This window comes from Saccopteryx leptura, chromosome 1 (genome assembly GCF_036850995.1).
Source record: "Saccopteryx leptura isolate mSacLep1 chromosome 1, mSacLep1_pri_phased_curated, whole genome shotgun sequence".
In the NCBI taxonomy this organism is placed as follows: Eukaryota; Metazoa; Chordata; class Mammalia; order Chiroptera; family Emballonuridae; genus Saccopteryx; species Saccopteryx leptura.
This window is the reverse complement of record NC_089503.1, coordinates 17136030-17196977: the sequence shown is the minus strand read 5'-3', so window position 1 is coordinate 17196977 and position 60948 is coordinate 17136030. Positions and strand designations below refer to the sequence as shown.

Below are 60948 nucleotides of genomic sequence, written 5' to 3'. Positions count from 1 at the left end.
AACTTGTAGTTGTGGCACTTTAGTTGTTCGTTGATTGCGTCTCAGAGGTGCTCCAGCTGAGTCAGTGACCCCTTGCTCAAGCCAGCGACCTTGGGCTCAAGCCAGTGACCATGGGATCATGTCGATTTTCTCACGCTCAAGCTGGCAACCGGCAACCCTGCCTGCGCTCAAGCTGGTGAGCCCGCACTCAAACTGGCGACCTCATGATTTTGAACCTGGGACCTCAGCGTCCCAGGTCTATGCTCTATCCACTATGCCACCACCGGTCAGGCTCATGGAGACTTCTAAGAAACCTATTTATCAGGTGTTTAGGGTTTTTTAATGATTTATTCCCCTAAATACAACTGGGGACTTGTTTTTTCCACCAGCTCTAGCTCCTGACCGATTACTGTGTCATCACGGCCCCAGCATCTAAGCACTGGGTAGAGGCCTCAGTAAACGCCCAATAGACAGACACAGGGGAGAAGGAAAGGTCACACAGAGGGCCCAGACAAGGTGCACAAACAATTTTAATAACTTTAATATGTAGAAGCTAATGGATAGAGGTGTGAGAAGGGAGAGAGGCTTAAAAGGAGGGTTCAATTTACATAGATATGATGACTTCGAACTCCCCAGGAAGCACCTGACTGTATTAAGCCAAGGGTCAGACGCCCAAGTGCCTTTTGGAGCTGGAGCTGGAGCTGGAGTCCTGGTGGGAGATGAAGCAGGGATGTGGGTGGGAGCTTAGAGGAGGAGGGAGTGGGCGGTGAGGCGAGGCCCGGCCCGCCACAGTCCTGCCCTGGCCCCTGGGAGCTTTCCCTCCCTGTGTCCAGGCCGGGCGAGGGGTTAATGCTATGGCCTGCGTAGAGGCCTGGCGGGCCCAGCAGGTCGCTCACCCGGGCTCAGTGGGGCGGGTGGCGTCGATCGGCCAGGCCCCCGCGGCCCAGCACCTCCCCGCTGAACTGGTAGGTGAGCTTCTTCTTGACCTTCTTGACCTCGCCCGTCTTGCCATAGTTGCGCAGTGCGCGGGCCATCTTCTGGTAAGTCATCTTCTTCCGGTTGCCCTTCTGGATGCCCCAGCGGTGTGCCAGCGCCTCCTTGTGCTTGGACGAGAACTGGAAGGTGCCCTTGTCCTTGTCCACCCACCAGATGCTGTCCTTCATGTCACCACTGCGGAGCAGGTCGAGCAGGAACTGGTACAGGCGGATCTTCTTCTTGCTGCCTGTGGGTGGGAGGTGGTCAGCGCCCCGGCCACGCCCAGCGCCCCGCATTAAGGGCCCCTGCTGGCTGTCTTTGGGGAAGGACAGGATTGGGGGAGGTCTACAGGGAAACCAGCGCCTCCACCCTATTCCTGGCACACACACACTTAGCACAGAGGGGCGCAGATGCACACCCACCCACCCATGCTCAGTCACAGAGAGGCCTGTGTACACCCACAACTTGCATGCACATGTACTCACAGACACATCCGTAAGTATAGACGGTCATAGCTGCTCCCATAATACATACGTGAACATACACATCGGCAAATGTTCACACACTCACAAGTACACACACACACTCAGCTCTGGTGGGACCGCTGTGTCAGACGGCCTTGGCTGGGTGGGCCTAGGGCACAAATACAGCCCGAGTTGGGGCCGGGCAAGCCCCCCTACCTGTTTCCCCGTGCAGGAGGCCTGGCCCGGGCTCCAGGCCGTCAGCCTCCCCGTCAGACACCTCCAGCGGGGGACTCTGCCGCTCGCCCTCCTCCTCGTCCGTGCTGGGCTGGGCTGGGGACATGGAGGGGTACGGGAGGCACATGCGGGGCAGGTAGGGGACCTGGAGAGGTGGGGGGGAGAGAGTTGAGGTCAGGAGGGACGTTCGGAACTCAGGGCTGCCGGGCCGGGGTCACTGAATGAGGGAAGAGCGGCTGCTGAGGGTGGGGAGGTCACTAGGGGCCAGAAAGGGTTGAAAGAAGGCTGGGGACCGGGCGGTCAGCCAGGTTCCAGGCAGGCCCATCCCACACAGGGTGCAGATCATGGGGACGAGGGACTGCTGAAGTCCCGCCCGGCTGGGCCGCCTGGTTCAGGGCCTAGTGGCCCAGGGAAGGGCCCTTTTTTCTCACACGCAAAAAAGCATGGACTGGCAGTGGCCACAGGGAGAAGAGGGGCCAACGAGCGAGTGGGTGACAAGCAGGTGAAGGGGCAGTGGAGGTCAGGGCTGGTAATGGAGGCCCAAGGAGGTCACGAGCCAGGGTTAGGGTGGGTGGGGCTGAGGAGGGTCAGGAAAGGGGGTCGGTGGGGAGCAGAAGGGGCCAGTAGAGGTCAGCGCAGGTCTGTGCTCAGTGACCTAGACACCAGACCCCTGAGGGGCCAGTGAATGAGGGTTGCAGCCAGTTAGTGTCAACAACAGGCTGTTGGGGTCAGGTGGGTCAGTGGGGGGGATTATCTGGGCTCTGTCCATCATGAGGGGGAGAGGAGATAAAGGGTGCGGGGTCACGAGGTCAGTTGGAGGGTCAGGAGGAGCCGTTGGGGCACCAGCCACCGTTGGCGCTGTGGGACAGGAAGCCGGGTTGAGTAAGAGCCTTTGTCAGCTTCCTGCGAAGCCCGGGCCTCACCACAGGCCGTGCCAGGCCGCACGCACCTGGTGGCCGAGGCCGGCGTGCGTGGGCGCCATGGGGGTGTCCAGCACGTGCATCTGCTCCAGCTCCATGTGGCGGTAGAGCTGCTGCAGCTGCGGGGGCTGCACGCTCTGCAGCTCGGTGAAGTGGTTCTCCGCGAAGCTGTCGAACTCGCTGTGCACGTGGTGCGGGTGGAAGTCCCAGTAATGGTCTGCGGGCACAGCCGGGCAGTATAGGGTGAGTCCGGGGTGGGCCCAGCAGGAAAAGTTTAGAATAACTGAAAAAATAAGACTACCAGGCCGTATGGAGCAATCCCCACAGACCAGGCTGGGCTGCGTGTTGACATCCACCATCTCCCTACCCAGCTCGTTATTTGACAATCCCCATTTTATAGGTGAGGACCCTGCGGCCCGGAGAGGAGACAGACGTAACGTGCCCATGGGCGAAGGCCTGGACAGTGGCAGAGTCAGGACCCAGGGCTGAAGCAGAGCCTGCGTTCTCAATGCTTCCGTCCTGCCTCCCCAGCCGCCACAAGGACGCAGGGTTTCGAGCCAGAGTCTGAATCCTGGCTCTGACCTTTAATTTCTGTGTGACATCAGGCACACGCATGGACCTCTCTGGCCTCAGCTGACTCACCTGTAAAGTGGGGATAATCGTTATCAGGAGATTACCTATGAGTTCACATTTGCAAGCCTCCCAGCCCCAAAGTAGGCCCTCGGAGAAGGCTGGTTCCCACCCCACCACCCGTAAGATCTCCCAGTGGTTCCCGGACTGACAGGCTGCCCCCAGTCACATGCGCACACCTTGTCACATGGCCAAGGTGTGTGACTGCAAAGTCACAGGGCTGACATTCTTCCCAAACCAGAACCAGTCCAGGCTCTCGGTGCTGCCCCGTTCAAGCCGGGCCGTGGCGGCTGTGTTTGTGTCCCTGCGAGGTTGCCAGGACTCGAGGCTTTCCTGGAAACTCCCCCACGGGTGCTTTCAGTCTGTGGTGGGGTGGATTCAAGTCTGGGGAGTAGCCGCATGCCACTGGGAGCCCTGTCTTGGGACCCAGGCAGGTCCTCAGCATGGTTCCTCTGGTCCCTTTTCCAGGAACAAAAACTGCCACGTGCCTGAGGATTTCCTGGGTGCATTTTGGGTCTAGAAGATGTGGTGACAAAGTGACAAGACTTATTTTTTCATGTGACCCAAAGACAGAGTGTGCAGGATACTAGGCCGGGGCAGCGTCTCTGGGACCAGCACAGGGCTCTGCATGGGACCAGCACCAGCCCCACGTGCGCATGTGCGTGCGATGTGGACGTGTCTGTCTGTCTCCCTCTTTTTTGGTCTCTCGCACAAACCTGAGAAAAGATGTGGTTTTTTTGGCTTTGGGATGGCTTTGCTATGTGACCCAGAAAAACTCTGAAAGTTGGAGACCCAGCTGGGTAGTTACTGATGTCCCCTCCACGTATGAAATCATTTGCTCCCCCAATCCAGACTCCCACCTCTGTACAGCTTTATGACACAGAGGAGAGAAATACATGAGTTGGGAGTCAGGCAGAGCTGGGTTCAAATTCTGACTCTGCCATTTACTGCTGTGTGACATGGGTGGGTCATTGTACTTCTCTAAGCCTCAGTTACCTCACTTATAAAATGGGGCTAATGACTACACCCGTTTCCTAGGCTTATGAGGATAAAACGAGCCTGCACAGGGCTTAGACTAGAACCTGGCACCAAGTAAGACTCAATAAACATTGATTATTATTACTACTATTTCTATTTTACTCTGAAGAGCCTGAGTTAGCACTTGAGCAAAGGACAGATGCTTTAATATATAATTACTTCCTCTTCTTCCCCTGGCTCCCATCATCTTAGTGGATGGCACAGAGAAATAGTCTTAGGGGCGCTGGCACGCCCTCTCTCTCCCAAAGGCTGGAGTTGGGGCCCCAGCATTGAACCACAATGGCAGTGACGTTTTTTATTTGATTCTTTGTTCCTGGTGCCTAGACCCTGCAGGCACACAACAAACATTTCCTGACTGAATGAATGAAGGACTAAATCTTATTCTCTTAAGAACTCCCTCTGACTCTCCTCCACAAAATCTTCTGAAAACCTGAAGGGAAAACAAAACAACACTTCATTTGCACCTCTGTCTTTCTGTGAGCTGGCACGATCCCGAAACTCTCGGCTTGCTGCGGGAGAGCTGGCTCGGTCCTTCAGACAGGGCCCTTTGAGGGCCCTGGAGTTTAAATTTTTTTTTTAATTTATTCTTTTTTTTTTTTTAGAGAGGAGAGGGAGAGACAGAGAGAGAAGGGGGGAGGAGCTGGAAGCATCAACTCCCACACGTGCCTTGACCAGGCAAGCCCAGGGTCTCGAACCTGCGACCTCAGCATTTCCAGGTTGATGCCCTATCCACTGCGCCACCACAGGTCAGGCAGAGGGCCCTGGGGTTTAGTGAGCAGATCTGGGTCCCCTTCAGCTGTAAACCCACCCTCCAGCTGCACTCCCGGCCCTTCCCATCTTCCCCTTCCCCTGCCCAAGCTGAAGTGTTCAGTTGTTGGTAGAATGCCTCATCGCTACCGTCCACCAACCCCCCACTCTCACGCCCACTCCCGTTGGGGGCTGGGGGCCCTGAGTACATGCAGCTCTCCAGGTGTGGGGGGGACGGCCCTGACTGCTCTCTCCCTCCTGCTCCTCACCTGTGTTCCAGCTCCACCTGAGACCCGTGGGCTCACGCTGGTGGCCCCGGCCTGAGGCCAATACTTCCCAAAGCGAGTCACAGTAGCCCTTCATCAGCATCACATGGGGACCTGGGAAAGCCTGCAGGTTTGGGGCCCACTGGAGACCCACTTACTCAGAAGTGCTGAGAAGGAAGCTGGGAATCTGGAATTTAACAGGGTCCTAAGGAGGTTCCTTTGCTCACTGAAGTTCTGGAACCCTGCCCCGGGGTCCCCTGAAAACTGCAACGGAGACTCTTGAGCTATAATTAAGGTTTCAAAAGGCCCAATGGAAACCTCGCTTTTACCCTTGATCTGGGTGCTCAGGCAATTATGTAATAAATGCTGGCTAGTAAGCAAAGATGGTCCCGCACAGGACCCTCTGAAGGAACACATTAGGTATAAGGAGTCCTTCCTAGGCCCTGGCCAGTTGGCTCAGTGGTAGAGCATTTGCCCGGTGTGTGGAAGTCCTGGGTTCAATTCCTGGTTAGGGCACACAGGAGAAACGCCCATCTGCTTCTCCATCCCTCCCCCTTCTCTCTCTCTCTCTTACTCTCTTTCTTCCTCTCTTCAGCCATGGCTCAAATGGTTTGAGCAAGTTGGCCCAGGCACTGAGGATGGCTCCATGGCCTTACCTCAGGTGCTAAAATAGCTCAGTTGCAGAGCAACAGAGCAGTGGCCACATATGGGCAGAGCATCAGCTGGTGAGGGGCTTGCCAGGTGGATCCCTGTTGGGTACGTGACATGCAGGAGTCTATCTCTCTCTCTGCCTCCTTGCCTCTCACTTAATAAAAAAAATGTTTTAAAGAAAGAAAAGGAGTTCTTCCTACTGCAAAGGTGAGCACTCCCAGGCTCTTTGGACCTCATTTCTAAACGACTGTTCATGAGTGTATTGCTTTATCCCTTTCTGTCCCATCAGTGGGCCACCAGGCCATCCTGCAACGTACGCCTCCTTAGCACGATTCTCTGTTCCTTGAAAGAATATGTCTGTCACCTGCATATCTGAGATAGCTCTGGACCATCCTTTCCAGAGCCTGTTGGGCACCTAACACATAGTAAGCCTCAATCAATATTTAATAAAACAACCAATAAAAGCTACCTTTCGGTGTGTTTTTATGTGCCAGGCACCGTGCTAAGTACTTAATCCACATTCTCTCGTTTAACCCTCCCCTTCGCTCTGACCAGGTGTGGGGGGGACGGCCCTGACGGCTCTCTCCCTCCTGCTCCCCACCTCTGTTCCAGCTCCACAGGGACCCACGGGCTCACTGTGGTGGCCCCGGCCTGAGGCCGGCCTTTCCCGGAGAGGGTCACAGCAGCCCTGAGGCCGGCCTTTCCCCGAGAGGGTCACAGCAGCCCTGAGGCCGGCCTTTCCCCGAGAGGGTCACAGCAGCTCTTCATCAGAGTCACTGGGGAAGCTAGAAAAGCCTGCAGTCTTGGGACCCACCGGATGGCTACTATAGGATTATCTTCCTTTCGCACACGAGGAAGCTCTGATTCAAAGAAATTAAGTCCCTAGTCCACAGGCCGTCATTGCTAGAGTCAGGATCCAAACCCAGCTGTGTAGGTCCCCAGGGACTGAACTCTTACCACTCTACCGTACCACCTCCGAGGAACAAGACTGCCGATGAGCTTTAAGTCCAACCACGGTGACAGACTTTACTGACTGCTCTCATCCATCTGTCTGTCTGCCATCATCCACCCCTCATCCGCCACCCATTCTTCATCCATTCATCATCCAACCATTATCTGTCCATCATCAATCCATCCATCCATCCACCCATCCTCCAGCCGGCCAGCACGACCCATTCATCTAAATCTCTCATTTCCTTCCTCTAAACCAGCTCCTAATCCAGGACCAAAGTCCTATCCACACATCCCTATTCTTACTCGGTGTTTTGGTGTCACTGATACTTGTATGTCACCAGGACAAAAATAAAATATTTAAAACAACCCCCCACACACTCCAAAAAAAGTCAAGCCTTAAGTGTCACTCAGTTGACCTTATGTCCTCAGAGCAGAAACCCCAGCCTGAAGCCAGGTCTCCCCCAGGGGAGAAGAAGTAAGAACAAGACAGAGAAGGAAGATGAGGAATTAAGAAAGTAAGAGCTGAGAAGAAACCTTCTCAGGAAATTACAGAGCATTGGACGGGGGCTCCTGAGGGCCAGCCTCCTGCACACTGTTCAGAGATGGGAACTGAAGGCCCGGAGTAGAGAGCTCCAGGTCTCGTGGTACTCGTTACTCTCTACCTTGCATCCTCATTATTAGGGCATTGGTTATTTCCCTTGTTGCAAAAACAAATCTGGCAGGACCTGAGTTTTTTTTTGTTGGTTTTTTTTTTAATTTTTTTAAAATTTTTATTTATTCATTTTAGAGAGGAGAGAGAGAGGGAGAGAGGAGAGAGAGAGAGACACACACACACACACACACACAGGAGGGGGGGAGGAGCTGGAAGCATCAACTCCCATATGTGCCTTGACCAGGCAAGCCCAGGGTTTCGAACCGGCAACCTCAGCATTTCTAGGTCGACGCTTTATCCACTGCGCCACCACAGGTCAGGCAGGACCTGAGTTTTATTCATTGCACAGCACCTAGCAATGTGCCTGGAATATAAAAGAGGCTTATATAGGCTCTGGATGGTTGGCTCAGTGGTAGAGTATTGGCCCAGTATGTGGATGTCCTGGGTTCGATTCCTGGTCAGAGCACACAAGAAAAGTGACCATCTGCTTCTCCACCCTCCGCCTCCCTCTTCTTTTTTTCTCTCTTCTCCTCCCGCAGCCATGTCTCGATTGGTTTGAGCACATCGGCCCCAGGAGCTGAAGATGGCTCCATGGAGCCCCTACCCCAAGTGTTAAAAATATCTCAGTGGTGAGCATGGCCCCAGATGGGCAGAGCATCAGCCCCAGATGGAGGTGGCCAGGTGGATCCCTGTCAGGGCACATGTGGGAGCCTGTCTCGCTATCTCCCCTCCTCTTACTTTGAAAAGAAGAAAAAAATAAAAGAGGCTTGTATAAATTTATTAGATAAATAAGCCAGTGGGAGATGGGTGGAGGATTTGGTAGGTGGAGGGAAGGGCATTTGGAAAGTGAGTGAGTGGATGATTAGATTGATGTGTGAATAGGTTGGTCAGTGATTAGTGGTATGAAAGAATGAAAGAGTATTTTGAAAGATGGACGGATGGAGAGAAGGAATCATACTTTGGAACTTTATTTCCTTTACGAATCCCATCACAAATGGCAAATCCTATCGAACCCAGCAGAATAGCTATTATCCAAAAATAGAAAATGACAAGTGCTGGCAAGGATGTGGAGAAACTGGAACACTTGTGCACTGCTGGTGGGAATGTAAACTGGTGCCACCGCTGTGGAAAACAGTGTGGCGGTTCCTCAAAAGTTAAAAATACATTTACCATATGATCCAAAAATCCACTTCTGGGTATCTACCCAAAAGAACTGGGAGGCAGGGATTGGGAGAGATATCTGTACACCCTTGTCCATAGAAGCATTATTCACAACACCTAAAAGCAGCCCAGGTGTCCACTGACAGACAAATGGGTAAACAAAGTGTACTATATACATATGGTGGAATATTATTCCGCCCTAAAAAAAAAAAAAGAAATTCTGACGCATGCTGCAACATGGGTGAACCTTGAGGACATTAGGCTGAATGAAATAAGCCAGTCACAGAACAACAAACACTGCACGATTTCACTCAGACGTGGTACCTGAGGCAGAGAGACAGGAAATAGAACGGTGGTTCCCCGGGGCTGAGGGGAGGGGCACTGGGGAGCTGGTGCTCAATGGGGACGCAGAGTCAGTCTACAGGATGAAAGAGCTCTGGAGATGGACGATAGCAGTGGTCACACAGCAATGTGAGTGCGTGCACTGCCACTGAATGGGCGCTTAAAGAGGATGAAGACGGTAAATTTCCTACTGTGTGTATTTCACCACATTTAAATTATAATAACAAATAGCTAATTCTGTGCATCCTGCCTTCCGAATCTATCCTGAATTTAGTCACTCTTTCCTGTCTCTACTGCCAGCACCCTTATCCAAGCCACCGTCATCCGTTGCCTGAATTATTCCAACAGTTTCCTACCTGTACTTTCTCCCTGTTCCTATTCTTGCTTCCTCTGCATCTACTCTCCACAGAGCAGCCAAAGTAATCTTTTCAAAAGCTCATTCAGCCCTGGCAGTTAATTATTGTCCCCATATGCCAAGGGGCATCCCCAATCAGGGCACATACAAGAATAAGCCAATGAATGCATAAGTAAGTGGGACAACAAATCAATGTTTCTCTCTCTCCCTCTCTCTATAATCAAAAATAAAGAAAAAGCCTGGCCTGTGGTGGTGCAGTGGATAGAGTGTCAGCCTGGGACGCAGAGTCGCCAGCTTGGAACTCTGGGCTCGCCCAGTCAAGGCACACACAACAAGCAACTAGCAAGCGATGAACAACTACAGTGAAGCAACTATGAGTTGATACTTCTCGCTCCACCCATCCTTTCTCCTTTCTCATATAAAATCAATAAATAAAACCCTTAAAATAATAATAATAATAAAAAAGGAAAAAACTTATTCAGTGGAATCACTATTGGGAAAAGAGACTATAAACTTCTGGAGAGTCAAAACAAAACTAAACAAAAAAATAAACAAACAATAGGTTACCATTAAGAAAAGAGGACATGGCCCTGGCCTGTTGCTCAGTGGATAGGTGTCAGCCCAGCATATAAATGTTCTGGGTTCGATTCCCAATCAGGGCACACAGGAGAAGTGACCATCTGCTTCTGTCCCCCTTCCTCTCCCCTTTCCCTCTTCTCCTCCCACAGCCAGTGGCTCAATTGGTTCGAGCATTGGCCTGGCACTGAGGATAGTTCGCTTGATTTGAGTATTGGTCCCAGATGGGGTTGCCAGTTGGGTCCTAGTCAGGGTGCATGCAGGAGTCTGTCTCACTATCTCCCCTCCTTTCACTTTTATTTATTTATTTTTTTAAATAGGTTATCATTGGGTTATGTTTTTTTTTTTTTTAATTTATTCATTTTTAGAGAGGAGAGAGAGAGGAAGAGAGAGAAAGACAGAGAGAGAGAAGGGGGGAGGAGCTGGAAGCATCAACTCCCATATGTGCCTTGACCAGGCAAGCCCAGGTTTTCAAACCGACAACCTCAGCATTTCCAGGTCGACGCTTTATCCACTGCGCCACCACAGGTCAGGCCCTCCTTTCACTTTTTTTTAAAAAAAGAGGACATTGAAAGAAAAGGCATCTTATTGAATAAGAACATCTGGTAACCAAGAGACTGTAGAAAAATGCTTTAAAAAATTTCTAAGGGGGTCCTGGCCGGTTGGCTCAGCAGTAGAGTGTCGGCCTGGCGTGCGGGGGACCCGGGTTCGATTCCCGGCCAGGGCACATAGGAGAAGCGCCCATTTGCTTCTCCACCCCTCCCCCTCTCCTTCCTCTCTGCCTCTCTCTTCCCCTCCCACAGCCAGGGCTCCATTGGTGCAAAGTTAGCCCCAGGCACTGAGAATAGCTCCATGACCTTGGCCTCAGGCGCTAAAATGACTCTAGCTGCAACAGAGCAACGCCCCAGATGGGCAGAGCATCGCCCCCTAGTGGGCTTGCTGCGTAGATCCCAGTCGGGCGCATGCAGGAGTCTGTCTGCCTCCCCACTTCTCACTTCAGAAAAAAAAATTTTTTTTTTCTAAAGAAAAAAATTATTTTTAACCCAGATTTCTATACACACTCAAGCTAATATATATTAATCAAATGAGAGCATAGATTAGAAACACGAGGTAAAAACAAACAACTGCAAAACCTTACACCAACCCTCACCCTTTCTTAGGAAACTGTGCTGATAAGAATAACAAATCCTGCCTGACCAGGTTGAGGCACAGTGGATAGAGCATCCACCTGGGATGCTGAGGACCCAGGTTTGCAACCCCTAGGTCACTGGCTTGAGCCCAAGGTCACTGGCTTGAGCCCAAGGTCACTGACTTGAAGCCCAAGGCAACTGGCTTGAGCAAAGGCTCACTGGCTTGGCTGGAGCTTTCTGGTCAAAGAACATATGAGAAGCAATCAATGAACAACTGAAAGTGCCACAACTATGAGTTGATTCTTCTCATCTCTCTCCCTTTCTCTCTTGAAAAAAAAAAAAAAAAGAATAACAAATCCTTGTAGTGTAACGTTCATGATCTAAGCATGTGAAGTATTCAGAAAGTTGAGACACAGAGAGGTGAAGTATCCTGCCCATGGTCACCCCAGTAGTAATGGGGAGGTGGGGCGAGACCTCCCGCAGCCTGGTCCCAGGATGAGGCTCCAATCTCCTTGCTGCACTGCCCCCCCCAGAAAGGCGGGGCGAGAGTGTGCAGGTAAAGTCCACCGAGTCTTACTCACATGGTCCTAATAACGGGAAACTCAGATACTGATTTGACAAAAGTTGCTGTACAGAGAATGACAAATACTGTGTGATCTCACTTACATATGAAATCTTAAAAAAAGAAAACTCATAGAAACAAAGAGATCAGATTTGTGGTTGCCAGAGGCTGGGTGGGGGTGGGGTGTTGGCTGAAGGTGGTCAAAAGCATAAACTGTCAGTTATAAGATAAGTGAGTCCTGGGAGGTAATGCACAGCATGGTGACCACAGTTAACACCGCTGTGTGCTACTATCTTAAAAGTTGCTAAGAGAGTAAATCCTAAAAGTTCTCATCACAAAAAAATAAAAATTTTGTAACTACACGAGGTGATAGATGATAACTAAACTTGTGGTAATCATTTCACAATATATGTATGTGGGAGGTTATTATGCGGTACACCTTAAATTCATACAGTGTTATATGTCAGTTATGTAATAAAACTAGAAAAAGGAAAAAGTTACTATATAATTACCTTGATATATGTGTGAAGTATGTGAGTGAGTGTGTGTAATGTGAATGACTAGAAAGGCAATTCTTTTCTTTCATAGTACAAGTGAATACAGCCTCAAATTTAAAAATCAAGCTAGATTCATCTCCACCTAGAATATGGAAGCTAATCAATAAATGTTTGTAAATGAATAAAGAAATGCCCAACCAGGCACTGGCGCAGTGGACAGAGCGTTGGACTGGGACACAGAGGACCCAGGTTTGAAACATCCACCTGAGATGCTGAAGTCCCAGGATTGAAACCCCAAGTTTGCTGGCTTGAGCACGGGCTCACCAGCTTGAGCGCGGGGTCCTCGGCTTGAGCACGGGATCATAGACACGGCTCCATGGTTGCTGGCTTGAATCCAAAGTTCACTGGCTTAAAGCCCAAGATCACTGGCTGGAGTGAGGGGTCACTGGCCTGGCAGGAGACCCCCAGTCAAGGCACATATGAGAAAGCAATCAATGAACAACAAAAGTGCCACCACTAGGAGTTGATGCTTCTCATATCTCTCCCTTCCTGTCTCTCTGTCCCCTATTCGTGAAATAAATAAATAAATATTAAAGATTTAAAATATATTTAGCTTTTCACCAAACCGCACACACACAGAAGGTTATTCAGATCATGTTATTTTCCTGCTCAAAACCTCCAATGGCTCTTATTGTTTGTAGGATAAAATTCAAACTGGTCACGGCCTTCAGGCCCTGTGTGGTCTGCCTCCTGCAGACCCCCTGGCTTCATTTTATCTGCATGTCTTCACCCCCTGCTCACAGCCACTCTGGACCTGTGCCAAGGTCACCCTGCCCTCCAGCTGCCTTTTCTTCACTCAGATGTCCACCCAAGTGTCACCACCTCAGAGGCCCTCCCTGACCACCCACATTAAAGTAGCCCCCCACAGGTCCTGGCCGGTTGGCTCAGCGGTAGAGCGTTGGCCTGGCGTGCAGGAGTCCCGGGTTCGATTCCCGGCCAGGGCATACAGGAGAAGCACCCATCTGCTTCTCCACCTCTCCTCCTAGCCTTCCTCTCTGTCTCTCTCTTCCCCTCCCGCAGCCAAGGCTCCATTAGAGCAAAGATGGCCCGGGCACTGGGGATGGCTCTGTGGCCTCTGCCTCAGGTGCTAGAATGGCTCTGGATATAACAGAGCGATGCCCCAGAGGGGCAGAACATCGCCCCTGGTGGGCATGCCGGGTGGATCCCGGTCGGGCGCATGCGGGAGTCTGTCTGACTGCCTCCCTGTTTCCAGCTTTGGAAAAATGAAAAAAAAAACACACAAAAAAAACCCAAATAAAGTAGCCCCCCACAGAGACACCCCACATGAATTACTCTGCTTTTTAAAGGACTTACGATTACATGTCTGCTTATCTGCTTGTTCACTGTGTCTCGCTCACTGGACCGTAGCTCCAAGGAGCTCCAGTGCCTAGAACAGAGTCTGGTGCAGGCATCTAATCAGAGGCCACTTGGGGGATGTGTGGGCAGGTGGGCTGGACAGTCAGTGCTGGGTGGCTGGGTGGCTGGTTGATCTGTCCCAGGGGCTCAGGGACGTTAAGTCACTATCTCCAAGGTTACACACTGGTGAGTGACGGAACCAGGCAGGACTAGACTCGGGGTCTGCCCGCAGTGTCTTTTCATGAAGCCTCACTGCCTCAGACATAGCTGGGGGAGGGATGTGGGGTTGTCTCCACTCCTAAGTCCTCGGCCGATACCTTCCAACAGGTGTCAGGAAGGGCCAGATCGGATGCCTAGACAAGTAGGGGTTGGGAGATGAGGTGACATGGGACGACTCTCTGAAGATACTGTGGCTTCATGACCCAAACCGGGGCTCAGACATCTAATCAGGAGTCTTTCCTAGAGCCCCACCCAGATATAAGGGAGCTTCCTGGGCACTGAACCAAGAAAGCACTGGCTTTCTCTAAAGTTCTCACTCCCTCCATTAGCCATCCCCAGGCCTAGCTCGTTTCTAAATATAGGAACAGCACTCCCATATTGCAGGAGGGAAAATCCAAGGCTTCAGTAGACTTGAAGGAGATGCACCCACACTCAGTGAAACTGAGAGGGGCGTCAGGCCAGAGCCCAAAGGATCCTTAATACTGGAAGCAGTCCCAGGCAGCCCTGAGTTTGCCTGGACCCGAGCACCCTGCTGCCTGGAGCCACCAGGGGGCGCCAGTCCTCAAGCCAGAGGGACCTGCTCAGGTCCTGACTGCTAGGGGTGTGTAAAGGTCTCTCTGACTCATAGAGACCCCATCTTGGTGGTGGGAGCTGGAGGTAGAGTTGAACGAGGGAGAATTTCTCTCTGAATTGTCCGGCTTTTCTACAGAGAGGATGCATCTCTTGTATAATTATAAACAAGTTTAAAGCCCTGGGGTCCTGAAAGAAACCTGTGTGTTTCTTGAAGTGGCCACGAGGTCCATCCACCACCTCCTCCCAGGCCTGGCTTCCAGGTGTGGGCTTTGTGACAGTTGCCAGGTGTGAGTTCCAGGTGGGACTGTCCACAAGGTTTGGCATCCATGCAAGCCCTAAGTAAGGACTTGCCTCGTGTGACAGCCCTGGATGTGGCATCAGGGTGTGACTGGCCCCCAGCTGTGGCTTCAAGTGTGCAGCCTTGCTCAGCTATGGCACCCAGGGTGCCTCTCCCTGCAGGGCTGCAGACATCCCCGCATCCGGCCTGCCCAGGCCTCGGAACCCTGCTGAGCACCTGTTAACGAGGCAATGTCACCTTTGGTTCAGGGGTGTCCCCATCAATATGCCCAGATGCACTCACAGCCCACTGCCTAGGTCCCTGGCACCTCTCTCCTCCCCTGACTTTGCTCCAGGATCAAGGCTGGGCCTTGGGGTGGCAGCTGCACCCAGACAGAAGGATTCTCTAGTCCAGGCCCCATTCTCACCCCCATCCCAGCAAAGAGGGGTTTCAGTCCCTGCTGGATATGGGAACCCTCAGAGCCATTCCTTTAGACCAGCAATGGTCAAATCGGGGTCATTCTGCCCCTCCAGGGAACATTCCACAAAGTGTGGAGGCGGTTTTGGTTGTCATGACTGGTGGCTCTACTGACATCTAGTGGGTAGAAGCGAGGGACACCACCAAATATTCCACAATGTATAGGGCAGCTTTCACGACATAGAATTATCTGGCCCCAAGTGCCATAGAGGTTAAAGTCGCTGCTAGCCACACACAGGAGGGAGTAGGCCTGCACCAACTGTTCAGGGTGAGGGTGACAAGAACAGAGAGGAGGAGGAGACATTCGAGGTCGGGGGTGGAAAAACACTGGACCTGTAGCAGACAGACCTGGTTCCCCAGACCCGTGGTGCGACCTTGTCCAAATCACTTAGCTCCCTAAGTCTGTTTCCTCATTTGTAAAAGGACCACAAGGATTGGATAAGAAGATAAACGTGGAAGAATCTGGCCTCGTGCACACCAAAGATGCTCAGTAAATAGAGGCTGGGCTGTGGCGTAGTGTGGGGTTTAGGGCAGTGAATTCACATCCCTTAGGAAGTAGCTTAACCCAATTCTCAAATTCCAAAGAAGCTCTGGGAACCATTTCTTCTTTTTTCTCTGTCCAGACCCCAGGCGTCACTCAGGACTCAGGCCCGGCTGGGGAAGTGGGCGGGGCGGGCCCTGTACTCACCACTGTGGCTTTCTCCATCACTGCTGAGATAGGGGTAATACTCATGCGTCTGGCGCTGGTACAGGTCTGTGTCATAAGGAACTAGGTCCTCCGATGGCTGCTGAGAGAAGAGGGTGTCAGGACTCGGACTGTGGTGGGCAGACCCCAGCCCAGCGCAGCGCCCCGCACGCTGCGTCCGCGCCGCCCTCCCGGACTGAACAGCTACATTGGGCCTCCCTCTACTCGGGACTGGGAGCGCCCACAGAGAGTGGGAGCAGGGACCCAGGAGAGCAAGAGCCTTGGCCCCTGCAGAAAGGGGGTGACAGGGGCCCTGGAGATCAAAAATCAAAAAAAGACCAAGGTTGAGGGGAGAGCACTGCCTCCCCGCCTCCCCCGCCCCACCCCACCCTCCGCACAGGCGCTGCACAGCCACACTCACACATGCGTGCCCGAGCCCGTCTCACAGACTTGCCCTCATGTACACACTGACACACCCACAGCTCCCAGTTACACATATTCCCCAGGACACACACCCACGCTCCCACAGGTCCCCTCACACTTGTCCTCACACTCACTCTAAAGGTCACTCACATTCACGCATACTTGTGGTCACATGCACACATATGCACACATGCACTCACCCTATAGGCTCACACAGTCACTTGGATTCACACGTGTAGCCACACACTTGCCTTCAAGCACATTAAACTCACCTTCGCACCTGTATCCTCCCACAATCACTCACATTCCACTTGCACACTCATCCTCACAGCACACCTGCCGTCCCCCTGCCGCCGTCTCCACAGCCCCCTAATCCCTCATCTCTCTCACAGCCTTGCCCAGGCCCCAGGCATGTCCGGGCGCAGGGACGGCAATAGCTGTGCCCGCTGATGGGCTTCCAGCTTTCACCCAGCAGGCTTTGGGGCCATGGGATGGCCAGAGCCTGATCCTCTCACCGCCCCTCATCCCTCCTCCTCTGACACCCTCACTGGGATCCTTCCTCCTCCTCTCCCCCCTCCACTCCTCTTCTCAGCCTATTCCTTCCTCCCCTCCCCCCTCCTCCCCTCCCTCCCCTCCCTCCTCCTCCTCCCTCCTCCCCTCTTCTCAGCCTCTTCCCTCCTCCCCCCTCCTCCCCTCTGTCCTCCCACCCTCTTCTTCTCCCTCCTCCCCTCCTCTTCTCAGCCTCTTCCCTACTCCCCCCTCCTCCCCTCTGTCCTCCCACCCTCTTCTTCTCCCTCCTCCCCTCCTCCTCTCAGCCTCTTCCCTCCTCCCCCCTCCTCCCCTCTGTCCTCCCACCCTCTTCTTCTCCCTCCTCCCCTCCTCTTCTCAGCCTCTTCCCTACTCCCCCCTTCTCCCCTCTGTCCTCCCACCCTCTTCTTCTCCCTCCTCCCCTCCTCTTCTCAGCCTCTTCCCTCCCTCCTCCCCTCCCTCCTCCTCCCTCCTGCCCTCCCTCCTCTCCTTCCTCCTCGGCCTCCGCCCCCTCACACACGGCACAGGGACAGGGACATGCACACCCACAGTCTTCCCAGCAGTCACCAGGCTTCTCCCCACCCCAAGCGTGTGCCCAAGGATTGCACAACAGTGACTCTGGCCCTCGGGGCTTAGGTTGGGGGCCAGGGCTGCCTTGGGAGCCCCTTCCCAGGAGTGCTCAGAGTAGCCCCTGGTCTGGGAAGAGAGGTGGAAGGGTTTGGTATGGGAGCCCAAGCTATCTGGAGTTTAAGGCCCTCTCTATCTGGAGTTTAGGGATTGAAAGGTCAAGGGTCAGAGACAGGGTGTCCAAGGCCCTAGGCCTGAAGTTTTCTTGAGACAGAGCTGGCTCTTCCTGGGACCACCTCCATCACCCCATGCCTGCCCCCCCACTTTCTTGGCCCCAGGTGGGGTGAGGGGGGCTAGGGCCAGGATGGGGCAGGCTGGCGCCGTGTCCGCCGAGTGAGGGGGCCGGGAGCCCAGCACCGGGTTTTCAGGCCGGGCAGGCAGAAGCAGGATGTCAGGCCTGCGGTGCCTCCCTGGGGCTCTGAGGCTCGGCTGGGGAGGGCGGCCCGGGGTAGCGGGAGCTGCTTCCAGGCTGGCAAAGCTAAGTCAAGTGGGCAGGCCCTGCCAAGCCCCTTCTGGCCTCCGGGGCTCCCACCCTTGCTGAGTGCAGAAGGGGTGAGAGAGGGGCAAGGAGTCCTCTCGGGGGCGCTCAGGTGTGACACCTGCCGAAGGCTGCGACTGACCCCAAAGCAGGAACTGTGGGCATCTGTCCCAGCCCGCTGCCCCATCCTTCCCAGGGCCCCTGGTCCTGCTTCTTCCCCTCCAGTCTCAGTCCCCGTCCCAGCTTCAGCCCCTGTCCTAACTCCAGCCCCACACTCACCAGGTCCTCCCCAGCCCCAATCTCAGCCCCAGGATGACCCCAACCCAGCCCCTGCCTCTTCCCCCTGAACCCCAGCCTAGCGCCAGCCCTTACTGCAGCCCTAGTCTCTGCTCCATCGCTGGCCCCTGTCTCTGCCCCTTGGGAATCTATGGTCTTAAGGCCCAGACCCTTTGGCCAACCGTGTCCTCGTTGCCAGGCCCCAGGCCAGGCACCAGGGACCCAGACTTATAGTAGTCTCAGTGTCCCAGAGCTCCAGGCCGTGAGCTAAGACCTCCGGCCTGCTGCCTCCTGCTCTCCAGGCTTTACTGTCCCGGGGACCAATTTCACTGCATGCCCGTGTCCCCATCTCTTCCTCCGCCACCTCTCTGCCGCCACCCTCACCATCCTCGGCCCAGTACCCTGCCCTGGAGCTCAGGCCTGCCACCCAAGTCCCATCTATAAATAACTGTTCAGGCCCCACCGATCACAGCCCCACCGATCACAGCCCCACCGATCACAGCCCCGCTGTGGGCCCGGCCTCAGTCCGCTAGGGCATGCTCTGAGGACCCAACAGCCCCTCGCTGGGTCTCGGGCCAGGAGCTCCAGGGAGGAAACGCCAGCTTCCCACTGATAGCAAGCCGGGAGGGCAGCCACTGAGCTGGAGGGCTGTTGGCCAGGCCAGCGGCTGTCCGAGGGCCACAGATTGGGCTGGTGGAGGAGTCCCGGTACTCACAGGGGGGACGAGGGGAAACCCTTCCATTTTGCACGCCTGTAACATCCAGCCGAGCTCCAAGCCAGTCAGGTCCCCTGCCTCGGTGGGGGCCAGTGCGGAGCCCCTCGGGATGGGAAGCCCCGTCGGGGGCTGGACGGACTCCGGCGGGCGCAGGGCTCAGGCCTGCCCCCTGAGCTACAGGAGCCCTGCGTGAGCCCCCTCCCTTGACATTGCAGGGCCAGCGCAAGTTCCTGATTTTATCGTAGAGCCTGCCACTGGAAGATAGTCCCCTTGGGGTGACATCACCACCCCAGCCCGTTTGCATAAATCTCTCTTACACTACAGGAAGTCTCTGGCCTGCTGGGGCAGGTGGTGCTCCAGGGGCTGGCCTGGGAGGCTATGGGGGCCAGGCCCCTGCCCAGAGGAAGCTGGGACTGTGAGGGGCATCCTTGGGGGCTGGGATGGGGAGGAAGAGTGGAAGGGAGGAGGGCTAGCTCTACCACAGGGAGGCCTTTGCTGCCCAGAGCCGTAGTGAGGCTCTAACCCCTAACCCCACAAATGCTTACGTCTCCCAAGACCCCCTGCCATGTGGCCAATAGTAACTTAGTTAGGGTCAGACCTGGTAGGGTTGGACTCTTGGGGCCTCTACTTTCTGGGGTCAGCCTGGCTGGCTGAGGGTTTGGACCCAGGGGACTACCAGGCCTGGTTCCTCCTAGGCCGGGGGCCCCCTACCCCTAGGTTCCACCGGCCTGAGGCTGGGCTCCAGGGCAAGGTCTTCAGCACATGTGCTCTCCTCTCCCCCCACCCCAGTCCCTTCACACCGACTTTCTTTCCACCAAAGGAGGGTCCTGGGTTCTTATTCCACTCCTCCGGCTTCCTGAGTGCCACTGCTTCTTCCAGACCTCTGGGGGCACTACCCGCAGCCCAGATCTGTTTCCCCACTCTTTTCCAATGCCTGGATATCAACCTAGTCTTCCTAGCTTACTAAACTTTCTCATCTGTCCATTCATTCATCTATTTCCCCATCCATTCGTTTATTTATTTGTCTATCTATCCACCCATCAAAGTCAGCCATACATTCATTTATTTATTAGTTTATCCAACTGTCCATTCATTCATTCACTTATCTGCTAGTCCATTCATCCACTCACCCATCTATTTATCTACTTGTTCATCTAGTTGTCTGTATGTCATAGATCAGTCCATTCATCTGTTATTCATTCATCAGTCTCTATTTCCTGTTTATCTTCTGTATATCCAGCTATCAATCTGTTCACCCATTGTCCATTTATCCATCTACTCATCCATCCATCCACCTATTTAGCTCTCCACCCATCCATCCATCTACCTAATCATCCACTCATTTATGTACCCACCCATTCATCCATCCACCTACCCACTCATCAATTTATTCATTCATTCATTAATTCTTTTATCTGTGCATCCTGCCAGTATTAATTGACTTTCTGATTCTACACTGAGTGCTGGAAAAACAGGAAAGTGTTGGACAAGGTCCCTGCCTTCAGAGAACTCCTAATCTAGTCTGGGAGGCAGAGGGATGAATGGAGACATGTTTTGATCCATTGATCTCCGGTGAGTCCACTCCGCTGGGGAAGAACTTCTTGAGCATTCAGTTTCCTCCCTGTGGGGTCTAGCCTTTTGCTTCCTATCCCCTTCCCACTGGAACTAGCTTGCCCCCTTCCTGTCAGTGGGACCTCAGGCTCCCACATGTTTCTTCACAGGCAGCAAAAGACCAGAGATCCACAGGTTTGGTTTCACTATTAGATCTTTGATCTTCACTGATTTTTTGCATGCACACTTGGGACTCGTTCAGGGGTCCGGGTCACAAGTCCCCAAGACACCCTCAGACCTGACCCAGACCCCTCCCCAAGAGGAAGGCAGGGGCAGGCTGCGTCAGCATTGGCTCCATCCCTGCTTCAACTTTCGTGTCAAGAAGGCAGAGTCCCAGCTAACTAGATGTGTGTGAAGGTGGGTCTACTCCATGACAACCAGGTCCTGCTTGATGTCTCATTCATTCATTCATTCATTCACTCATTCATTATTGTCTTGGTTTGGTTTGCTTATATGCTTGTTTATCTACTAACTTGTTCATTCAATCACTAACATTTTTTTGAGGGTCTTCCGCACAGGCTGGGCACAAACTGGAATGAGGCCTCCGGGAGCTTGCAGGAACGCAGAGGTGACAGATACACAAACAGCGGGTGTAGTTCTCGGGGCGGGGGGGACAAGGAGGAGGTGCTAGGTGCAGTGAGGCCCAGCTGAATGGTCAGAACCACAGGCAGGAGAGCACGTAAGGGGAAGGGCATTGTCCGGAGGAGGGAAAGAACAAGGGAACAGGGAGCAGCCATCCTTGTGGGCAGAAGCAAGACAGGACAGGACAGCAAAGGGCCTTGAGTGTCCAGCCAGGAGTGTGGGCTGCATCAGGGGTGACTCTGGGGCCTCTGCTGGCTGTAGGCAGGGGGGTGTTCTCTGTGGTGCAGGCAGCAAACATCGACTCTATGTTTCTGGGGCCTAAGTCTCAAGGACCCCGGGAGAAGAAAGAGATTCCATTGTCCCAACCCTGGCTAAGTCCAAGAGCCCTGAGTGAGGAAGACCCCCAAAAGATCCAGGGCCCAGATCTCTTAGAATGGGCAGAATGACTCTCACTTCCTGCTCAACGTGAGCATCGTGTCTGTTCATGCACCAGCATGTCCTCCCCACCCCTCCTCCCCCTCCCCCGCCCCCCGAAGCGCACCAGAGGCCTCTCTCCCAGACCTCACATGCCCAGCGACCTGCTCTTATTCAAAGCCTTCCGAACATCCAGACCCGGATTCTAAGCAATTCCAAGCAGAGCAGGAAGGGTCTGACCGCCCACCACCCAAAGCTAAGAGCTCCTTTAAAAGGAGGAAAACTTATTTTCTGAGTGTTCAGCATTGTGCTGCTGCTTCCACCCTTGTGATCTCACGTAACCAAGACAATCAATCATCTGTCACACGGTGGCCCAGGAGGTCAGTGACTCGCCCAGGGTCCCACAGCCTGTGTGGAGAGCTGGGGCAGGAAACCTGCCTCCTGGAGCTCGGGGAGAGGCCAGATCCTCGCGGGGAGGGAAGGAAGAAAGAAGAAAGACTGAGGAGCCAAGCAGAGAGAGGGCAGAAAGGGCAGAGAAGGGGGAAAGACAGTGAGGGTCAGAAGGGAAGGGAAAGAGAAACAAAACAGGAGAAAGTGGCAAAGGAAGGAAGTGAGGCGGCGAGAACTTTAAGTGAGGAGAGAACAGGGTGGGGGTCAGAAGAGGAGGGCGAAGGAGTGGGGAGAGAGCAGATGGGACCGCCGGGGGCGACCTGGCCTCCTGCTTCTCTGCAGAGACCCCCGGCCTCTGGCCATCGCCAGGTGCCTCACACCTGGGCTCTGACTCTCATTCTTCTCAGCAAGGGATCAGTTTGAGCCCAAATGTCTTCGAGGTTCCAGAGAATGAGAGGCAAAAACAATTTCCGATCATTTTATTTTTTGAATAGATAATATAGGCACCTGATACAAAACTCAAAAGGTACAAAAAGGGAAACAGTTGTCCAGCTTCCCTTCCATAGGCTCCCTGCAATTTACCTGATTCTGCGTATCTTTCTAGAAATGGTGTAAGCTTACTTAAGCGCAGAGGCAGATGTGTTCTCTTGTTAATTTTCCCTAAAAGGTAGCATACAAACACATTGTGGTTTGCTTTCCTCCCCTCAAATCAACTCCATTTCCATGCACGTAGAGCTATCTTGTTCTTTTTGATGACTGTATGGTATTCCACCGTTCAGATGGAGTGCAATATTTTAAAATCATGAGAGACCTCGTTCATATTAACAAATGCAAAAAAATATTTACATACAATTTAAAGAATAATTGCCTGGTCAGGTGATGGCACAGTGGATAGAGCGTCAACCTGGGATGCTGAGGACCCAGGTTCAAAACCCCGAGGTTGCCAGCTTGAGCGTGAGCTCATCCGGTTTGAGCAAAAGCTCACCAGCTTGAGAGCAGGGTCACCGGCTTGCGCATGAGATTATAGACATAACCCCACAGTCAATGGCTTGAGCTCAAGGGTGCTGGTTTGAGCGAGGGCTCACTGGCTTAGTTGGAACCCCCCAGTCAAGGCACATATGAGAAAGCAATCAATGAACAACTAAGGTGCCACAACTATGAGTTGATGCTTCTCATCTCTCTCCCTTCCTGTCTGTCCCTGTCCTTCTCTCTCTCTCTATCTCTCTCTCTTGCTAAAAACGTAGTAAGAATTATAAAGCTAACCCTTATGTAACCACCATCCAGATCAAGAAGCGACCCCCTTCCTGCCTCCAGAGGCATCAATGTCCCCTTACAGACCCCTCCCTCTCTCTTGAAGTAACACCGTCCTATGGTTCTTAGTACTTATTTCATTACTCTTCTTTATAATTTTACCATTTATGTAAATGTCTCTAACACATAGCTTAGTTTTTTTGTTTTTTTTTAATCTAAACAGGCTTTAATATTTATATAAAGAGAACTGTATTGTAAATATTGGGGGAGGGAATGTATATATTTCTGCTTCTCTTTCCCACCATGTAGCTGTGGTTAATTTTCGTAGCAGTGGTTTTTAAACTTGTTACACATGGACCAGTGAAAATAAGAGAATTAATTCGGGGATCGCTAAGGCAGAAATCACCCTGAGCATAAGCGAATTCGACTAAGATCATTGCGTCTATAATCTTCATACAGCAGCAGGGTGGTTAACTCTTTTGTTACCTGGCACGAGATGTCTGGCGGACCTGTCTGCAGACCAAGGGTTGCTAAACACTGCTGTACTGTATTCCAATCATTAAAAACTTACTGCCTGACCTGTGGTGGCGCAGTTGATAAAGCAGAGACCTGAAACGCTGAGGTCGCTGGTTCAAAACCCTGGGCTTGCCTGGTCTAGGCACATATGGGAGTTGATGTTTCCTGCTCCCCGCCCTTCTCTCTCTCTCTAAAATGAATAAATAAAGTCTTTTCCAAAAAGTTTTACTTAAGTAGCCTTTTATGAACAAATGTTCAGGTTGTTTCCAGTCCTTTGCTATTACAAATAATGCTAAAATCGATAAAATTTGTTAATTTACACATATGCAAGTGTACGTCTAGGATAAATTTTCACAAGTTAGAAGAGTTGAAATGCTGGGTCAATTGGCAAGGGTTTTCTGTTTGTTTGTTTGTTAGCAGGGTAGTTAGAGGGAGGACCCCTGGAAGAGCAGTCCATCAAGGGCAGATGACCAGAGTAGCTGAACGTTGTTTCGGGCTGGACAGGCTACGGCGCGGGCTTGGAGGCTAGTTTCTGTGTGTTTGCCTTTGCTCGTCTATGCGCAAGCACCCTTCCACAGCGAAGAACAAAGTGGACTTTTGTGTCTCCAATGAAAACAACTTAGGAGAAAGATTTACTTCTGGGAAAGTAAATGTTTGAAGGGAAACAAAAACTCTTTAAATTCTCCTTCCTTTATATTTAACTTTCCAAGGAACATGTTGATGGTTAAAGATTAACACGGAAAGGGGAGTCACCGGTGCCGAGGGGCACCCTGCTCCTCCCTCCCCGCCAGTGCAAACACGTGGTGCCAGAAACTCCTTAAATGCAGTAGAAATAGAGAGCCCTTAAAGTATAATGTTGAAAATGACATATATCTATCTTAACTCACTGGAATTGAGATCATTTATTTAGATTTTGTAACATCAGTGCACAGGGGTCTTTGACTCACCTTTTTTTTTAGATGTATTTTTTTTATTGAGATATAATTGATGTGTAATATTTTATTAGTTTGAAGTGTACTGCCTTTTAAATTTGAGATAGATGATAGATAAATAATAGATCAGTAAATAGATAGAGATACTGTCACATTGCCCTTGATAAAAGTTGTACCCACCTACCCTCCTTCCCAGAGCATGTGACAGGGCTGTTCGCTACCCCACTGGGACAGGCCCTGTGGTGCTGAGCCCTGCAGAGAGACAGCGAGGCCAGGCAGGCTGGGGCGGTGGGGGTCTGGCTGGGCAGCCCTTTGCCCCCACTGGCCTGGGCAGCTGATGGGGTTAGGCTGGGTGCTATTGCAATCACAAGGTAGGAGGGCAACAGGAAATGTGGGTGCTGGGTCCTCGGAGCTGAGTCCCCATAGAGGACACAACCCCTAAACTTGCAGACCCCGCAACGGAAAAGAGCTCTGAAATGAGGGAGTGGAGCCCCCTCCTCCTCTCCTAGCAACTGGCCCCACGGGAGTGACGGGGCATGTGGGAGAACTCAGCCTCGGGTCATGAGCTGGGAAAGTTGACAAACAGAGCTGAACTGTGTACAGAAATGGCTGTCTTGCAACTTCCTCTCCTGGTTGAGACACTGGGAGAGGCTCCTTGCGCCCCAGCTTCGGTCGCCTGGGCCCCTCGGAGCTCCCGAGAGCTGGTCAGAGCACGAGGCTGGCTCTTTAGTGCATTAGGACATGCAACAAATATTGACTCAGACCCTCAGTGGGCCAGGCGACCCAAACAGGCAAAGACCTCTGACATGGGGAGGGGGGCTTGTTCTGGAGCAGGGGAGATGAGGGATAAGGATAGTGGGTGAGATGGCTTTACTGCCGGTTGGAAAGCGGGCGAGGGGGCGCAGGGCAGGCGGAGTGGGAGGGGGCGGCCCGCAGTACGTCGAGGGGGCGAGCCAAGCAGAAAGCTGGGGAACAGTGCCAGGCAGGGGGACCAGCCAGTGCAAATGCCAGGCCAGCGGGGGGCCTGCGTGAGGGCGCAGAGAAGGGAGAGGCTGCATCAGGTAGGGGCTTGGGGGATGCTGTGTGGAGTTTGGTTCTGACTCCAGATGGAAGGGGGCACGTAGCACAGCAGGGTGCATTCTGTCCTCACTTCTACTGTTTGTGCCATTACCATCCTCGTGATACGGATGAGAAAACTGAGGCTCAGAAGCGGCCTGGGACGTGCTCAGGGTGGCTCAGCCGATCTGTGGCGCAGGGAGGCTTAAACCCAGGTCTGCCTGAGACCCTGGCTGATATCCACGGCCACTGTTCATAAAGTGCTTACAGCCCAGGACAGAGGCGCGGGAAAGGAGCTGCCCCTTGTCAGCCCCCACGGTCCGCTGGCGGTAACTCATTCCACCCTCGCATAACCCCGTGGGGCAGGCACTTCATTATCAGTGTCAGGTCACGCACGAGGGAAATGAGGCTCAGGCTGATGAGGGCTGTGGCCCAAGGACACACAGCAGGTGAGTGGAGTGAGACGGGGCTGCCGCTGTGACCGTGCTGCCTCCCTGTCCCTACCTTCAGTTTCTCCCGTGGGTATTTCCCTATCTATAATTCTTCCTTGGCTCTCACTTGTCCACAGGCCAAAGTGCAAACCTCTGAGGCCTGTGCTGGAGCCCCCAACACCCAGAGTCCACCAGCCTTTCTACCCTCCCCCACCCCAAGTGGACCAGCCCCACCCTCACCTCCACCCAGAAGATACTTTTCACCATTCCCAGAACCTCTTTCTCAATCCATGACCTTTGCTCACAGCCACCCCCTCCACACCCTGCGGCCTCTGTCTCTCAAAGGCTTTGTTTACCTCCATCTCTCCCCAGCCCCCCTGAGTTTCTCCTCCCATCTGCGCCAACTCTTGTCCCTTGTTCTCCACCCCAACCCCAGGAGGCACGGATCCCCAGGAGGCACGGATCCTCCGCTGGGCCCTGAATCACGGCCACCCCACCACACCCTTGTCTCTTGCTGACCAGGCCTACAGACAGGGAGCTCACCTCCTGGCCACATCACTCAGCCTCCGGCACCTCAAACCCACCGCCACCCACAGTGACTTCCTCCTGCTCACCACGGGCAGCAGCCCCACGCTGCTGGCTCACTGAGGGCAGGAGCTGCTTCCCTTCAGGCCCCCACCCCACCCCGTGTGGAGCCCCTGACCACCGCCCACCCCCTTCTATCCCAGTGCCCCTGGGACCTTCCCCGGGACTGGATGTGTGGCCTCTGGGCAAGTTCCTTCCACTCGAATCCTTCCACTGCAGGATTCACGTCTGCAGAGAGGTCAGAGCGCCCTGCCTCCCAGCACTGTTCAAAGGGCCGGAAAAGATTGTCGGCCTTTACCTGGAATACTGTAGGGTTCCATCAGTGCAGGTGTCCCCCATTGGCCTCCACAGGTGCTTCCTGGAGGTAGACCTTGATTTGAATCCTGTCCCTGTCCTTCGTCTGCTGTGCAGCTGAAGGCAGGTCACTACTCAGGGCCTCAGTGTCCTCCTCTGTGAAATGGGGGCAGCATCAGGGTGCACCTCATGGGGTCATGAGAATGAGATGAGATAGCCCGTGATGGTCCAGTGTGAGGCCCGGGGTCGCCCAGGAGGAAGAAGGCTCGGCCTGCCCTGAGGCTCAGGGTCTCTGTGGCCCTCAGCCCCTCAGAGCTCTCCACCCCCGGGCCTCTCTATGGTCTCCTGGGAAAAACGGAGAAACGCAGGGGCCAGGAAGCTGGCGGAGGGGAGCCCGGGACAGCCGCCCCTTCCCTCCCTCGCACCCCACACTTCTCTGTCCCCTGTCTGAGCAACCCAGTCTCGGCAGGGGAAGGCCACCCCCGGGGCTGGAGTGAGGGCCCTGTGATGGGGTCTGAGGGGCCCTTTGAAAAGAAGAAAGGAAAGCAATCATTACTGAGCTCCTGTCACGGGCCCAGCACCTTGGATCCTCACAACGAAGCTCTGGGACAGGGAGGATCTCCATTTTCCGGAGAAGAAATGGGGCTCAGAGTGGAGCCCTCACTTCCACTGCCCAGGTCACAGAGCACGAAGGGCCAGAATCGGAGTTAGACCCGGGCTCATGTTTCTGCAAACCTGTGCTCAGCTTGCTGCAGCGAGTGTGGGCCTGGGGACCTGGGCAGGGGTCCCTGAGCCTGTACTGGGTGTAGAGGGCCCTGAGGGAGCCAGTGAGCAAGAGGCTGGTTCCTACTTTCAGGCTGTGGGGCCTGATAGGGTTGCAGGTGGGGGCCATGACACCCTCCTCTCTTAAGTGGACAAAGGGACACTGACAAATTGGATGTCCCAGGATACTCCCCCCTGGGGATCCGGGTGACTAACCCCTGTGTGGAAGGTCCCCTAGTTTATTTACAGTTAATCTTATATAGATCACTGAAAGCTACATTTTTCCTTAATGACTACCAGCCCCACCCTCAAATCCCCTATTTAATCCGACCTATTAGAGAACCCAGGGCTGCTCTCCCTTAGGAGACAGCCGGGCAGGTTTCCTTTCAGTAAAGCCTGTTACTCTGGTCTTTTGGATTCCGAGTGATTCTATCAGGTCCCAAGGCCAGTTGAGGCTGCCCATGGGTCCCAGGCAGGGTGGCGGCAGCTCAGGGTGCAGGAGCAGAAGGCGCAGGCCCGGAAGGAGTTAACCGTATGAGGGACCTGAGTGAATCAGAGGCTCCGCAGGCTGCAGTGGAAATTCCCTGTGCACGACGTGTGGTCAGCCAGAAAAGGGAAACGGTGCTTTTCGGAGCAGGGGACGGCGGGGGCTGGAGCTTGGGAGCAGATGCCGGCCTGGGTGGGGCTGGCGAGGGCGTTGTGACCAAGGAGGCCTGGCCTCTGGTCTGCTCAGACCCTGGGTGGGAGAGGGGAGGTGAGGAGCTGCCAGGCCAAGCCAGATCTGGTCATGCTATGGTGTGTCCACGGGCTCTGACGGATGAATAGGAGTTCACCAAGCCCAGAGGAAGGAAGGGAACTCAGGTCGTGGGAAATCTGAAGCCAAGGCACAGGGATGTGACTCAGAATGGAGAGCCCATCCCCCATGCTTTTTCTGGGGAACTCTTTCCTGTCCCTTACGGCCCTTCCCAAGTGGACACCCTCCTCCCCCAGGAAGTATTCATCACTACTTCTCAGTGTCCCGTAGCCTCAGTTTCCCTCTCAGAGCTCTCAGGATCTTGTAACTCATTTGCCTTCTCCACAGAATCATGGGCAGAGCTGTGTCCTAGCTTTAGAGACAGCTTGTAATCGGCTTGGTGTTTGTGAAATGACAGTTTCACAGAAGAGGATTCAGAGACTCAGAGAGGTTAGGTGACACTCAATCAGCCGCTGGCTGAGGCTGAGCAGAGCTCAGGCCAGGGCTTTGCCTCACCTGGGACTCGGTGGGAGGAAAGGAACGGGGCAGTCGGATCCCCTCCTCCAGGCAGGGCAGAGGGCGCGGGGCATGAATAGCCATCTGACAACTCTGTTGTCCAAGACCTGCTTCCCCCTCCAGCTTCTGCCTTTGTCACAGTGCTGGGAAACTTCTGTCCTCCCAGTGGGGAGACTGCAGCCCAAGCTGCAGCAAGGGGGCAACTGGATGGAGAGGGAAGAGGACTGGGTGTCTGGAAATCTGAGACCTCAGTGCAGACACTTTCTAGCTGTGTAGTTTCAGACATGTGGTTCCCACTTAGGATGGAGATGATGGGATAGGCTTGTTCTGGGGACAGAAAGAAGTGGCTGATATTAACTATAAATCTCTGACCAATGGGGAAGCATTTGTCTATTACTGGTAATAAGTATTAGTACTGTTGTCTCTTGTCTCTGCTTGGACCTGTCCCCTGATGCAGCACCTTCCTGCCTGCCATTTCCTATGGGCCCAGCCCGGGCCCAGTGTCTGTCTGTCCCAGCTCAATTCTGCACCGTATGAGGGCCTGTGACCCACACCAGCCTGAAGAGTCAGCCAAAACTCAACTTGAAGACAGTCGTGGCTGGGGCCTCCTACCTAGAAACATGCCCCCTGAGTCCCCAGGTGCCCCAATTTCCTCTGCAGCACCCCAGAATCCTTAGCCCTCCATGAAGGTTGAGAGTACCCATAGAAGCCACCTTCGGGCAAGGACAGGCAGCGTGGTGGTGGCTATTGATGTTGGAGCTTTTCCAAGCACAAAGGGGAACTGAGAACTGTGGGAATGGGCCTTGGGCAGGCCCGGGTGGGCTGGACCCGGGTGGGAAGGGGCTGCTGCTTCAATGAGCCCAGAATGATGGGGTCCTGGGGTGGAGAAGAGAAGGGGACCCGCAGGCCGGCCGCTGTGGGGTTGAGGGTCACTGGAGGTGCCTGCAGGCTGTCCAGAGAGAGCTGGCCAGGCAGTGGGAGGCTGGGGGCTGAGTGGAGAAGGAAAGAGGAAGCCATGAGGAGAGGGGGGATGGGGCCGCTGGGGATGGAGTGGGAGTGGGGGCTGGGGGCCTGGAGCCACTCTGGCCGCAGCCACTTCACTCCTCCCGGTTTCAGTTTGTAAATAGCTGCTGGCTCCGTGCAGGCGAAATGGCCCTGCCCCTCCTGCGGCCTGTGTCCAGGGAGGCCCAGGTCTGAGTAGCTGCAGATGCACAAACCCTCAATTTGGGGACCCCAGGAGGCAGCAAGGCCAGTCCGGCCTTTGGTTTGGGTGAGCCAGTTCTGGTGGGCCCAGCTCTGGGCAGCCCCAACCTGTGGTCACTGAGGTAACGCAGCTGAGACAGAACTTGATGACTTGGCCATACTGGGCTTATTTATAACTGGGCCTCCGTGGGCAGAAGCAGCTGCTGAGCTGCCAACTCAGCACTTGGGCTGGTCCCGGGCACCAAGGCAGGGGACAGGCTGGCCAGATGGCCCCGCAGGCGGAGCCTTGGGATCTTGAGATCCCCAAGACCTCTCTGGCTGGAACGAGCCCTTTGTGCTCCGTCTGTGATGAGCAGCCTTGAGGTGTAAGGGGAGCTACTTGGGGGGAGAGCATCCCCGAACCTCCTAGACCAGGGGGTTCAGGCCTCAAACTCCCTGCAAAGACACTCTTCCTCCAGAGGTCAGACGCTGTCAGCAAACTCAACAAGAAGCAGAGTCATCTCCCCTCCCCTTCTTGCAAGAGCAGCTTAAAAACAAAACAAAACATATTCGGGAAGAGGGCAGTGCCAAATCCTAAGGCCTGGCCCTAATGGTGGATGGAGCTCGAGGCACCTGACAGATGGGGAAAGGCTGGGTCCCTCCCAAGGCCCCTGCATCACACCACACGGCACTCGCCTCCTTGGGGGACTGCAAGCGCTGACCCCGCCTCCACCCTCCAAACAACCGCTTGCCTGGCTTCCGAGGAAGAACGCGAGGAGGGTGTCAAACCCTTTCCTCGTGTCTGTAGAAACATAGAGGTTCTTAAAATCTTTCCCACCTTTTTCTGTGTGTGTGTGACAGAGACAGAGAAAGGGGCAGATAAGGACAGACAGGAAGGGAGAGAGATGAGAAGCATCAACTCGTAATTGTGGCACCTTAGTTGTTCATTGATTGCTTTCTCATATGTGCCTTGACCGGAGGGCTTCAGCCAAGCCAGTGATGCCTTGCTCAAGCCAGTGGCCTTGGGCTTCAAGCCAGTGATCTTTGGGCTCAAGCCAGCGACCATGGGGTCATATCTATGATCCCACGCTCAAGCCAGTGACCCCATGCTCAAGCTGGCGACCTCGGCATTTCAAACCTGGGTCCTCTGCGTCCCAGTCTGACACTCTATCCACTGTGCCACCGCCTGGTCAGGCTTATACTCTTTCCCACCTTTGAAGCTTCTGGATCAACCTTGTAACCTACCGCTCTCTCTGCCTCAACACCTTACCTCCCAAACCTGGTCCTGGCCTTCCCATCTCCAAGCCTCGTTCCAGTCTGGCCACCACCTGGCCTGCCCTTGCCATTCCCCAGTCTACCCTGTCCCCTCCCTGTCCAGGCCTATGCTGAGTCCCTACAGCTTTGGTATTCACCCTGTCCCCAACGTTGAGGCTCTTTGGATATTAAACTCAGGCCAGAATGGGGGCAGCAATGGATGACGGACTTTAGATCACAGGGGCCCATGATCACTACATACAGAGAAAACCAAGGCCTGGAGTGGGTCGGGGGTGGCCAGACCATTCAGCGAAGGAAGACAGAGCTGAGACCAAAGCCACGTGCTCTGACACCAGCCGAGAGCTCTAACCACGGCCTCTGACCTCGGGGGCCTCCTGCTCGGCCTTGAGTGACCGCCCTGCCTGGCCCCTTCCTCTTGGCGGAAGCTGTTGGGGATGAGAAGGACAGATGCCTGGGGTGGGGGGTGGGGGGCAACTCAGGCCATCCAGCCTGGCCTGGGGCCTGGGGCCTGGGGCCTGGGGCCTGGGGCCAGTTAGGCTCCTCTGGGCAGAGTGGGGCGCCCAGCCTGGAGCCGCCGGCTGCAGCTGCCCCTGTTTCCACATCGACAGTAGCAAGTCCGGCGCCTGAGAAAACAGGAAGCGCCCAGTCACCACAGGAAGCATGTGTGCGCAGCCTCCCCACCCCTGGTCCATTGCAAAACGCCAACAGCCCGTTACCACAGGCACCGCACAGTGGCGGGCAGGAACGCCATGGCCGGTCGGGCCTGCCGAGCCGCCCAGCAGACAGACTCCGTCCCTCTCCCGCCTGGGCCAGGCCGCGGGGTGATGTCCAGCTGCGGCCCGGAGGAGCCCGGGCGCCCGGGCCTGGGGCCTCACTTCTTCCTCTGGGTTCTCAACCCCATCCCCAGGCCAGCCTGAGCCAGGCCTGCTTCGGCCGTTGTTAAATCAGAATACGGGGTCAGGGGTCACAGAGAAGAAGCGTTTCTCTGAGCTGGTAGCTGGCATTTGAGAACTCCGTGCCTGGCCTTCAAACCCTGGCGGGGCCCAATCCCTAAGCCTCACAGAGGCCGTTGGCCCAGAGCCTGCCACCCCCATGACCCCAGGGAGCCATCTGCTCTCAAGTCCACACCTGCTGCCACACCCTCTGCCCACCCCCAGACCTCCCCCCTGAGACTGTGCCAGCCCCTGGGGTCCTCCCCAGGCCAGCCTTTGTGAGGCCGGGGCCCCTCGCCCCCACTGACTGCCCCGACTCACCTCCCGCTTCTGCCCCCCCCAGGCTCAGACCTCGGAGGAGCTGGGAGTCCAGTGAGGCCGAGGGCTGGCGCCTGGGGCCGTCTGTGCTCCTCCAGGCCCGGGGACAGCAAGGAAAAGAGAAGAGAGCAGAGCATTTCATGGCTATAATAAATCAAAGGGGGAAGTCGAGCAGGAGAAATAAGAAACTTCCCTACCCTGGGCACAGGGACCTGCCAGGCAGCGGCCCCCGGTGCCCCGCGGCCGTCCCTCCTCCCTCCTGCCTCCCTGGCCAGGGCCCAGATCTGGTGCCCTCTCCTCAAGAGGAGGCACTTCCCCTGCCCAGAGACCCCCCGGGGCATCCAACAGCCCTTCTTGCTGTGCACCCTTGAGCTAGGCACCTCTTGTCTCGGGGCCTCAGTTTCCTCTCAGTGGGTACAGAAGCCCACGAGTGGGGTGCTGGCTGCATGTAGAGAAGGCTGCAGACAGGTAGTGCCCCTCTGGACAAGGACCCTCAGGGGATGGAGGGAGGGGTGCAGCACCCTGAGAACCCCTAGTGGGAGAGTTGGGCTGGGCTGGACAGATGCCTGCAGGAGGAGACAGGAGGGCCCAAGGCAAGAGGCAGAACCATGAGCACATGTGAGAGAGTAGGCAGGACCCTGACCCCAACTCTGTCCCTGCTTTCTCTCCAACCAGACCAAGGGGCGGCTGGGTCCACAGTTCGGGCACGGGGTGCACCATGGCATGTCTTCCTGTGTCCACTCAGGTAGAGACTTGGAAGGGAAACTTTTTAAAAAATTGATTTAAGAGAGAAATAAAGAGAGAGAGAGAGAGAGAGAGAGAGAGAAACAAATTTGTTCCACTTATTTATGCACTCATTGGTTGATTCTTGTATGTGCCCTGACCAGGGATCGAACCTTTAATCTTGGTGTATCGGGACAATCTAACCAACTGAGCTACCTGGCCAGGATTGAAACTTTTTTTTAAAAAAAAGGTGGAGAAAGCTGACATAATAAAAAGAAGGAAGCACATCTGTGTGACTTTCTAAGATAAAAAAGGGAATTCCAGAAACATTTCGGCTAGTTTGGGCCACTAGGAGCCCGTGCCCTCAAATGCCCCCAGGCCCTCTTCCGGCACCTCAGCCATCAGAAGACATCGGTGGACACTCAGGATGCCTCTACTTGAAGCCCTTCTGAGAAGGTGTCCTCATTCCCTTACCCCAGGGGTCTCTGCTCTCACTACAAGCAAATTCTCCTCAGCTCCAGTCCTGGGTCTTCTGGCGATGTCCCCTGGGCTGCTGTCAGCCTGGAGCTCGGGGGCCGCGGGGAGAGTGGCTGGGCCCGGGAGCTCTCTGAACCCAGATCACACAGCTTCACTCACAGCCCTGTCAGGCAGATAAGATAAGAAAGTGGCAGTGACTGTTGAAGTCCAGACTGCAGACCCAGACAGATCCCAACCAAAGCATGCAGTGTGTGAACCTGGGTGAGTGATCTGACCTCTCTGAGCCTCAGTTTCCCCATTTGGAAAATGCCTACCTTGAGAATTTGCTAAGAGGTCCTGGCCAAGTAGGTAGAGCATTGTCCTGACACACCAAGGTTGTGGGTTTCATCCCTGGTCAAAGCACATACAAGAATCAACCAATGAATGCATAAATAAGTGGAATGACAAATCAATGTTTCTCTCTCTCTCTCCCCTTCCCTTCTTCTCTAAAAAAAAATCAATTGCCTGACCTGTGGTGGTGCAATGGAGAGAGCATCAACCTGGAATGCTGAGGTCATAGGTTCAAAACCCTGGGCTTGCCCGGTCGGTCGAGGTGCATGTAAGAAGCAACTACTATGAGTTGATGCTTCCCGCTCCCCTCCCTTCTCTCTCTAAAGTCAATTAAAAAAAAATCCACCGATAAATAAATAAAAAGAAAATTTGCAAAGAAACAGAGGCGGTCACAGCATGGGGCTCAGGGTGTGCATGTGGCCAGTGTCACACAACAAAGTGTCCCATCAACACTCAGAAGCCCCACTTCCTCCCTCCTTTCCCCTTCACCTGCCTGTCCGGGTAAGAGCCTCTGCTCCCAGGCCTTCTCTGCAACCCCAGGGCCCCTGGCCTGGCCCTGACCTGTGCTGCTCTGGGAGAATGCTGGGGCTGTGATTCCCAGTCCTACCCGGAGGTGCTCCCTCTCTGGGCTGAAGAGCTGGGGGCCCTACTGCCTTCTCTGGCTTTTGGGCCAGACTCCACCTTCTGCTCACACACCTTCTGCCCTCACAGGACACCTCCTCTCATCCTCAGACACAACTGTTCTAACAACTGGTGTTAAAACCAATTCATCAGGCGCTTTACATACACAACGTTTTGTAACCCTGCAGCTGCAGGTATTCTGATCCCTGCATCCTGTGTGAGGAAACTGAGGCCCAGAAGGGAAAAGTGACCCATGCAGGGTTGGCGGCTTGAAAGGTGCAGCTCTGAGGTGAGAGCTCCGTTCTGACTGCCAACCCAGTGGAAATCCTATGCAAACCGCATTGTTTAGAAAAGGATTTGGAGCCTTTTGGGGTGTCACTGCTGCCCAGGCCCACGTCATGGCTTATCCCCAGTTCCCCTGCTCTCTCCCCATCCTCAGAGCCTCCTGCTTCTCCGGTCAGGTGGCAGGATGTCAGAGCTGAAAAAATTCCAGCTTCAGGTGCCCATGAGAGCAGAGAGATGATAAAATTCAGAGAGGTGAGCAGACGCCCGAATCAAGAGCTCCCCTTGGCTCCCCGGCCTGGGCATCACACCTAGCAGTGGCAGGTACCTGCCTGGGGAGGTGGGCCCTGGTGGTCAGAGCCAGGGCACTGGGGCCAGACATTCACAGGCTTAACTCTCAACTCCGGATATGAGGCACCACCCCTGGGTAGGTGCCTTCACCCAAAAATGGAGAGGAAAAGGCCTCTCCTAGCCCGGAGATTTCACAGAAGGGAAATTTGTTTTTAAGGGTTCAGCCCTTCTTCATGCATGGTCTCACTGAAGCCTTGTAACACCTCTGACAAGTAGGTACTATGATTACTCCCACTTTTTTTTTATAAAGATTTTATTTACTCATTATAGAGAGGGGGAGAGAGAGAGAGAGAGAGAGAGAGAGAAGGGGGGGGAGCAGAAAGCATCAACTCCCATATGTGCCTTGACCAGGCAAGCCCAGAGTTTTGAACAGGCGACCTCAACATTTCCAGGTTGACGCTTTATCCACTGCACCACCACAGGTCAGGCGATTACTCCCACTTTATAGCTGAAGAAACCAAGGCCAAGGAGTCTTCCCAAGGTCACACAGCCTTGCAGAGGTTGTTATCCCAACTCCGTGTGCCTCCAAGGCAGATGCACTTACACTGCCCCAGAGCGGTCCCCTTTCCTTTGCTCCTAGGCATTGTTCCTACCGCCCCATCCACAGCCTCACCCGCAGGGTCAGAGGCCCTCAGTGGCAAGTTGAACCAGGCCTGGAGGGGACCAGGGAGCTTGGCTCTGCTTCGCTGTGGTGCAGCCCCCAAATGCCTGACTGCCCTTGCTCTTGGGTTGGGCCTGCTCACAGATGCCTGGGCACGCAAGGGGTGGGGACCAGCTGCAGCAGAGGCTCCGTGCAGTTCCCCCGCTGTGCTGGGCCACCCAGCCCAGTAACCATGGTGGTGTCCGCACTCTCCTGTAGGTGGGGTCTAAGCCTTTCCAGGGGGCCTGCTGGGTGGGGCCAGACAACCAAGAAGCTGCCCCAGCACTTCTCCCTTTCTTGAGTCCCTCCCAAGGTCATGGGAGAGAGGCAAATATCAAATTGATATTTGCGATTTTGTCATTTTTCTCTTAAAGAGGGCCCCCAAATTGTATAAGCATCGGGCTCCACAAACCCTAGCTCGTCCCCAGATTGGGGGCCGTGCAAGGAGTTCCCTCTTCTCCCCTCTCGCTTCTGGCTGGTTGGTTCTGTAACTTAGGCCAGACCCCCGCTTTCTCATCTATACAATGGGGATGAGGCCTGGAGAGTCAGGGGGAACAGCAGAGGTAATGAGACGCGCTCAGGGTGCCCATCCTTACAAAAGGCTTGACCCCACGGAGGCCTGTCAGCCCGGATGGTTCCATCTCCAGAGCCCTGTGGGGTAAGCGGAGGCTCCCACCACTCTTTTCCAGCTGAGATAACTAAGGTTTGGAACTGGATGAGCTGGCTGAAGCCCCATTTCCCACGGCTGCCCTGGGCGGGGAGGAGGGAGCCCCGGGGCAGACCTCGGCTCCGGGAGGGGGACAGGGGCAGCGGGGGCGGGCTGGGCGGAGGCCGGGGGAGGAGGCAGCGTCCCGCACTGTCTCACCGCAGAACCGACCTCGGCCCTTATCTGCTCGGGCAGCTTCCGCCCCCCTCCCCGCCCCCGGAGGGCCGGCCCCGGACTCCCCTCCCCCGCGGCCGCCAGCCCCCAGGGAGCGACGGCTGCAGCCGGCTGTGCCCAGCGGGGCAAAGAGGGGCCCGGCCCCCAGGTGAGGCGGCGGAAGTGATAACTCCGTGGAGGAGGAGGGGGCATCATCGCAGTGAGGCCTTGGCTGCCCCAGCATGCCCAGTCAGAGGCGCTCCCCCAACAGGGCCGCTTCAGCCAAAGCTGGGACGGAGTTTGGGGTCCCCTAAAGCCCCCCAGGGAGCAGGAGGAACATGGGGCCGGTATCCACGCGGGGCGGACACACACACACACACACACACACACACACACACACACACACACGGCGCGCTGCCCAGGGGCGTCCCTGGCACACACAGGTGTGGGAGGGAATAGAGAAGTGGAGACACCTTAGAGAAAGTGAAAAGCACGCCACAAACTGGAGGCGACGTCTGCCTCGGACGATCCAAAGGATAAGCATTAAAAATACATAAAGAACTCTTGCAAAGCCATAGGAAAAAAATCAGAGAGCCCACAGAAAAATAAATAAAAAGCCATGAATGGGCACTTTTACAGAGAGAGAAAAATATTTGTCTCTAAGGGATGCTCAAACTCATTGGTGATGAGAGAAATGCAAATGAAGACCACAATGAGATGCTATTTTACACCAGTCAAGAGAGCAAAAATAACAAGCCTGACAGCACCAAGTGTCGGAGAAGAGGCGGAGCCACGAATCTCCGGTGCATCGCTAGTCAGAGTGCAACTGATGTGACCATTGGCCAGCGGCTGCGATGGCACTCACACACGACCTCGCCTTATCTTATAAAGCTGAGGCCCAGCACATCCCCGCTAGGCATACAGTCAAGAGAAACTTTGGCATGTGCTCCAAGAAACATGGACAAGAACGTTCAGAGTTGCCCCATTCTTAACAACAAATCTCTGGAAATAACCCAAGTGCCCGTGAACAAGGGAATGGCTAAATAAATTACAGTGGATTCATTCTCACACTGGCACATCAGCCCACAGTGCAATATCATGAATGAATCTTAACACAATATTGTTGAATGGAAAAGCCAGTCCCAGAAGACAAATACCCTTCCTGTGAATTTCAAAACTCTATCTCTAGCCTGTCCTTTGGTGTCACAGTAGATAAAGCATCTACCTGAAATGCTGGGGTTGCTGGTTCAAAACCCCAGGCTTGCCTGGTCAAGGCACGTATGAGAAGTAACTACAGGTTGATGCTTCTTGCTCCTCCCCCCAGGCCTTTCTCTCTCTCCTCTCTCTAAAATCAATAAATACAGAGGGTCCTCAGGTTATGACACAGTTCCATTCCTATGACAGTGATAAACCCGAATTTTGGTGTAAATCAAAACATACCCTAGCCTATGTCACCTATCCTAACACAGTTGTAAAACCATAATATATAACATAAAAACACAACTAAGCCACAGAAAAAGGAAAAGAACATAAGTATACTATATTGTACACTGTACTGTACTGTAGTAACAGAAAAAATGAGTATTAAAAAAATTCTGGCCATGGATGGTTAGCTCAGTGGTAAAGCATCAGCCTTGCATGTGGAAGTCCTGCATTTGAGTCCTGGTCAGGGCATGTGGGAGAAGCAGCCCTCTGCTACTCCACCCCTCCCCCTTCTCTCTCATTCGTCTCTCTCTTCCCTTCCTTCAGCCATGGATCAAATGATCTGAGCATGTTGGCCCTGGATGCTGAGGATGGCTCCATGGATTTGCCTCAGGTGCTAAAATATCATAGTTTCCGAGCAGCAGAGTGGCGGCCCCAGATGAGCAGAGTATCGCCCGGTAGGGAGCTTGCCATGTGGATCCCATTCAGGGCTCATGCAAGAGTCTGTCTCTGCCTCCTCGCCTCTTACTTAATAAAAATAAAATAAAATAAATTCCTTACCTTTATTCCCGTGGTTGGTTTGCACACTGGAAGGGGCAATGCAAGGTGGGAGAGAGTGACCTATTGGGAAGAGGAAGCCGGAGAAACAGGAAAATCTGCAGAAGGTGCTGGAGATACTGGGTCAGGTGAATCAGGATTGCCTAAGGAACACGCAGGAGATGCTGGAAATGATTCTACCTGTACTACAGGTGTTTCATCTCGAGAAGCAGCGGATGTAGACGGTAGAGGATCTGTTGTAGGCCTCTCTATGTTCTTTTTTTTTTTTTTTTTTTTTTTCATTTTTCTGAAGCTGGAAACAGGGAGAGACAGTCAGACAGACTCCCGCATGCGCCCGACCGGGATCCACCCGGCACGCCCACCAGGGGCGACGCTCTGCCCACCAGGGGGCGATGCTCTGCCCATCCTGGGCGTCGCCATATTGCGACCAGAGCCACTCTAGCGCCTGAGGCAGAGGCCACAGAGCCATCCCCAGCGCCCGGGCCATCTTTGCTCCAATGGAGCCTTGGCTGCGGGAGGGGAAGAGAGAGACAGAGAGGAAAGCGCTGCGGAGGGGTGGAGAAGCAAATGGGCGCTTCTCCTGTGTGCCCTGGCCAGGAATCGAACCCGGGTCCTCCGCACGCTAGGCCGACCTCTATGTTCTTAAAGAATTGTTCCAGGCTAATCTGGAAGGTTTGACGACTTCTTCTCTTCCAAAATCTGCCTATAGCCTGATCTGTGGTGGCACAGTGGATAAAGAGTCGACCTGGAACACTGAGGTCGCAGGTTCGAAACCCTAAGCTTGACCGGTCAAGGCACATATGGAAGTTGACGCTTCCTGCTCTTCCTCCCTTCCTTCTCTCTCTCTCTCTCTCACATGCTTTCTCTCTCTCTAAAATAAATAAAGCCTTTTAAAAAAAGTTTAAATATACAAAATCTGGCCCTGGCCGGTTGGCTCAGTGGTAGAGCGTCGGCCTAGCGTGCGGAGGACCCGGGTTCGATTCCCGGCCAGGGCACACAGGAGAAGCGCCCATTTGCTTCTCCACCCCTCCACTGCGCTTTCCTCTCTGTCTCTCTCTTCCCCTCCCGCAGTCAAGGCTCCATTGGAGCAAAGATGGCCCGGGCGCTGGGGATGGCTCTGTGGCCTCTGCCTCAGGCGCTAGAGTGGCTCTGGTCGCAACATGGCGACGCCCAGGATGGGCAGATTATTGCCCCCTGGTGGGCAGAGCGTCGCCCCATGGTGGGCGTGCTGGGTGGATCCCGGTCGGGCGCATGCGGGAGTCTGTCTGACTGTCTCTCCCCGTTTCCAGCTTCAGAAAAATGAAAAAAAAAAATTAAAAAAATATATATATACAAAATCTGCCTATAGCACTGCAAGGCATTCATAACAGCTCTGTAGATCACACTGAATCTGTCATCACTGGGTTTCTTGGCCTGAAATTTTGCCAACCCATCCTCTACCATAGAGAAACCTTCTGCCAAACCTTTGGTAGTAAATCTCTTGGGTTCTGGGGTTTCCATCTCTTCCTCTTCAATCAGCTGCTTCTCCAGCTGAATGAGGCCCTCAGCAGACAGCTTCTCTCCATGTGATGCCAGTAGCTCTGTGACATCCATCGTGATGGCTTTCCTCTTCTTCGAAGCCCTACCATCTGAAGACTCTGGCTTTCGTTTAGGAGCCATGATAAGGGCCAAAAAGTCACCAAACAAAGCAACACAAATAGAATACTTGTGCTTTTAACAGTCCAAAGTGGCTATGGGAAGTGTACTGGGGGACGCCATGCCCCTCACTCATACGCCACGTTACTGCGTATTCTTCCACTGTGCACAGCCAAACTAGCATGCCTACGTCGTCTGTAAGTACAGCGCTAACAGCGTAAGCCAAAACACTCACATCTCAATTTTTTTTTTTTTTTTTTTTCTTTTACATTTTTCTGAAGCTGGAAACAGGGAGTGACAGTCAGACAGACTCCCGCATGCGCCCGACCGGGATCCACCCGGCACGCCCACCAGGGGCGGTGCTCTGCCCCCCAGGGGGCGATGCTCTGCCCATCCTGGGCGTCGCCATATTGCGACCAGAGCCACTCTAGCGCCTGAGGCAGAGGCCACAGAGCCATGCCCAGCGCCCGGGCCATCTTTGCTCCAATGGAGCCTTGGCTGCGGGAGGGGAAGAGAGAGACAGAGAGGAAAGCGCGGCGGAGGGGTGGAGAAGCAAATGGGCGCTTCTCCTATGTGCCCTGGCCGGGAATCGAACCCGGGTCCTCCGCACGCTAGGCCGACGCTCTACCGCTGAGCACATCTCAATTTTTTAAAGTTTTTATGGGAGTGAGCGTCATAAACTCAAAATGTCATACGTCGAGACTGTTATAACCCAAAAAACCCTTGTAAAATATTTCTTAAAATTTTTTTTTAAAACGCCTGACCAGGCAGTGGCGCAGTAGATAGAGCGTCGGACTGGGATGTCGAGGATCCAGGTTCGAGACCCCGAGGTCGCCAGTTTGAGCACGAGCTCATCTGGCTTGAGCAAAAGCTCGCCAGCTTGTACCCAAGGTCGCTGGCTCAAGCAAGGGGTTACTCAGTCTGCTGAAGGCCCGTGGTCAACACACATATGAGAAAGCAATCAATGAACAACTAAGGCAGGGGTCCCCAAACTACGGCCGGCCCCGCGGGCTGCATGCGGCCCCCTGAGGCGATTTATCCGGCCCCCCGCCGCACTTCCAGAAGGGGAAGGGAGAGGGATAACAAGTAAGCAAACATATCAATAAACACAAATTAAAGGGGGCCCCCCGCCAAGTCTCAGACGGCAGCAGACAGGATTCCACCCCAATTTGTCCTTCTGAGGTTGGAGGGGGAAAGGGAGACGTTACGTTCATTTGGACAGACAGGCTTATTCAGGGTACAGGCAAGCTTTCTTTCTAGAGGGCCACAGGGGATTGGTGGTGGTGGTGGAGGTCTGTGTATACAGGAGCCAAGACTAAGGGCCCCAAAGATACATAACACCAAGGTCTTTCAGACTGGACAGATCCAGAAGAGTTCTGTAAAGAGGCGGGATTTCAATCCATGGAGCTGATGGAAGGGGACGAACAGGCCAGGCCTGCTGGGGTGGGGTAGGGGTCCCAGAGCGGGTAGGAAGGGCAGAGAGCTACAGGGAGAGTAGTGAGGCTGATGCCCACGGAAGAGTTGCTGAGTGGGGGGTGTTGCTCAAATAAGTTTGTAAAATATGATTTTTATGTTTGCTCGCTTATAGTTTGCATTGGGGCAGGGGTCCCCAAACTTTTTACACAGGGGCCAGTTCACTGTCCCTCAGACTGTTGGAGGGCCGGACTATAAAAAAAACTATGAACAAATCCCTATGCACATAGCACATATCTTATTTTAAAGTTAAAAAAAAAAAAAACAGGAACAAATACAATATTTAAAATAAAGAACAAGTAAATTTAAATCAACAAACTGACCAGTATTTCAATGGGAACTATGGACCTGCTTTTGGCTAATGAGATGGTCAATGTGCTCCTCTCACTGACCACCAATGAAAGAGGTGCCCCTTCCGGAAGTGCGGCGGGGCTGGATAAATGGCCTCAGGGGGCCGCATGTGGCCCGCGGCCCCGTAGTTTGGGGACCCCTGCTGATTGGGGGCTGGGCAGTGCCAGGTATACGTGGTCTGTGAAATTGCAAATTACCTTCCTGCTTGGGAAGGGCCATTGTTTTTGCTAATGTTTGCTGGAGGAGAGGTTTTCGTGCCAGAAGGTTTTGAAAAGAGAGAAGGAGAAGAGGAAGAAAGAAGCCATGTTTGCAGAGTGAGAGCAGAGGGAATGCAGAGTGCTGAGGAGGAAGCCACGTTGGCAGGGAGAGAGAAGGTGTGCAGATGGGGAACCAGAGCTGAGGGGCTTTGGGAGTCATACTGAGTCTTGTGGGGCCTTTGATTCTAGGAGAAACTGGAGAAGATTCTCCTGGTTGTGGAACCAGAGAATGTGTCAGTGGCTTTAGGAGCCCTGGGTGTTTGCTCTTCGGCCAGTGCGACAATTTAATAAAAGAATGGCCCACCATTTTTTGGCTCCACTGTTTCTTTACTGTCTGCCCGAATTCAATGAGAACCTGCATGTGCATGGCCACAACGGCTGTGACTACTGGCCATACTGGGTGGGAGGGAAGAGGCGCCCTGTGGAGTTATGGAGCATCATCTGGCCAGGTTTCAGGATTCACGGGAGAAAGCACTCCAGCAACTCACAAAGGAGCTAAGGCTTCTCTGGAAAGAACTCCTTTTTTTTTTTTTTTTTTTTTTGTATTTTTCTGAAGTTGGAAACGGAGAGGCAGTCAGACAGACTCCCGCATGCACTGGACTGGGATCCACCTGGCACGCCCACCAGGGGGCGATGCTCTGCCCATCTGGGGCATCGCTCTGTTGCGACCAGAGCCACTCTAGCACCTGAGGCAGAGGCCACAGAGCCATCTTCAGCGGCTGGGCCCACTTTGCTCCAATGGAGCCTTGGCTGCGGGAGGGGAAGAGAGAGACAGAGAGGAAGAAGAGGGGAAAGGGTAGAGAAGCAGATGGGCACTTCTCCTGTATGCCCTGGCCAGGAATCGAACCTGGGACTCCTGCACGCCAGGCCGACGCTCTACCACTGAGCAAACCGGCCAGGGCCCGGAAAGAACTACTTTTGAGAGGGTTAGGGTCAGGGGTTCCAAAGGGGCTTGGAGAGGCGGAGCCTGAGGCCGATCTGTAGGTGAGCAATGGCCCTGGGCGAGCACCTGACTCTGCCTCTTTTCATCTGAGACCTTGGGCAGGATGCCTGAGCCTCAGATGCCTTTCTACAATAGATTGCCCCCTGCCTGCAGACCAACATGGAAAGTCCTGAGAAGCTGAAGGCAGAAGAAATGTGTATCCAGCCCAGCCCAGAGCCTCTAACCTTGTACTGCCAGAGGAGGGGTAAGGTTGTCGGAGCATTGGCATTGACAATGTTATGCAGCCACCCTTGGTCACAGACCCAGCCAGTTCCGCCTTCTGGAAAAGGCCCCCTAAAGGTACCAGCTCCAGGTGCAACGTGTTAAAGTCAAACCCCGGGCAATCCAGTGAAGTCAGAGATATGGGTCTATAGCCCTCTAATCTCTCTCAGCCACTCAGACGTAAGCAGTGTCCAGACCCATCTCACCCTGCTGGAGTTTGTCTGTCCCTGAGACCTCCAAACCAGTTGGTAAATGTGGTGGAAAAAAATCTGTGTTCACAAGGAGAGTAGAGAGGCTACCCCATCACCCTGTGTCTTTATCTGTTCTTTAACATTTCCTTCCTCTCTCTACTTCTTTCTTTCTTTCTTTCTTTCTTTCTTTCTTTCTTTCTTTCTTTCTTTCTTTCTTTCTTTCTCTCTTTCTTTCTCTCTCTCTTTCTTTCTTTCTATCTTTCTTTCTTTCTTTTGTTCTTCTTTCTTTCCTTCTTTTCTTGAGCAAGGAAAGGAGAGAGAGAAAGAGGAATGGAGAGAGAGAGAGAGAGAGAGAGAGAAGCATCATCTCATTGTTTCACTTAGTTGTGTATCCATCGCTTGCTTCTCATACATGCTCTGACCAGGGCTCTAACTGGTGACCTCAGGGTCAAGCCAGTGGCCTCAGGGTTGAGGTGACAACCCCAGGATTGAGCCAGTGACCCCAGGATCAAACTTGAGACTTTGGTGTTCCAGAATAATGCTCTATCTACTGTGGCATTGGCCAGGGATGTAACATTTTCTTTATACCCATGTATCTACACATATAAACAATACTATCTAACCCGTATATAGAACTCCCATATACCACATATAGTTCTAAGTACTTTATATATATTCATTCATTTAATCCTCAAAACAATCCAATAAAGTAATCCATTTTACAGATGAAGAAACTAAGGAATAAGGAATTCAGTAATTTGCACCAGGAAATCTAGTACCAGAATCTGGTTGTCTTAACCATACCATCAAGCTAGGAGAGCATTATATATTTATATCTATATCTATATTTAGATATCTATCTATCTATCTACACATACACTCACACATTTACATACATGCAGTCATGTGCTTCATAGATATGCTTTGGTTAACAAAGATCTGTATATCAGACAGTAAGTAGCATAGCATATAGCTTACACTATCTTAGCTAGGTTTCTGTAACTATACTCTACGATATTTGCACATGTGCATGTGTGTGTCTGATGAGATTTTATACATAACTTTTTACATAATTGTATAAATGTGATCATATACATGTTAACATGTTTTTAAATTTTCCTTTTATATTTTTATATCTTTTTCTCCCACCACCATGGAATTCATGTTATTACCCTAATGTGTTATGTTCTATATTTTTTATTTGCTTACAGTTATACATGGACTCATCTATACTGACACCTATAATCATGTACATATATAAGGTTCCTTTTGTCATTATTTTAAAATAGTGGATTATATACATCATGATCAAGTGGGAGTAATTCCAGGAATACAAGGATGTTCAACATACATAAGTCGATCAATGTAATACACCATATCAACAAAACAAAGGGCAAAAACCATGTGATCCTATCCATAGAGGCAGAAAAGGCGTTTGATAAGATACTCATTTCTATTTAAAACATTCAAATGGGTATAGAAGGAAAGTACCTCAACACAATAAAGGCCATATATGGCCCTGGCCGGTTGGCTCAGTGGTAGAGCGTCGGCCTGGAATAAAGGCCATATATGACAAACCTTCAGCCAATATCATACTAAATGGTGAAAAATGAAGGCTTTTTCTCTAAATTTAAGAACATGACAAGGCTGCCCACTCTCTCCACTTCTATTTTACATAGTGCTGGAAGTTCTAGCCTGAGCAATCAAGCAAGAGAAAGAAATAAAAGGTATCCATATCGGGAAAGAAGAAGTGAAGATATCACTTTTTGCAGATGACGTGATCCTGTATCTAGAAAACCCCAAAGACTCCATCAAAAAACTATTAGAAACAATAAAGAAATACAGTAAATTCATGGGATATAAAATCAGAGAACCTGACCAGGTGGTGGAGTAGTGGATAGAGCGTCGGACTGGGATGCGGAGGACCCAGGTTCAAGAATCCAAGGTCGCCAGCTTGAGCACGGGCTCATCTGGTTTGAGTAGACCAATGAAACAGAATAATCTTTGACAGAGGAGCCAAGAACACACAATGGAGAAAAGAAAGCCTTGGGACCTGACCAGGTGGTGGCGCAGTGGATAGAGCATCAGACTGGGACATGGAGGACCCAGGTTCGAAACTCTCATCCCACTTGAGCATGGGCTCACCAGCTTGAGTTCAGGGTCTCTAGCTTGAGAGTGGGATCATAGACATGACCCAATGGTCGCTAGCTTAAAACCAAAGGTCACTGGCTTGAAGCACAAGGTCACTGGCTTTAGCAAGGGGTCACTCGCTCTGCTATAGCCTCTTCCCACCCCCGGGTCAAGGCACATATGAGAAAGCAATCATTAAACAACTAAGGTGCCACAACAAAGAATTGATGCTTCTCATCTCTCTCCCTTCCTGTCTGTCTGTCCCTATCTGTCCCTCTCTCTGACCCTATAAATAAATAAATAAATAAACAAACAAACAAATAAATAAATAAATGGTGCTGGGAAATTGGAAAGCCACAAGCAAAAGAATGAAACTTGACTGCACCTTGTCCCCTGCACAAAAATTAATTCAAAACAGATCAAATACCTAAATATAAGATCTGAAACAATAAACTATATGGAAGAAAACATAGCTGCTAAACTTACAGAACTTGGCTATGCCATAGAGAACATTTGATGAATTTGACCCCAAAAGCAAGGGAAATAAAGGCAAAAATAAATGAATGGGACTATATATCAAACTAAAAAAGATTCTGCACAGCAAATGAAACTGACAACAAAACAAAAAGGCAGCCAACCAAATGGGAGATGATATTTACAAACAATAGCTCCTATAAGGGGTTAATATAAAAAATATATAAGGTCTACCGGAAAGTTCTGTCCGTTTTTGGAATAAAACAAAATACAAATTTTTCTTACTGTCAATAAGCTTTATTAAATAATATAATTGCCATTATTATTAATGATTTCTTGCCAGTGTGAGGGCAATTTGTATATCCCATTTTTGAAAAATGTTTTATCTTTTGATGTGAAAAATTGAACCAGTGCTTGTTTGATATCTTCTTCATTTTTGAATTTTTTGCCCTTCAAAAAATTTTGTAAGGACAAAAACAAGTAATAGTCGGAGGGTGCTAAGTCCGGGGAATATGGGGGATGCGACAGACATGCTTCTGTAGCATTTCTTCCTTGTTGAAATTCATAAAAATTACAGTGGCGTAAATGAACTTTATCAGTAGCCATGGGTACACTATCGCTTCACACATAAGACTAACGTGAATCAACTTTGTTTTAGTTAATTTGCTACGTCAGTATGTATACATTAAGTGATAAAAATAGAGAGGCACACATGTGCCAAATAAACATGTGCTTACGTGTCGAAACTTGTGATAGAAACGAACAGAACTTTCCGGTAAACCTTATATAAAGAATTCACAAAGCTCAGCAACAAACAAAAATCCAATTAAGAAATGAGGACAGGGCCTGAAGAGATACTTCTCCATGAAGACATACAAACAACAAATAGATGTATGAAAATATGCTCATTTTTGCTAAGTATTAGAGAAATACAAATCAAAACTACAATGGGGCCTGACCAAGTAGTGGCACAGTGGATAGAGTGTTGGACTGGGATGCAGAAGACCCAGGTTCGAGACCCTGAGGTCTCCAGTTTGAGCGCGGGCTCATCTGGTTTGAGCAAAGCTCACCAGCATGGACCAAGGTTGCTGGCTTGAGCAAGGGGTTACTCGGTCTGCTGAAGGTCCACGGTCAAGGCACATATGAGAAATCAATCAATGAACAACTAAGGTGTCGCAAGGAAAAACTGATGATTGATGCTTCTCATCTCTCTCCGTTCCTGTCTGTCTATCCCTCTCTCTGTCTCTGTAAAAAAACAAACAAACAAACAAAAAAATCCCCCACTACAATGGGATACCACTTCAGACCTATTAGATTAGCTATTATCAACAAGACAGGTAATAACCAGTGTTGGAGAGGCTGTGGAGAAAAAGGAACCCTCATTCACTGGTACAACCATTATGGAAGAAAGTATGGCGGTTCCTCAAAAAATTAAGAACAGAACTATCATATGACCCAGCAATCCCTCTACTGGGTGTCTACCAAAAATACTCTAAAACAGGGGTCGGGAACCTTTTTGGCTGAGAGAGCCATGAACACCACATATTTTAAAATGTAATTCCGTGAGAGCCATAAAATATGGTTAACACTAAATACAAGTAAATGTGTGCATTTTATGTAAGACCAACACTTTTAAAGTACAATAAGTCTCTGAATTCTTTTTAATAACGTTGTTATACTGTTGCTAACCAATGATGAATAAAGTACCTCTTACCATTAATGCAACTTCTGGTGCTGCATGGTTTTGCTGATGGCTTTGTAGTCTGGTTGATACGTGGTGAGGTTAAGCTTCATGCAGGCGTTGAGACTTCCATTCATTAAATGTGATCGTAGGTTGGTCTTAATGTCCTTTAGATGTGAGAAAGACTGCTCACATGCATACATAGAGCCAAACATTGTCAGTACAGCAATACTCACATGCTGCAGTGTCTGGTATGTGACAGGAAGCATGTTCCAAGTTTTGACAATCAGCTGGTCCGCGGGTTGAAGTTTTTCATCTCTCCCCACTTGTGTTTGCTCGCCAACTCTGCTTGCTGTCGTGCAAGTCTTTCCAAATTTTCATTCAGTGACTTGAACTTATTCACCCACATGTCTGAGGCCTTCAGAACAGCAGCTTGTAGATCAAAATCTCTGATGGAGACACCAGGGATGTAACTCCAGTCGGCGCTGTCCACTGTACACTCGTGTGGATGGGTGATGAACTTAAAAAGATGAATGCGCTCATGAAATTCTCCAAAGCGCGCTTTGAATGACTGCAGATTAGATGTGAAGCCCGCTAGCGGCTGGAGATCAAGATGTTGAGCAGGGTCACTTGCTGTGCATGCATCTTTAAACTCTCCCAGTTTTTCAAAGTGTAGTAAATGACCTGTTTCAATGTCAGCAATGAAGAGTTCCAGCTTGTTTTCAAATGCAAACACTGCTTGTTGAAGGGATAAGACTGTATTTCCGCCTGACCAGGCGGTGGCGCAGTGGATAGAGTGTCAGACTGGGATGCCGAGGACCTAGGTTCAAGACCCTGAGGTCGCCAACTTGAGCGCAGGCTCATTTGGTTTGAGCAAAGCTCACCAGCTTAGACTCAAGGTCGCTGGCTTAAGCAAAGGGTCATTCGGTCTGCTGAAGACCCACGGTCAAGGCACATATGAGAATGCAATCAATGAACAACTAAGGTGTCGCAATGTGCAACGAGAATCTAATGATTGATGCTTCTCATCTCTCCGTTCCTGTCTGTCTATCCCTCTCTGATTCTCTCTCTGTCTCTGTAAAAAAAAAAAAATAAATAAATAAAATTGTGTATTTCCAACACCTTGCATTTTCACATTGAGCTGGTTCAGATGTTCAGTCATGTCCACGAGATAGTAGAACTTCAGGAGCCACTCAGTGTTAGCTAACTCAGGATGCTCGATGTTTTTCATTTCAAAAAAAGTCCGGATTTCGCTCAGACAAGCCGCAAAACAGCTGAGCACCTTTCCTCTTGACAGCCAACACACATTGCTGTGCAGAAGCAGACCAGGATAATTATTCCCAACTTCATCCAGCAGTGTTTTAAACTGGCGATCATTTAAAGCTTGGGCAACAATAAAGTTGGCCACTCGAATCACCAGCAACATCACCTCACCAAGCTGCTTGCCACAAATCTGAGCACAAAGCGCCTCCTGATGTAGGATGCAGTGAAAACTTAGGATGGGTCTCTTTTCATGTTCACAAAGAAGCGCTACGAATCCTCTGTTTTTCCCCACCATGCACGGAGCACCATCAGTACACACCGAAATAAGTTTATCCATCAGTAGATTTTTTTTCTTTAGCAAACTCAGTGAAAGACTTGAATAAATCCTCCCCTCTTGTTGTCTCTTTCATAGGCAAAACAGCAAGACTTTCCTCACATAGTGTGTCACCAACAGTATACCTTGCAATCACGCTGAACTGGGATAAATGGCTTACGTCTGTTGACTCATCCAAAGCAAGAGAAAAGAATGGTGCTGCATTTATGTCCTTCACTTGTGTTGCCTCAATTTGATTTGCCATCATGATGGTATGATTGTGAACAGTTCTTGCTGACAGAGGCATGTCTTTTATTCGTTTGATTATCTTGTCTTTATCCGAAAAGTCGTCAAAAAGCTCATTGGCTACATCAAGCATGAATGTTTTGGCATACTCCCCATCTGTGAATGGCTTTCTGTTTCTCACAATTGCTAAAGCACCAGCAAAGTTAGCCGAATTCCAGTCACCTTGTTGGGTCCAAACACGGAGTTGCTGCTGACTAGCTTGCACTCTGCACAGTAGCTCTTGACATGCTTTCTTCCTGCTGTCCCCTGCTGGATATTTCAATGCAAATGTAGTATGGCGTGTGTCAAAGTGCTGCTTTATATTTGACCATTTCATCAATGCAATTTTATCATTGCATATTAGACACACTGCAGAACCTGCTCTCTCCATAAAGGCGAATTCCTCTGTCCATTCCTGCTGAAAAGTGCGATACTCCTCATCTTTTTTTCTTTTAGCCATCTTCTTTATCAAAAGGATTTCTGCAATTAGCTAGCTGACTACTTGATTAAAAGGAGGGAAGTTTACTTCCTGACCTCACAACGACCCATGTATGTTAAGCATTATCCAATGAAAATTTGGTGTTGTCCCAGAGGACAGCTGTGATTGGCTCCAGCCACCCACAACCATGAACATGAGCGGTAGGAAATGAATGGATTGTAATACATGAGAATGTTTTATTTTATTTATTTATTTATTTATTTATTTATTTTTGTATTTTTCCGAAGCTGGAAACGGGGAGAGACAGTCAGACAGACTCCCGCATGCGCCCGACCGGGATCCACCCGGCACGCCCACCAGGGGACGCCTGGGGCAGAGGCCAAGGAGCCATCCCCAGCGCCTGGGCCATCCTTGCTCCAATGGAGCTTCGGCTCCGGGAGGGAAGAGAGAGACAGAGAGGAAGGAGAGGGGGAGGGGTGGAGAAGCAGATGGGCGCCTCTCCTGTGTGCCCTGGCCGGGAATCGAACCCGGGACCCCTGCACGCCAGGCTGATGCTCCACCGCTGAGCCAACCGGCCAGGGCAAAGAATGTTTTATTTTTTATTTTATTTTATTTTTTATAGGAACAGAGAGAGAGTCAGAGAGAGGACAGACAGATAGGGACAGACAGACAGGAACGGAGAGAGATGAGAAGCATCAATCATCAGTTTCTCATTGTGGCGCCTTAGTTGTTCATTGATTGCTTTCTCATATATGCCTTGACTGTGGGCCTTCAGCAGACCGAGTAACCCTTTGCTCGAGCCAGTGGCCTTGGGTCCAAGCTGGTGAGCTTTTTTTTTTGCTCAAGCCAGATGAGCCCGCACTCAAGCTGGCGACCTTGAGGTCTCAAACCTGGGTCCTTCCACATCCCAGTCCAATGTTCCATCCACTGCGTCACCGCCTGGTCAGGCGAGAATGTTTTATATTTTTAACATTATTTTTTTTTTTATTAAAGATTTGTCTGCGAGCCAGATGCAGCCATCAAAAGAGCCACATTTGGCTGGCGAGCCATAGGTTCCCGCCCCTGCTCTAAAACATTGGTACACAAAAACACATGCACCCTCATGTTCATCGCAGCATTATTCACAGTGGCCAAGACATGGAAACAACCAAAGTGTCCCTCAATAGAGGATTGAATAAAGAAGTAGTATTCATATACAATGGAATATTAATTAGCCATAAGAAATGATGACATAGTGACATTTATGACAACATGAATGGACCTTAAGAACATTATACTGAAATAAGTAAATCAGAAAAAGCTAAAAACTATATGATTTCACACATAGGTGGGATATAAAAATAAGACTCATGGACACAGATAAAAGTGGAGTGGTTACCAGGAAGGGTGGGGAGGAGAATAAAGAGGACAAATATATGATGATGGAAAATGATTTGACTTTGGGTGATGTGTACATATAAATATATAAGCAACAGTTCAAATGCTATAGAAATGTTTACCTGAAACCTATGAACTCTTATTGATCACTGTCACCCCATTAAATTTAATTTCTAAATTAAAAAGAACTTGGAAAGCCTGACCTGTGGTGGCGCAGTGGATCAAGCGTTGACCTGGAATGCTGAGGTCGCTGGGTCGAAACCCTGGGCTTGCCTGGTTAAGGCACATATAGGAGTTGATGCTTCCTGCTCCTCCCCCCTTCTCTCTTTCTGTCTCTATTCTCTAAAATGAATAAATAAATAAAAATAATTTTTAAAAAAAGAACTTGGAAATAAAATAGTGGATTATGTTAAATAAATATATTTATTTATTATTTTTTAGTGAAAGACAGACACAGACAGACACATAGGAAGGGAGAAAGACGAGAAGAATCAACTCTCAGTTGTGGCACTTGAGTTGTTCATTGATTGCTTCTTATATGTGCCTTGACAGGGGGTGGTCTCTAGCTGAGCCAGTGACCCCTTGCTCAAGCCAGCAACTTTGGGACTCAAGTCAGTGACCATGGGATCCGGATTATGATTGGACATTCAAGCCAGCGACCCTGTGCTCAAACTAGTGAGTTTGAACTCAAGCTGGATGAGCCTGCTCTCAAGCCGGCAACCTTGTGGTTTTGAACCTGGGATCTCAGTGTCCCAAGATAATGCCGGTCAATGCTACCAGTGATCTGTCTAAATATATTTATTTAGTTTGCCTCTTTTCTCACTAGGTTATACCTGAAGGCCCCTGGAAGATCTAATTTGTTGTTCTTTAAGGCGATCAACTTCTTTACAATGAAAAAGAGGACAAAAATAAATTGAAGAAAACAATATTGTAAATAAAAGAAACATTTTATTCATTGCAACAATAATACACTATAATATGATAAATGCATAATATGTGTAATATTTTATATTGTAATTATGTTTACATACCTATTAATTTTTAATAATAATTGTAAGAAAAAAGTACTCATTTAGTAAAACTAAATATCAAATAAAACCACTAATTTGGAATGATATTCAGGTGTATTTATCATTTTCTAATTTAAAAACATCTGTTTTATGCAACTATTTAATAAAAATGCATTATTAATAGATATGGTTTGAGGTTAGATTTCCACTTTAAAACTCAAATTTCGGGAAAATACTTGTAAATAAAATGATACGTATTTGGAAATTATTAAATAGATAATGAATTAACAAAACATGAATTGAGTTTACCTGTCTATAATTAATAGTCACTGAGAAAGAAATAATTGTGAGTTTACAATGTCGTATGTGCCCTGTTGTGTTTCAGTAAGAAGTACACAAAGTCATTTGCACACTCAATATATTGATACATTCTGCTCTCTCTCAAGGTCTCCCGTGTGAATGTATGCGTCTCATAATCATGTCTCACCGCACTGTACTAATCCTTACCGAACCGTCATGTCAAATACAAAGACGTCACATCACACGCAATGGATCGGCTCTGCATCAATTGAATACGAACATTTACAGATTAGTCTTCCAATATCAAAAAGGAGGATTTGTAGAAGGACACTTTTCGAGGGAGGACAAAACTTACTAAAGAAGGACTGTCCTCCCTAAAGGAGGACGATTGGTCACCTTATCACCCACTGTGTCTCCCCACCTGGCCCTCCGGCTAATTGCCATCTTCTAGAGTCCTATCCCTACTTCAGTGAGCTTGTTTCTTTCACCCCTTGGGGATTCTGATGGTGAAATCCCAGGCCAGGTGAGAGGAAAGGCCAGTGAGAGGGCAGTGAACAGCATTTCCAGCTGGGTCTCGCCCAATCTCTGGCTGGTGGCCAGCAGCCCTCAGCACCCAGAGGCAGGAATGCTGACTGTATTATTGTGAAATCATTTGTATATTGTGAAGTGCTTTGCATATGATAGAGTGATTTGCATACAGAGCAGGGGCATCTTAGAGATCCCAGAGCAGCATCCCTGAGTCTTCCTCCCTTTGCAAAGAAATCAACCCAGGGCTTCCATTTTAGAACTCAGGGAGGGGCACTGGAGAGCATCCTGGCCGACCCACTGGGGTGAGGCAGACAGGAGACTTTCAGCGGAAAGCTGATCCCACCTAGAAGGAACTGGCGGTCTAGACATTGGACTGAGAGGTGGAGTAGGACATCAAGAGTCAAGTGTGCCCCCAAACCCCCTAGAAGGGGAGAGCAACTCAGGACAGATGAAGGGAGCTATCATGGAAAAGCAAATGAGGCTCAGAGGCTTGGAGAACCCTAACCCGTCACAATCCCTAACCAGGTAAGTGCCCACATGTCCCTTCCTGAGCAGACTACAGTCCTGGCCAATTCCCAAAGAAGAATACAAAGTGGAAACACCAAGCCAGACTCCCGCAGCCTAGAAGTGAGAGGTGCCATCACACTTTCGGGGCTCAGGGACACTCAGGTTTGAATCCTGTCTCTGCCACCTGTGCCACTGTTTCACCTGGGCTAACAGTATCCATCTCAATGGGATAGAATGAGGATTCAATGAGAATGCAAGGGAGTGAGTGGCACATAGGTGTTTGGTAAACTGCAGTTATAATAATAACGCTATTGTTTGCTGCCCTAGTCTAAGCGGTCAAGCCAACTTCCTCTAGGTGAGGGGAGCACAGAGCACTCGCTCCCCCAGGTTTGGAGTTCAGCAGTGTCAAGCCGTCGTGCACTGGTCTCCAAAGGGTTACAAGCACTGGAGACAAAGGCCTGAGGTTCCCAGCGAGAAACCAAAGCATAAAAATAATTCGATGAGTAAGAATAAAATTCCCTCTTCTGAGGTTCCCGGGGCTAGGCCCCTCCCTGCGGCAGGCACTTCCCCTTTCCCTTGTTCATGGAGCAGCCACGCCAGGCTGACTCAGAACTGGAGCGCCGCAGCCATCCTCCCACCCAGGACCAAGGCCGGCCATTCGCCCTGGGGCTGCGAGTCTGGTAGGCGAGCGCGCCCCCGTGCGGCCGCGAAGGGTACTGCAGCCCGAGAGAAGAAGCGGCGCCCAGACCCGCTAGCCCAGCGGTTCGCGGTTCCTGTCGAGCCACCGCCTCTGCCCTGCCTGGCCTAGCTGAGCGCGGTACCCATAGCCCACCCACTTCCGCCCGGCCCTCCTCGCCGCCCCTCCTCGCCGCCCCAGCCGGCCCGAGCGGAAGTGCGCTGGCCGCTCGGATCCCCCATGGCCACAAAACGGAAGCGCGCCTGTCCAGCCACTCCCTCCAACACCACGGCGCGCGGCGCGTCGGGTTCCGGACAGGTCCCGTGTGACGTGGCCGCGCGTTGGGGGCGGCTCCGGGCCGGGGGCCGGGCTGCGGGGCCGGGCGGGGCAGACCGGGGCGGGGCGCGGCGCCACAGCTGGATGGCCGGGGCCGCCCGGAGCGCCGCTGCCGCCGCCGCTGCACGGTGAGTGACCGCCAGACCCTCAGGGCCCGCGCCCTGGGCGGGATGGACCCGGCGATCCTCCCGACCCTCTGCCTCCCGGCCTGCCTTTCCCTGTGCCTCTCCCGCGGAGCCCAGAGTTAAACTTCCTTGGGCACTTCTTCCCTGTCGCCCACACGTCGCCCTCCATCGCTCCCTTGCTCTCCTCCCCCAACTCTCTTTTGACTCTCTCTTGCTTTCTCTCTTCCCTCTCCTCTCTCACTTTCTCCGCACCCCGTTCCCGTCTCCCAAACCTGTGGTCCCCTCACCTCTGTGTGACCCCTCGGCCTCCAAGCCCGACCTGGCCCGCAGGTTTCATCAGGGTCTCCCGTTCAGCCCTGGAGATCCTGAACGTGGGCATTTTTCCCACGGCCAGAGGCGGCTGCCTTCCCTCCCTCCCTCCTCCAGAGCGGATAAGGAAACTGAGGCAGAGACCTCTGCAGCTCAAGGTCACAGCCAGCACGAGGCAGGGCAGACTACGTTTAAACGTCATGCCCGAATTTCCAGATGGAACTTCTCTCTTGGCTGACTCACATCCTCGCTGGGAACCCTGCTGCCGGCCTCCCCCAGCATAAGGGGGGCTGGCTGTGCTTCCTCCGCGCCAGGCACGTTCACCTGCGTGGTCAAGCTCATCTTAGATGCGCCGCGGTGTGAGGGAGGCAGTGCTTAGCTTCATCCTGTGGACAAGGAGACTGAGGCCCTGGGAGAGGGCTTCGGGGACTTGCCCGCAGCCAACAGCTGTAAGGCAAAGTTAATGCCAGTGCCCTGAGCATCTGTGAGGTGGCTCCTAACTGAGGGAGCCTTTCTCCTGGGTCCCACCTCCTGTCTGTCTCTGTGCCCCAGGGACACAGAGCTCATTTCCTAGGGAGAAGCTCTAATGGTCCTGTCCTAGCTCAGCTGCTTGGTTTCCTCACCTGTATGTACCTCCTCATGTCGCCTCATCAAGCTAGACAGTGCCAGCCTCAGTCCCTGGGGTGTCCTCACCAGGGCACATCCTGGCAGTACAACCTCTCCTGGCAGCTAGAGACACCCAACTGGGCTGGGCCTGCCGGTGGCTGAGGGGAACCCAGCCAGCGCCTCACCCTGTCATTAGGGAAAGTTTAGCCTCAGGCAGACGTGCTGACACAGTCTGCAGCTGGCCCAGAAGGAAAAAACGTGTGGTCCTTGGGCCGTGGAGGAACAGAGTCCCTTTGCTCTGTGCACGCACCCTTTGGGACCACAGAGGCCCTGGACCAGGCGAGCAGAAGGGCGGATGCCGTGGCACGTGGTGGGTGGGGAAAGTTAAGCTGCCATGTTTCATAAGTAGGTGTTCAGCCAAGGGTGGCAGCTCACGGAGTGGCCTTTGTGTTTTGCAGCACCTGGCATGCCTGCATGTCCCTGCCCTGGCTGCGGCATGGCGGGCCAGCGGCTCCTCTTCCTCACTGCTGTTACCCTGGAGCTCCTGGGAGGGGCTGGGGGCTCCCAGCAGGCCCTCCGGAACCGGGGGGCCGCAACAGCTTGTCGCCTGGATAACAAGGACAGCGAGTCCTGGGGGTCCCTGCTGAGCGGGGAGAGGCTGGATACCTGGATCTGCTCCCTCCTGGGCTCACTCATTGTGGGACTCAGCGGGGTCTTCCCGTTGCTTGTCATTCCCTTGGAGCTGGGGACCACACTGCACTCAGAAGGTGGGTGACCCTCCTCTGGCCCCCTGGGCCGGCCAGCAGTGCGGGAAACATGCTGGGCTTCCACGGAGAGCTGGGTCTCACACCCTGGGCCACAGTGTATCTGAGGTGGAGGGTGAGGACAGAATGTAATTTCTCACCTTGGTTCTGTGAGACCCAGGTGCACCATGGTCATTATGGTTATACCAGCCAGCAAACGTTCACCAAGAAGCAGTATAGAGAGTAGTTAGAAATGTGGGTGTCAGGCTGCTTGGGGTCAAATCTAGGCTCTGCCACTTACCAGCTGGGTGCCATTGGGTAAGTTACTTAATTTCACTCTGCCTCAGACTCCCAAACTTAAAAATGGAGATAACAATAGTATCTACCTCACAGGTACTATTGTGACGATTAAATGAACTGGTATCAGTAAAGCACTACCTGGTGCAGGGAGAAGGGTGTGTGTTTGCAAGCCCTGTGCTGGGTGTGGGATGCAATGGCCAACAAAACAGTTTCCCTCCCTCAGTCTCTGCTCATAGTGCAAAAGAGCTCAGACCGAAAGCCCCGGGCCAGCCTCACCCGGGAACACAGGAGTGGCTGGTCACAGGCCTGCCCCTGGGAGGGGGACAGAGGCTTTTCCTTGGCTCCCCTTTCGTGTGGTGTGCGTGGACTGTCTGTCCATACATGGCACGTAATGCCAACTCCACAAGATCAGATAGGGAGCTGCTAATGCTACAGGTGCCTTTTGCCTACACCCAAGAGTATGACCTACTGCCTGACCTGTGGTGGCGCAATGGGATAAAGCCGTCGACCTGGAACACTGAGGTTGCCGGTTCGAAACCTTGGGCTTTCCTGGTCAGGGCACGTATGGGAGTTGATGCTTCCTGCTCCTCCCCCTTCTCTCTCTCTCCCCTCTCTCTAAAAATCAATAAATAAAATATTAAAAAAAAAAAAAAAAGAGTATGACCTACTAAGTCTGGACCACAGCCCCAGGAATCTTTGAAACGAGGGCTCCAGGTGCTTGTGTTCCTCTGTTCATTCAGCTATGAACACATTCGTGCCAGTCACTGGGCTGAAGGCTGGCGCTGCAGCTGTGAACGGGCCCTCCTGGAGCCCTGCCGTCACGCCTGTGCACCAGCTCAGTCCCTCCCATGGCATCCTGCGACCTGCGAGGGCCGTGTAGGGAGGACGTGGATTATTAGCTCCAGTTCACAAATGGGAGTTCACAGGCGGAGAGGTTCTTGGACCGTCTTGAGCTCACACAGCCTGGAAGCAGCAGCTTCCCCTGGGATGTTTGCTGCTTCACCCCCAAGCTGCCTCTGCCCTCTGGGCCTCAGTTTCTTTCAAACCAAGGGTTTGGACATGGCCCCCTTTAGGCACCTCCAACTCTGGATGCTGCAAGTCGGCAAAAGTCCCCAAATCTCTGTCACTTCTTGGAGAGTAACAGTGGCTGAGAAAAGAAAATTCCCATTTAATGAGTAGCTGCTCTGTGTGTTGTCACTGAATTCCCACAAGACCTCTGTCAGATACAGTTATCCTCAGTAGGCACAGAAGGGAAAACTGAATGGCAGAACTAACCCACCCAAGGTCGCCAGCTGGTGGGTTGGGGAGCTGGGACCTTAACCATGAGGCTCCACTGTCGATCAGCAGGTTGTGGTGTATACCTGCCCAGCACCCAGCCCTTGCTAGGCCTGGGGGGCTGGGGACCCAGGAAGGGCAACAGCCCATGCCCAGGCTCTTAGAGGCGTACGGTTGAGGTGGGGCAGGGGCCCTGGTGGGTCAGCCCCCAGGTTCCACATCTCTGCCTTGCAGCTGGGGCCCAGCGCCTGAAGCAGCTGCTCAGCTTTGCCCTGGGGGGACTCTTGGGCAATGTGTTCCTCCACCTGCTGCCTGAGGCCTGGGCCTACACGTGCAGCTCCAGCCATGGTGAGTGAGGTCACAGGCTGGGGGCCGGAGGGTGGGGTAGGGGAGCTGGTTCCCGTGTCCAGGGGTGGCCTAGGCCCTGCCTGCTCTGCCAGAATGACGGCGAGGGGTCTGGCATCTGGCAGGTGACTTGTCCTGGTCCCTGTGGGAGTCCCTGGGGCCCTGCCCCACCAGCCAGTCCTGGCCCCTACCCTCGACTTGGTCCCATTCCAAATGGCCTCCCTTCTATGGCCCTGGCTTGGCCTGTCCTGTCAGTGCTGCCCCTGCAGGTGGTGAGGGGCAGAGCCTGCAGCAGCAGCAGCACCTGGGGCTCTGGGTCATTGCTGGCTTCCTGACATTCCTGGCTTTGGAGAAGATGTTCCTGGACAGGAGGGAGCAGGAGGGCACCAGCCAGGTGAGCCCCAAACCCCCAGACTGGATACCTCAGTCTGTCTTGTGGTGGCGCCAGGGCCTGGAGGCTCAGGTTCTGAGCTGAACTCTGAAAAAAGGGTCTCCTGGCCCCTTTCTGGGACCTCAGGGGGTCTGGGCCAGCTCGTTTGGGAGGATCCCGGGGAAGTGACATATCCGCCCGCTGGGGCTTGTTCTCATAGACTGACAGCGACAGCGGTGCAGAAGGTGGGTGGTCTGTTGAGTTTGGGTGCAACTGCTGATGGAGCAGCAGCATTCTAGCCGGAGAAAAGGGGTGTTCCCTGTCTGTTTCTCCATATCTCTCCTCTTCTGTGTCTACCCTGGCCAAGTGGGGAGCATCTAATGTCACCTCTCCCTCCTTCTCCTGGCCCTAGGCCCCCAGCAAAGGCCCCGCTGCTGCTGCCGAGCTCAATGGAGGCCACTGTCTGGCCCAGTCGGCTGCAGAGCCCGGCCTGAGCACCGTGGTCCAGAGCATCAAAGTGAGTGGCCCGCTCAGGGCCCCCTCCTCCTGCAACTGCCCCACCCCGAGTGGCGGCCTCGCTCACCCCTGCCCACCTGGTTCAGCCGGCTCTCTCCCCCCTCACCCAGGTCAGCGGCTATCTCAATCTGCTGGCCAACACCATAGACAACTTCACTCACGGCCTGGCTGTGGCTGCCAGCTTCCTTGTGAGCAAGAAGGTGAGTGGGGGCTGGGGCCGGAGGGGCCCGGGCGATTCCAATGGGAATGGAGGTGCTTGTGTTGACCAGTGGGCTCTACCTCCACAGCAGGTCTCCAGCCCATCGCTTCTTGCTCCTGCATCCGCAGCACCCTCATCTGAACCCCCAGTCCCCCCTGTCGCTCTCCTGGACACGGCCTGCCTCTGTCCTGAGCCACTGGTCTGTTCTTGCTGCAGCTCTCCTTGTTGGGCTCACGTGCCTCTGCCAGGCTGCCCAGCTTCTGCCTGCCTGCCTGCTTCTAGATGCTTCTCCCCTACCTTCTTCCTCGGCCTTCTGCCTCCTTTTAAATGCCCAAGCTCTTTCCTTCTTCATGGCCTCCACTCCACACTGTTCCACCTGCCTGAATGTCCTTCCTCCCACCGACCAGCTGGCTCCTCGGCCCTTAGGCCCTGGCTTTAGTGCACTTCCTCAGAGAGGCCTTCGCTGACCCCTAATCTAATTAGGCCCGTGTTTCTTGTGGCCCGTGGCTCCAGTCCCTGCTTCCACAGAGCAGCTGTCAGTGTGCGCGGTCACACGGCTCTTGATCTGTTTCTTCGGTCCTGGCCCCTCCTCCAGACTGTTCGCTTCAGGAGGGCAGGCTCCTTGTGTTTGATTGCTTGCTGTATTTCCAGTCACCAAACAGTGGCCAGCCAGAGCGCTCACAGCGTAGTGAATATTGGTAGATTGAGTGGACAAGTGGGTGCACTGGCCCTCGGCACAGACCCCCCCAGACTCCCCTTCCTGCAGGTCGGACTCCTGACCACCATGGCCATTCTCCTGCACGAGATCCCCCATGAGGTGAGTTCCAGCTTTGGGGCAGGGTTTGGGGTGGGACCGCCCT

The 60948-nt window shown here is 52.4% G+C and overlaps 2 protein-coding genes across 4 annotated transcripts in view; one reads left to right on the top strand and one right to left on the bottom strand.

The window, feature by feature from the left end:
- Window positions 1-491: 491 nt before the first annotated feature.
- SPI1 (Spi-1 proto-oncogene) lies at window positions 492-19083 on the bottom strand. Of its 2 annotated transcripts, none has more exons than XM_066360518.1 (5): window positions 18828-19083; window positions 15784-15883; window positions 2602-2789; window positions 1635-1797; window positions 492-1201 (listed from the first exon to the last, which is right to left on the bottom strand). In XM_066360518.1, exons 1-5 carry the CDS (start codon window positions 18870-18872, stop codon window positions 882-884), a joined length of 816 nt encoding a protein of 271 aa, XP_066216615.1. In that variant the 5' UTR covers window positions 18873-19083; the 3' UTR covers window positions 492-881. The 2 variants fall into 2 exon arrangements, with proteins under 2 accessions (XP_066216615.1, XP_066216616.1); XM_066360519.1 differs by having other exon boundaries at window positions 15784-15880; window positions 18828-19081.
- Window positions 19084-55070: 35987 nt separating this feature from the next.
- SLC39A13 (solute carrier family 39 member 13) overlaps window positions 55071-60948 on the top strand; it is a 6988-nt gene continuing 1110 nt past the window's right edge. The window contains exons 1-7 of one of the 2 annotated variants that reach the window (XM_066361575.1): window positions 55071-55428; window positions 56799-57107; window positions 58893-59006; window positions 59273-59397; window positions 59786-59890; window positions 60000-60089; window positions 60855-60905. In XM_066361575.1, coding sequence (XP_066217672.1) covers window positions 56807-57107; window positions 58893-59006; window positions 59273-59397; window positions 59786-59890; window positions 60000-60089; window positions 60855-60905 — 786 coding nt within the window. In that variant the 5' untranslated portion in view covers window positions 55071-55428; window positions 56799-56806. The remainder of the gene's footprint in view (window positions 55429-56798; window positions 57108-58892; window positions 59007-59272; window positions 59398-59785; window positions 59891-59999; window positions 60090-60854; window positions 60906-60948) is intronic. The other variant, XM_066361574.1, reaches the window with a different exon arrangement.

What these genes read in the sequence shown, in the direction of transcription:
- SPI1 (XM_066360518.1), bottom strand. Translation starts at nt 18,872, where the DNA reads ATGTTACAGGCGTGCAAAATGGAAGGGTTTCCCCTCGTCCCCCCT. An exon ending in GGTTTCCCCTCGTCCCCCCT is followed by an intron (nt 15,884 to 18,827) that starts GTGAGTACCGGG and finishes CTCTTCTCTCAG; the next exon opens with CAGCCATCGGAGGACCTAGT. An exon ending in ACGCCGGCCTCGGCCACCAG is followed by an intron (nt 1,798 to 2,601) that starts GTGCGTGCGGCC and finishes CCACCTCTCCAG; the next exon opens with GTCCCCTACCTGCCCCGCAT.